Genomic DNA, 70,062 nt, shown 5'->3' with positions numbered 1-70,062 from the left:
ACTTGTAAGGTACAAGTAATGCAAGTAACAGCCCCCAGTAGAGTATGCAAAGCCCTTGTTGGGAATAGGGGAACTTCCTAGGAAACAATGTAAAGTGGCCACCATCCTCCTCTTTGAAAGGTAAGAACAACAGCTTAGAAACCTGATGATTAAAGCCCTGGCCGAGCCGAAACCGGTTTGGCTCAGTGGATAGAGCGTCGGCTTGCGGACTGAAAGGTCCCAGGTTCGATTCCGGTCAAGGGCATGTACCTGGGTTGCGGGCACATCCCCAGTGGGGGATGTGCAGGAGGCAGCTGACCGATGTTTCTGGCTCTCTATCTCTCTCCCTTCCTCTCTGTAAAAAATCAATAAAATATATTTAAAAAAAAAAAAAAATAAAGCCCTGGCCGGGTAGCTCAGTTGGTTAGAGCAGCTTCCTGTTAAGCCTAGGTTTAGGTTTGAGCCCTGGATGCCTGGTGACCGGGATTGGGGACATACAACAACCAACCAATGAATGCCTAAATGGGTGGAACCACAAATAGAAGTTCTCTTTCTCTTTCTCAAAAAATCATTTTAAAAAATGCCCTAAAACAAGCCTCTGTTTCTGCCACCTCTCTTCCACAGGGTTCAGCTGGAGATTCAGTTAATTGACAAAGGTCAGGGCCTATGCCTACAAAGCCTCTTGTTTATTAATTTATCTAAAATTAGACACCAAGTCTCAGTAATTTCTGGCTATTACTTAGTAAAGTAAGCCTTGCTTTGGAATGGAAATTTGATTTGGGTGGGACATTGTGGTGAACAATTTTAAGATGTTTATTAAAGTCACTGACCTCGGTGATGGCAGTATACCACTGCAGACAAGCTGATAATGTTGCAAAAAGATCTGAAGTGTTTTCTTCTTTGATAGAATTGAAAGGGCTTGGGTTAATGGGTAACACATTCCTCCAGTCAAAGAGCTTTGCACGTGGCATGTTTCATGGCTATTAAAAGTAAAGGAGGGGAAGAAATAATTGAAGGTGAGGTTTAGGTGGACAGGGAGAGAAACACAGGGGTGGGGGTGGGGGTCAAAATGGAAATTTTTAAAGTACTTTTTAAAAAATTGAATTTATTAGGTGACATTGGTTAATAAAATTATATTGGTTTCAGGAGTACAAGTCTACATAAACCAGAAATTTTTGTTTACTGCTTTCTTGAGCTAAAACGGAGTGAAATTCAACAGTGGAATGGTAATCCTATTTCATTCGGGATTAGCAAACTCTCAGAAACCAAATATTACCAAGTACCATTCTCTTCTAGCAAGGGCTAGGGTTTGGGTTGAAATTATTTTTAATAAATATATGTTTGTTTCATAGAAGGGAGAGAGAAACATTAATGATGAGAGAGAATCTGATCGGCTTCTCCTGCACGCCCTCCTTCTGGGGATTGAGCCCGAAACCTGAGCATGTGCCCTTGACAAGAATTGAACCCATGACCCTTCAGCCCACAGGCCGATGCTCTATCCACTGACCCAAACTGGCTAGGGCTGAAATCTCTTTAGACCCACCTTGTAGTTGGGAAGTCACACCACATTGATTGCAGTCTGGAGTAAAGCAAGTTGTAGAACAGACTGACAAATCTCAAAGGGCAGGGGTGCGAGGAGGGGAGAGATTAACCAAAGAATTTACTAGTCTATGCATATATGCATTGCCCATGGACACAGACAGTAGTGTGGGGAAGGCCTGGGGTGGGGCAGGGGCTGGATGGAGGGGGCAACGGGAGGGAGGAATGGGGGCATCTGTAATACTGTCAAAAAGAAAAGAAAAGCCCTGACCGGTTTGGCTCAGTGGATAGAGTGTCGGCCTGCGGACTGAAGGGTCCCGGGTTCAATTCCGGTCAAGGGCATGTACCTTGGTTGCGGGCACATCCCCAGTAGGGAGTGTGCAGGAGGCAGCTGATGGATGTTTCTCTCTCATTGATGTTTCTAACTCTATCCCTCTCCCTTCCTCTCTGTAAAATATCAATAAAATATTTAAAAAAAGGAAAGAAAAGCAAGTTGACTTTCTCCATCCTGGGGACTTCACCTTGAGGCCTGAATGGCCGAGAGCCCCTCTGAGGAAGGGACAGACAGGAGAGGTCTAGCCTGTTCTGGACGCCAGGGAGGCCAAGTAGGTGGCAGCTTGTTGTAACGAGGGGCTCCATGGCTGGGGAGACAGCTCTTCCTGAAGGAAGCTGCTTTCGTTCCTAACTGCCTGGCAGCAGATGGCAGGGGCACAAAGCTATTTAGGGAATAGTCTGAGGTTGCACCCAGCTTCTATTTGGGGCCAGCTCAGCATCACCAGTCCTCCGGCAGTCGGGTGGCAGCGGGGCCCCTTTTGGATTCTCTGGGGCCTCAGCCTGCCTTCCTCCTCGGAGAAGCAGTGCCCTGCCGTCTGATTACCTGGTGACTTTGCCCACCACTCCAAGTGCCAGTCCCGGGCTGTGCAAAACAGGGGCAGGGTCCCTACTCGCCAGGTTCTGTCTTTTTCTCTCTCACACACAGCCTTACCCCTACAGGAAACCATTAGTTAGCACCAGGCATTTACCGAGGATGGTGCTGGGGTTGGATTCAGGTCGGGCGCTTGGCCTCACTTCCTGCCTGCCTTTCCTTCAGTCAGCAGACATGCCCTGAACACCTGCCTGCTGGGCCCGCATTGCATAATGAAACATGGGCAGAGATCTGCTGAAGGCACTGTGGACAGCAATAAGAAGCCCCCAGACTATCGAGGTTTCTAGAAAGGGGGCACCAGAAGTGAATCTTAAAGGAGTACGAATTGGTTAAGTGCAGAAGGGGCAAGAGAGGATAGAACAGCAAAGACAAAGGCAGGGCAGGAAAGGACACTGGTTTGCGGGCTGGGAGAGCCCGTGCCTGGGGATGTGCCGTGTGGAGAAGCTGTGAGGAGGAGGCAAGCGTGAGAGGAAAGCCTGCAGAGCAGGAGGCAGGAAAGGGCTGCTCTTTTCCCACATCTCAACCTGCTTCTTACTTGTAATTAAGTACATTATTTCTCACACCAATGTCCAAACCAGCGTTTTATGACGCATGGCCATGTTTTCCAAGCCAAGGTAGGGGCCAGTGATCCAGAACAGCCCGCCCGCGGGGCCATGGTCGGGACGAGGACGTGCTGCTTTGAGGTTGGGGCCACCTGGGCAGGCATGTGTTCTCCAAGTGCCACACTGACCACTGAGCAGGGCCACCTGCATGTGTGGCACTGACGAGGCAAATGACCCAGACCCCCCAACTGAGATGTCCTGAGTTAAATGACAGCAATGATGAAACAAACAAACAACAGAGATGTCCTGATCGACAGTAAGCCACAGGTCGGAAGGAAGAGACAAGAGAGGCTGATGAGCCACAGCTGCAGGAGGGACGGCCCCCGTGCCTGAGTGTAGGTGGACACTTGGCATTACCGCCCAGGCGGCTTTCTGGATTCTCTAAAGGAGAAGAGCCGAGGAGCCAACCACGAGGACCCACAGACCACCAGGCGCCTCCAGCCTTGCTGCGCGTGGCCTTCCAGACTGTTGCCCACAACCAACCCTCACCAGCTACCACTGCTTCCCTAGGGCCTCTGCCCCTCTCCCAGAGCACTCCTCTGCACACCCTTCATCTGTAGCCGGTTCTTTCAAACAACTTACATCTTTCTCCCTTGAACCCGAAGCACCAAGGAGCCCAGGACGGCGGCCGCGGTGTCTCCTCCGTTCGCCCGGCGCTGCTGCTGGTTCTGGGCTGCGTGCCGCGGGATCTGGTTCTTTCTGGCTGGCCTATGGCTTAACGAGCCCCTTCTTTTAGGAACGCGTTCAGCTGTGAAGGCCTTTTCTTTGTTGTTTAATAGGAAAGATTCTGGTTTGGGTTAAAACTAAAACACGTGCTGAAGCTATCAAACAGCAGCTCTTACCAACCTACAGATGACCTGGCTGAGGCCAGGGGGCGCTCTCTGGGGACCCGGCTGGCAGGCGGGAGCTGACAGCTTCTGTCCCTCTGTGGCCATTCCCTCTGCAGCCTCTGAGCTGGGACTGCTCTGCCTGAACAGTGTGGGGCCCTGGGGTGGAAACGGCGATGCCCTGCGTTCTAACCCTGAGGGAAGGACTGGAGTTGGAACGCCGTGCGGGCAGGTACCCTAACTCATTGACTAGCACCGGGAACAGCGGATTGGACTTGATCTCTGTGGCTCCAAGGCTCAGGACGATGTGAATAAAAAGGCCAAGTTTTAAGGAGACAACTGCAGTTGAGTTGGAGGAAGCTGTTTTTTTTTAACAGAGATGGCTTAGCACTGGGTGGCTTTCAAAATGACAGGCTGTCTGTCACTAGAATTCAGCCTAGAGAAGGTGGTTAGTTGAACACAAGCTTTCATGCCCCCCCTCCCCAACCCTGAGCACCCAGGGTTGATGGTGCAGGCTGGGGCCAGTCCCACTCCCTTTCTTGACTAGAAGGCAGTGCTCCTGGAGGGGAGAGGGGCCCCTAAGATTTGAGCATCTCCTCTGATTCCTGATGCCTCCACCTGGCACATGGCTCCCTGTTGGACATGCGCCCATTTGTGTGTCTTACATTGGGTGAGGCAGGGTCAGACCCACCCACTGGAGCTCCTTGCCAAGCCCCTTCGGCCTCCCTCGGCCAGCCAATGGGCATGAATACTACAGCTGGCACCTGGAAGCAAGGCTTTGCAACTGTCACCAGAACCTGGCCATCACCCAGAGCCCCAAAATAGCAGTCCAGAACATCCACCAGCAAGGTTTCTTCTGCTGAGTCACTTTCCCCCTCTGCTTCTCCTGCAAATCCTGGCTGCTCTTCTGAGTTTCCTGTTGATCACAGCATTTGATGCCCAGCAATGGAACATTCCTTCTTTGCAAAGGGAGCTAGGAGGTGGGGACAGGAGGGACGTCCTCTTCAGCTGCCTCCAGACTCCTGGGATACAAGGTTTCAGGTGAACAGGATGGCAGCAGGGAGCCCAGAGTGCTGGGGAGGTGGGTGTTTCCCAGGCCCAGGCAGCTGACTGTTACAGGCATCACATGAGCTGCTTCCAGGATGAGCACCAGCTGTTTACACCCAGCCCCTTCCCCAGCCCTGCCCAGGGAGCTGCAGGTGGCCAGTGCCTTGCCCTGACCCCAGACCCTGGTTGTCCTGGCTCGGGTAGGAAGGGGTAGGAAGGCACATGAGAACTTGCAAACAACAGGGCTGCCCCGGCTCAGTTTCCAGGAAGGGAGAGTACAGATTCCTCTGGCCTCCCTGCCTCAAGCCCCGCTTCTCCTGTCCTCTGCGCCTCCAGTGGCTCCTCATTTTACCCACTTCACACCCATGCCTCCTTGTGCCTCTCAGCCACCCTGCCTGGTGGGCCAGCAGGAACTCTCATCCTCACGTAATAAATGAGGAAACTGAGGCCCAGAAAGGGCCCGAACACAGGTCACTAATTCTCCATTATTACCCCACAGCCGTCTAGATCCTATATCTGGTCGCTTCCTTCTTCATGGTGCATTCATGGATGAATTCTCTAGACCGGAATGGCCACAGGTAGCTAATGTTAGCTGAGGATGGAAGCGGAGTGAGGGGATCACCCACTGAACACAAACTTCTAGACCCAGGGTGGCCTGTCTTAGAACAGCTGTCACCCGGAACAGAGGCAGGAGGCCGAGGCCCGTCCCCAAGCCTGCAGGACAGATGCCTCACCTTCCTCCCGGGGCCTGAGGCCCTGTCACTGTCCCAACCAGACCTCGTATCTCGTGCCATGGTCACACCCAAGACCACCGCTATGCACCCGCTGCCCCTTCACCGTGCGACAGGCACCTGATTAGGGGAAGGTCACAGAATGAGTGGCCAGAGCTGCTTCCTTCTCTCCCGCTGCCCAAGGCCAGTCTGGGAGCTCGCCTACCTCACCTGCCAGCCAGCCCACCTCACCCAGGGTCTTACATTCCAGGGCCCAGCAGGCTCTCCCTGGGTCCTCACTGACCACATCCTCTGACCATGGACTCTCCCCCCAGGACCTGGACTTTAGAAATCCCAGGAACCACACCTCTTTTCCCATTGTACAGACAGGAAAATTGAGGTACATCAGTGGCAGAGAGAAGACTCGAACCCTGGTCTCCTCACTCCTGCATTAGCCATACTGTATTTCCCTACAGCGCTGTGCAAAAAGCCTTGGGAGGGAAATAACAATAATAAAAAGAGGCCTGAGTTTGAGTTGGGGGATGTAGGAGGATCACTGATGCTCCACAAAAGGCAGAGACCCAACTTGAACTCTTTTTTCCTTTTAATATTTTAGAATGGCTTCTTTTTGCTTAATATTATGTCTTTTGTTGCAACAAAGCAGTTGTACATTATTGAATGTAGCAGGATATATTTTTTAAAATATATTTTTATTGATTTTAGAGAGGAAGGAAGAGGGATAGAGAGATAGAAACATCAATGATGAGAGAGAATCATTGATCGGCTGCCTCCTGCACGCCCCCCCACTGGGGATCGAGCCTGCAACCCAGGCATGTGCCCTTGGCCGGAATCGAACCTGGGACCCTTCAGTCCCCAGGTCGACTCTCTATCCACTGAGCCAAACCAGCTAGGGCAGGATATTTTTTCCTGTATAGTATTCTTTTTTTAAAAAAATGGTGGCAGAAAAACACAAAACAAAATTTACCCTCCCAGCAATTTCCAAGCGTACAGCACAGTACCGTCACCAACAAGCACACCGCTGTGCGCCAGAGCCCAGGCCCCCCGTCCTGCCTCTGCACCCGCCAAGCAACTCACACCTGCTTCGCCCCTAGCCCCTGCCAATCACCACTCTACTTCCTGTTTCTGTGAGCATAGAAAGTTTAGATACTTCAGGTAAGGGGAATTGTGCAGTGTGTTCTTGTGACTGGCTGATTTCACTTAGCATAGTGCGTTCCGTGGCCATCCATGTCAGCACGTGTCAGAGGCTCTTTCCTTTTCAAGAACGAATACTGTCCCACTGCATGTATCTACCGCATTGTCTTTATCCATTGCAGCGGTTCTCAACCTGTGGGTCGTGAACAATGAAAATACATCCTGCATATCAGATATTGACATTACGATTCATAACAGTAGCAAAATTACAGCTATGAAGCAGCAACGAAAATAATGTTATGGTTGGGGGTCACCACAGCACGAGGAACTGTATTTGTATTAAAGGGCCGCGCATTAGGAAGGGTGAGAACCGTTGGATGGATACTTGGGTTGCTGCTACCTCTTGGCTGTAGTGAAGGGTGCTGCAACCAACGTGAACTCTTTCAGATGCTGACCTGAGTCAGCAAATAAATGGGCCGTGGGCCTCAAGGAGCTGTAGGGAGCGAGGTCCCTTCTGGGACACTTCCGAGTCCTGTTCAGCTTGGGTTGGGAGGCCTCGGGGCTGAGGCACAGTGAGACAGGTGCAGGCTGGGTTCTGTCTGTCCTGGCCACTGGCTGTAGCCCCTTTCCATGGCTCTTGCATTGCGGGGGTGAGCGCTTTGGGTTGTGCGGACAGTCTTGGGTCTGCCCCAGTTTGTCTACAACGGTAAATCCCACGCCAGCACCAACCCTCTGCCTAGACACCGTGTAGCAGAGGATGTGAGGCCTCCCACTGGGATTGCCAGGAAAAATACAGGATGTGGTATTTGGAACAGATTTATATACCAAAGCATTATTCATTGTCTGTCGAAATTCTAATTTCACTGTGCGTCGTGTATTTCTATTTGCTAAATCGGGCAGCCCTGCTGCCGAACCCACTGAAGGTCTCCCTGACAAGCCAGCACCAGGGCCTCTGCATCCCGATCCAGGTCCCTCGGGACGGATGGTGTGCATGCTTCTGAGCTCCAGGTCTGGCTCAGCGCACTGGGTATGGAGCGTCGCCCTGCTCCGTTCAGCTGGCCCCTTAAATCACCTGCTTGACCAATCCCTCATCCATTCCTGCCTCCCTCTGAGTCTGCCTGAACCCCAAAGACTGCCCTAAAATTCACATTTTATTAACTCATTTTTTATTGGGCAACATGGTGATCATGAAACCTTATGCGCCTCTGCCTGAGTCTCTCATCAGGGGCATGAAGAGTGGGTGGCTGGGCAGACTACACAGGTCGGGGGGCTGGCTCAGCCCTCGCAGTGCAAAGGAGTTGGCCCTCGTGGATGCCCATAAGAGCCTGGCAGGTGAAGCATGGGAGGCCTCCTGTGAGGGGAGGGCAGCTGTGAGACCACTGTGACCAGCCGGGCATTTCCTGGCCTCCGAGCCCTGAGCTAGTCTCCAAGGAAAGGGGCCTTGGCTGCCTCCTCTGGCAGCTCTGGGCACAGACACAGGTGCAATAAGGACTGAGGCCAGCCCTGGGAGTAAGACATGCTCCCTCTCCAGCCCACTGCTGACTTCCTGCCTTTCTTTGGCAGTTGCAGGAAGGCAGGGCCTGGGTCTCCTTGGCCTCCCCACTCAATCCAGGTTGGGGACCCAGCAGGCCTCAGCCGATGCTTTATTCTCCCAGGAGGCCTCGGGTCCGTGAGCTGCCTCTGTGCCTGTGGCTGATGGAGAAGATTCTCTGCACCGGGAGGCGTTGGAGTGCAGGGGCCGAGAGGCTGGAGTCTGAGCCCGGGGAATGCAGGGCTGGCTCTGGCCCTGTGGGTTTCAGGACTGGAGATATCTGGGATGGGGCCCAGCGGGCGGTAGATGGCGCCCCAGATCTTACTTGCAGGAGTAGCCAGAGTAAAGGGAGTTCAGGGAGGGCAGACCTTCCCCCCTGCAGGCCGCACATTCACTTGCCACACAGTCTCAGTGAGTGACTGCCCATTGCTTCGGGATTATCTGATTAAAGACAGTCTCCCACGCCGGCCTGGTCTCTCCACAGGGGCTTGTGGTCATCCTGGGCCGCAGGGCCCAGCAGCAGGTGCTCAGTGAGTGCTGAATCAGGCAGGCACAACTCAAGTGCGGGTGAGTGGACACCCCCCTGGGAGCTGCCGGCAGAGAACTGGCCTCCACGGGAAGCTGCCACCAGCTCGGCCTACACTTGTCCTGTCCTCGGGGGCTCTCAGGGGGCAGGGACGGCAGAGGCAGTGACAGGAGTGAAGGCCTAGGAGCCCCGATCAGATATGAGCCCAAGGCCACCAGGCACAGCTGACGGCTCCAGGGCTGCGCTGCCATGGAGTCGCTGTCAGCCACGTGGCTACTGAGCTTGAAACGTGGCTCATCCAAATGAGGTGTGAGTGCAGCACACCCACAGCGCAAACAGAATGCAAAATATTGTATTAATAACTTTTTTATATTAATTACATGTTTATGTGATCATATGTGGGACATAATGGGTTAAAAAAATTATTAAAATTAATTTTTCCTGTACTTTTAAAAATGTGTAGCTACTGCACTTACTTGTACCGTTATTTCCATTGAGCATGGCTGCTTCCGACCCACAGGTGCCCACATCTGTCAGCTGGTGTGCTGTCAGGTGCAGGTCTTGCAGGGGTAGGGGGACCTCGCGCGACTCTGGATCACTGTGGCATCGGGCTGGCCCTGGGCGAAGGGAGAGGCTGTGGTGCTGAGCCCAGGGCAGCTCCAAATCACAGCTCCCGGGGCCTCCCAGGAGCCCCCAGTTTATTTCCTATGCTGTGGAGTCACAGAACTTTGTGAGTCTGGAGGTGCCTGTGGGGACCTGCCTCCTATTGCACTGGTTAGGAAATGGGGCAGTTTGCTGTCTTAAATGACTAAGTCAGCGGCTCCAGAAGCTAGAGTCCCAATTCAATCCCTTTCCACACAGCCTTGGGCTCAGGTGTGAGACCCACTCCACGCACCTTTGACCGGTCTTTACCTGTGTCGACCGAGTCCTCCACCAGGAATGTTTCTTGTCTCTTTCTGTGCAGCTCCCTTTGGGCAAGCAACTGTTTATTCTCCAGGCCCCATTGCCCGGAAGCTCTGAGGGCAGGCCCTGGTGACATGCACAGTATACAACCCAGAGCACTGGCTGAACCAGGTGTGTGATCAAATGGATTCATTGTTGAATGAATTAATGGCGTTACTCCCTTCCAATCAGCCCAGGCCTCCATGACTCCCATTCCCTCATGTCTGGGTTCCTGCTGGACTGTGAGCTGCCCCGGGAGGGACAGTGACACTTCCCACGCTTTCCAGAGCTTGGAGCGGAATCAGAAAATAATGAAACACACACTTGAGCAAAATTCTTTCCTGGTGTAGGGACATTGCTAAGCTCCCTCCCAAACCTTCCCACTGTCCCAGGCTGGTGGCTCACGGGGGTGGCAAGACTCCAACAGTCCTGCCTGTGATGTAGGACTTCCCCTCTTACCAGAGGCGTGGCTTTGGGTATACCCCTCATCCGCTCTGAATCCTAGGGGACGACGACAGTGAGGGGCAAAAGAAACTCAGCTCTTAAGCACAGCCGCTGGCCCGTAGAGCGGTCACGGTGGCCATCACTATGACGACTCCTGAGGGGGTAGCAGCAGGCCCCTTGGGACATCCAGGGAGCACTGCTGTTCCACTGGACTGCTGTTCCACTGCGCACAGGACTCTCGGGCCCCTGCCCCCCTCAATGCAACGAAGCCTCACACTGACCAGCACAGAAAACATCGCTTTATTAACTGCGTTTGCCAACACATGAGGAGTGCAAAGGGCTCCTTGAGACACAGGCCCTGGGGGTGGCCAGGTCTGGAAGCCCAGGAGTGAGCAGGACAGGATGGGACTGAAAGCTACGTAGCAGTGGCAACACATGTCATGCAGGGCACGGTGGGCGCTGGCCACACCAGGGCGGCCATACATCCTATTGCTCATCAAGGGTAGCGAACACGGACAATGTACAAAAAGGAGAGATAGGTCTTTGCGTTAATGAAAAATACATTTTTTCTCTACAAAGGAATCTTTTCTAATACAAGAAAATAAATATTGCAACATAAGCCAAAAATAATTTAAAATTGCTCTTTTCAATATATTTTCAGTATTTCTCTTGTATATTAACAAATGGCACATCACTTTCTTTGAAACAAAGACAGAAGGTGTCTCCTCCTGTGACATTCATATCATCCCCCCACCCCGAGCCGACGTGGAGCACAGAGGGTTGTGCATCTGAGGGACAAGGTGGCAGGAAGTGCCCTAAAGAACAACCAAAAGTCCCAGACTCCAGCCCTGGCTCTTTGGCCAATGTGGCCAGCTGGGCCAGGGGCATGGGAAGTGGCCTCCCCAAGGGCCTTGCTACAGGCATCCAGACCATTCTGCAGAGCTTTGGACATGGGCAGAGGTTGGCCACATCCAGCAGGGCGCAAGGGAAGGCCAAGTCCAGCTGTTGCCCATGTCGGTTGGAGCTGGGCAGCTGATTCTCTAGGAATTGCCCTAGCACGTCCCATCGTGTGCCCATCCACGCGCAGGGACACGCATGCACGTGGACACAGCCACAGTCCAGCCCCCATGTGGAAACCTGGGTGGCCTCTCACGCACTGTCACCAAGTCAGTGCTCATTTAATAAAATAAACCCTTCTACCTTTCTCCTCATTTGCTGTAAAATACATTTATGATCCATAAAAATACTTCCCTTGCACATTATCCTTTCTCACTGTGATGAGGGGGGAGGGGACGGTGGGCAGCTGGGCCTGGGAAATGAGGATGACGGTCAGGATGAGTGACAGCAGCTTCTCCCTACCTGAGGGCCAGTGAGTGTGGGCAGTGTGGGCGAGGGCAAGATCTGCCCCAGTCTCTGGCCTGGAAAGGCCTCTTCTCGTCTGCCTTCTCCCCACGTTAACCTCAGGGGTGGCAAGGCCTTCAACACGATGGACAGAGGCTGGGCAAAGAGTGAAGGGGCCGTGGCTAATGGAGGGAAGAAGTGGACACCGGCATCCTCGTCCTCCTTGCAGCAGGTGGACATCCTGAAGTGGGCAGCTGCCTGGTGAAGGGAGGTTAGGGCCTGGCCTGGCCTGGGAGGGGCCCCCACCAGCCTAACCAGACACCATGCCCCAGGGATAATCTGCCCAAACAAAGCAAGAGCCAGGAGAGAAGAGGGCCAGAACCCAGAGCCAACCTGAGCAGAGGCCCCTGAAGAGCGCCAGCTGCTCCGTACTTCCTCCCAGGTTCTCTCCTGCCTCCAGGGGCCCAGACCCTGCCTCAGGATGGATGAAGGGGTCAGGGGGCAAGTGCTGAGTTTCCTGGACCTAAGCCTTCCTGCCACCCTAGTCCCCTCACCCCAGGGAAAGTTTGGTTGTTCTTTAAGCTCATCCCTTGCTTCCTGCGAGGTCAGACTGAGCAATCCAGCACAGACAAGGCTGTGACGTGAAGCACGGGGGAGGAAGGAGGTCTGTTCAAAGGCAGTAAACAGAGAACGGGGTTGGGACGCTGCTGCTGACACTGCACTGGCCACTGCTACCCAGGTGGCAGGCAGACTAAACTACGTGGTAGCTCATGCCATCCCAACGCCCAGAGTCCTTGAAGCCTGCTGAGTCCATTCCAACTGGACACATTTGTCCGATCCCCTGAACTGAGTCATCATCTTTGTTTCCTGTTTTGCTAAAATTCACATAAAGCTGAGTGTCAATGACAACGCCACTGTCGTACCTCGGTAGTTTTGGAGTCGGGGGCGAGTGGTCAAGCTGCTCCGATCCCCGAATTGCGCTGTGTGTTCATTCGCGTGGGGGAACCTCTCGGTCAGGACTTGGGCCGGGCCGGTTTCCCGCGTGTTCCTCCCCACTGTGCGGCTGCTCCTGAAGGCTCACGGTGGGCCCAGTCCAGGATTTGAAATCCAACACCTGGTTCCGGTTTCCACAGTCGGGCGGCGGAACAGCATCCTCTTCCAAGAGCCCGGGCTGGTCTCCTTGGGTGTGTGCAAGGAACATGTTCCTGTAAGCGGTTGCTAAAGACCTCCATTAAAAAAAGCCCAAGTGACAAGGTGCTCGGTCCAGGCTGTGCTGTATTATGGTCAAAATATTCTTTGGCATCCACAGAATGATTCGACTGTCACTGGGCTTTTGCAAGGTTCTTGTTGGAGAAGTTCTGGCTTTACCAGTGGCGGAAGTGACCCAGGAGTAATTCACAAATGAAAAAAACACACGTTTTCACTGAATTCCTTTTTCGTTTGTTCCCTGAGCTATCACCCTGGGGCCACTCCACTAAAACTCTTCAGAGCAACTACCTGGACCTGGAGGGGAGGGGAGGGAAGGCGGGTGGGTGGCGGGGAGGGAGGGCACAGTTGGGAAAGGGGGTTAAGGCTCACAGGGAGAGGAACCAGGAGCCTCCAGCAAGACTTAAAACAGCCCCAGCAGCCAAGGCGGCCGCCTGGGCCCCGGGATCCCACTGCTCGTTGGAAGGAGTTTCCAGAAGGAAACCGAGGAAGCAGCTCATCTCTTAGCAGGACTGGGAAACCTGAAAAGGCGAAGGGCCTGGTCAGCTGTCTGGGAGTGACCAGACTTTGGCCGAGACTGGCTCCTACGGAAGGAAGGAAGTTGGAGCCCGGAGCGATTCTCTGCAGCGGGCAAGTCTGAGCCCACGCCCCCGTCTGGGCACTGGCCCTCCCTGGCAGCCCTCCACTGGCACTGGTGGCTGGCTGCCTGGGAGTCCCCTGAGTAAGTGGCGCAGCTCAGGAAGGATTCTGGAAACCCCTTCCCGGGGCTGCAGGGCTGGGCGCTGGCAGGGCCAAGCAGCAAGGGAGTGGAGGGTGGCGGGGTGGCTGGGCAGGCCTTCGATGTGGGTTGACAGGGGCGGTTGGGGTTCCCCTGGAACCAGCAGGGCCCTCTGCGCCCCCTCAGTGCTTTCTCATGTAAGCTCGTTGTGCTTGTGACAGTGAGTAGACTCTGGCTGGGTATCACTTGTTATAGACTTCCTTGGGGATCAGTGGAGTGCAGCAGGACCCCCCAAATGGACTCCAGTGGAATTTGAGGGCAAGGTGGGCAGGCCCTGGGCTGGCCCATCTGCCATGAAATAATGCCCAAACGACATTCTGTGTCACCCAGTGGCAGCGGGCTGGCGTCCTGAGCTCTCCTTCACCTTGTCTGCATCTAGCCAGGAGCCCAGCGACGCCGGCGGGGCTGCCGCCGCCACATGGGTCCTGCACAGGACTTGGCCCGGTCCTTGCAGCCAGAGCTGTGGGAGGAATCCTAATGTCCTAGGCCAGCACAGAGGAAAGACAACAGTGTAGAATTCGGAACTCTCTCTGTATTAAAAATAAAACCACAACGGAGTGGCAGCCTTGAGAGTCTGGGACACTCAGCAGATTGGAAATGGCAGTTGTGACTGGGCTGAGGCCTCATGGGGGACTAGGGCAGGGCCTGAGACAGGGGTAGGGGTGACTTAGGAGGCCAAAACCCCCATGCGGACCACCTCCTCAGCCCCTGCTTCCCGGGGACCCCGCTGTACCCCGCTGTCCTTAGCCTCCACGTCTGAGTCGCTCATCTCCCTATCAGAGAAGAAGCCATCAGTCTCAGGGTCAAAGTGTAAGCTGACCTTTGGCCTCTCGGCCACAGCAGCAGGAGGTCCTGTCCCGGCATCAGGCCTGGCACCCGATGACCTCCGGGTTCCCTTGCTCTCGCGGGACTGCCGCAGCCGGCCTGAGGGCTTGGGGCTTGCCATTGGGCCAGGCACTTGGACATTCGAGTCGGCAGCCATGGGGGCTGCCTCGTCGGGGGTGTCAGGGGCCAGCGGTGGGGGGCTCTTGGGAGCTGCGGGGATGGGACAGTCCCCAGCTGTAGGACTGGACGGCAGGTGAGAAGGTGTTCGCCGTGGAGGTTTCCTGGCAGGTGGTCCTTGACCTGGACCCCCCTTGCCGCCACCTGCATCCTGGCCCCAGGGCTTCTTGGGGGGTTTGTCCGGAGTCGTCCGTGAACCAGGCCCATCCTGTGGTGGCTTCTTCTTGGCAGGCAGGCGGCTGGCGCGGCCACGGGCCTTCCTGGCAGGGTCGCCGGGTCGCAGGGAGGGGTCCCGCATGAAGCTTAGCAGCGTCTCCTCGTCTTGCAGCAGCTCCTCCGACAGCAGCCCGGGCGCAGGGTCCTCGCGGTGCCCATTATTCAGTGACCATTCGCTCATGGCCATGTTCTCCGCTGTGATCTGCACCGACTGCGCCAGCCAGCTGTTGAAGAAGGTGCCGTCGATGGGGAACGAGGTGGCCAGGCCTGGAGGAGGGAGAGAGGAGGAAGGTGAGATGCCAGCAGGTGTCGTCCCACCCTCTCTGGAAGCCCTTTCTGACCCTCCCCAGCAGGCTTTGCAGGCTCTGTGTTCAAAAATTATTATTGAGAATTTTCAGGTGGCCACAGGAGAATGTTAAAACAAGCAAGGGCCTTTGGCCCTGCACACCCAATGAGGTGCAGGGAGCGGAGGAATGGAGGAATGTGCCCTCAGGCCACCAGGGGGCGCTGGGTTTCTATGCACATTGCCTCCCAGAGCTTCCAAAACAAGGAAGTTGGGTAAGGGTGTCAGGCATGAATAAGGTGGCAATGTATCGGGGTATAAGGCCCCTCTTGGATGTCAGTGCCTGCTCTAGCTATAGGCCACCCCCGCTCCCCCTTCCTCAGGTCTTGGGACAGCTTGTGAGACTAGCATCCCATTAGACACCCAACTTGTCCCCTTCCTGAGACGGAGGGAGATAAGAGACGGCCTGGGGCTTCTGTGCTAGAAGTGAGGCCTAGAAGGGGACTCTACTGCCATCCCTGCGAAGTGCTCTGGGGGAAGCATGTGACATCCTGGGAGACAAAGCCCACTGCTGGGGTCCCCTCAAGGGCTGCTTGGCTTACGGGGTAGCAGTACAGTCTGTGACAGTGAGGACGGGTTGGGCCAGTGCCTTTGGCCACTCCTTTGGGTCTCTCTGTCATGGTACTGGAGAGAGGGCCCATTGAAAGGTTCTGGACAAGGATGGAGAACCCTGGGGCCCACACCTCCCAGCGTGGCGGTGGCTCCTAGAAGGGCCAGGTGGCCTAGGTCCCTTCAGGGCCTCCAGGACCCTGGTCAGTGGAATGAGCAGTCAGTTCCTGAGCTCCTGGACACAGCCTCCAGGTCTACAAAAGGGGAATTTCTCGGATGGCACCCGGGCTCTGAAACCCTAGTCTCTTTTATGGCCAGGAGGTGGAGTGCCTGGGCAAAGAAGGCCTCCCGCTCTGTGCAGTGGGTGCTGATGGTCCCAGCCGGCCTCATATGGGGGCTGCAAGTGGAGGGATGGTGTGAGCCCTGCCGGTCTGCCAGGCCAGCATGGCCACTTACCCAACTGCCCCAGGACTGAGTCGGGCCCCGCCTTCATTTTCTCTTTCTTCTCGGGGCTGCCCCTTGGGCCCTCACGGCTTTTCCTTTTCGAGTCGCTCTTCTTGCCCTTTGGTCTCCTCCCAGACCGCTCTGCACCAGGGAGAGAGAGAGCAGGTGGTTATCCCAGACGGCCTCGGCCAGAACCAAGGTCCCTGCGTGCCACCCAGGAGGCCCTCCTCACCGGGTGCCTCACCACCCGGTCGCCTTGCCCTGCTCTGTACCCCAGGCTCAGAGCCTTAGGGGCTTGGATAACTGCGGCTCCTGTGAGTCCAGGGGCAGGCGGTGTGGGAGAGTGTGTAACTGCCCACTGCTGCTCTGGCAGGGTTTGGGGAGGGCACAGGGCCTTGAAGTGGGTGGAGGGCCACCTTGCAGGATCTGGACTGCAGCCTGATCTGCATGGCCTATAGGTCCTGGGAGAGTCCTGGTGGCGGAAGGCTGGCTGGAGGTGAGTGGACAGGGCAGGGTCTTGAATGCTAGGCCAAGGAGCTGGACATGAAGGTGGACAGAACACTATCTGAGGAGTCAAGAGGTTTTGGTTAGTCCCTTGAGCTGGTCTCCTGCCTTGGTCTCCTGGTCTGCTTTTGAGGTCAGACAGGAGATGGGAGACCTGGCTGCACACCTAACCTTCATACCCCTTTAGTCCATGACCATAGGGGTCTAGGGAGCCAGAGAAAACACCCAAGCAGGGAGGGATCTATGGAGGGGGAGGCCCAGCTGCCAGGAATATTCTCCCAGCTTCTCAGCTGCAGGTCGGAGGGCTTCCTAAATAAGGATTTAAGAAAATGTTGGGGGGTGTGGTCCCAGCTCTGTAATCTTCCCAGCTCGGCTGCTGATTCCCTGTGCAGCTCCTGCTGGGCCTGTCTCCACATCTAGAACATGGGACCAGTGCCCATATACTGTGGGGCAGGCTTCTGAGGCCCCCACTGTCCTCAGCTAGTCTGAGCTCCTGAGGGTCACAGGACCTTGCCTGGTCAACCTTGGCAAACCCTCAGCCTCACTTTGGACATCTTCCTTCTGCTCTAATCGCACCGATACCAGCAGCTTTCTTCCAGTTTCTCTAACAAGATAAGCTCTGGTCTCTGGGCCTCCAAAAATACTCCTTCCTTGTCCTGGCCTTCACCTGGTTCAGCTCCAGCCTCAATAAATACCACTGCCACCGGGAAGCCTTCTCAAGCCCTCTGGCCAGACAGGCCTTGGCAATATGCCTGTAGCCCACATCCCACGCCAGGGGTCAAGCGCACAACACGGAGGGCGTCAGCTTCGGGCAGAGGCAAACCAGTCCTCTGCCCGGAACAAGGGCTGCCTGTTGTGGCCACTCAGACCTGGGAGCTGCAAATGTTGCGACTCTTGAACATGCTTCTGGAATCCCGTGCCTCGGGCACTGCAGGCCGTGCCACGCTGCTGCCTGGGCTGTGTCGCTCCTGCGGCTGGATGTGCCCACAGTGCGGTCCCAGGAAGCCCGAGGCTGCCGCAGAACCGCTGCCGCCGGGAAGCCTCCCTCACAGCTGTCCCTGCACCAGCACCGCTGCCGCCCTGGCCACCACTTCCCTTTGTCTTTCCAGGTGGTGAGCTCCACAAGGGCGGGACCCTGTCCGTTCAGCCCGCAGCAGTGTGCCCGCAATGCCCAGCACAGGGCCTGGCTCCGTCCACGCTCAGTTAGTGCTCACGGAACCAATCACAGAGGAGAGGGAGCCGGGGACCACTCCGGGCGCCAGGGAGCTGCCACAGTCTTGAGGGTGCACGGCGAGCTCTGAGCTCTGCATGGCTGTGACCCACCGTCTTTACTTGGCACTCCTGGGTTTTTGGGCCAGAGTGGGTGGCGATCCCAAAGTGCAGATGAGGCAGCTTGGCTCTCAGGCAGGGGTGACCAGCCCTCAGTCATTGGCTCTGGTGGTGGCCTGGCAGCTCTCTTCTCTGTCCACTCCAGGCTCAGCCTGACCCAGAGGCTGAGCTGGCAGTGGCCGCCCCTGGCTCGAAATCCCTCTCCATCCAGCTATTCCTGCTGCAGGAAATCCAACACGAGAGCACCATTTGGGGGTCAAGCACTGCCCTCCTTAACATGTGAAGACTCCAGGAAGAGCCCTGTGTCTGGCAATATCCACACAACTAACAGATAAAAGCAAAGCCAGAGCTTCTTTGGCCTTTGATTTCCAAATCTATTAAATGCATGTGATGCAGGAGAGTAAGAAATAAGAGGGGACAGCTTCTGGCACAGGGCCTGAATCCTCTGAGGCCAGAGTAAAAGGACCTCTTCCATCACTGGGCAGCTGCTTTCTTCAGGTTCAACACTCAGGCACATGGGTCAGGGAATCTCGCCGGCTTCTGGCCCTTCCTGCCCCAGCACCAGCACACAGCCACTAGGACCTCTGGTCCACACCTGTTCACATGCAATTTACTACTGAACCACTGTGGCCCTGGCACTACCTGGTGTCCCTAGTGGATAAGAACGCTCTCAGAGGGCAGGCCAGGCCTGATGCCCACACTCCAACCTCTGGCTCCTTGCCTAACAATACATACCTGGGACCCTGGGGAGGTCCCCTTCTCGGCCGCTACTGAATGACGGAGGGTAGGGGTGGGGGCCAGTGGCCCCGGGCCCCATGCACATGCCCCAAACCAGGCTCCATAGACACACCCTTTTTGGGACCCAACCCCTTGAGTGTGTGCACACTGAGGTGGCTGGTGTTGGGCAGGGAAGGCGCCTACCTCGACACAGATCCTGTTCAATAAGTTTCATCTGCAGGTGGAATATCTGCTCCTGGAGTTTGCAGATGGCGTGTTTCGTTCTCTCCCGCCTTGTCACCATGTAGCACAGATTTCTAACCTGAGGAAACACAAGAGACATTTCCCACCTTACTCAAGGGCGACCACCCCTGACCTTCCGGCTCTGGGGGCCACCACTGCCTAACCTGCCCGGGACATCTGGGAATCGATTCCCGGACCCCGGGTGTCCTTAGCCCTAAGCCACAATTCCCTGATACAAAGCATGGGCCGAGCACAGCCTTGACCCTGGGGCCCTGGCTGAGCCAGTGACAGAGAGCATCTGGGTAGCGCAGGCCGGTGACTCCGCCTTCCTGGCTGAGTCAGCGACGCTGCTGCCCGAGGCCCTTCTAACACAGCCCTCGCCCCTATGTTCAGTGCACCGAGGCTCCCTGGGCCTCGTGAGGGCACCAAGCCATCCCTCTGCCTCCTGTCCAAGGCCTCTTTCCCACCAAAGGAACTCTTCAGCCATGGAAAAGCCACCTCCTATCCCGAGACACGAAAGGCCATGGCGCATGGAGTGAGAGAACCCAGCACAACAGCTTCGCGCAGACAGGCCGTCTCCAACCCACCTGGGTCTCCTTGCTGCTCTGGGACCTGAGCCAGGCCCACGCCTGCACTGGCCGAGGCCCCCACGTCCACATGCATGTGCTCAGCCAGAGACAGAACTCCTCACAGGGCGGGGCGGGGCCCCTGGCCTCCGAGGGCCAGCGAGGAAGAGCCTCTTGCACTGGCCTGGGAGCACCTGAAGGACGGGCCATTTTTGCTCTCTGTTCACGTGACGACTTGCTCCAGTGTGCCCATCCTCACCGGCTGCTCCCTGGGCCAAGACCAGGCCCCCCTCCCCGAAACACTTCCTTGTTCTGGTGTCATCTTCAGTTTAGGTCAGAACTTCCAGTGGCAGGGACTGGCCAGGGGCTGCTGAGCTGAAATTCTGGGTCCCACCAGGGTCTTTCCAGCTAAAACTAGTACTCTGTCTCCAGTTGGGTTCCATCTTCCAGGTCAGGCTGCATGTCCTTAAGCTGCCTGGGATGACCTCTGGGTTTTAGAGGCCCCGGCCTGTTGTCATGGGCACCATTCTCCTGGCCTGGGGTGGCCGTGATCAGTCCTCGCTGTATGCACGAGCATCCTCATCTCCCTCCTGGGCCTAGTTGTGAAGGAGGTCCCAGCACGCCTGCTTCCGTCCTGGCCTTGCAGGAAGACTCTCAGTGGCACTCGCACTGGTGAGTGCACCCAGGATAGACAGGGAGCACCAGGCCATCCTAGTGGCCAGCACCTCCCAAGAGGGCAGCAGGGGCCCAGCCTGACCTCCTCAGGACCTCCCGCCCACCCACCTCCTCCCACACGGCTCTGAGCACAGGCTGTGGCTCTGGAAACTCCCGTGGTGTTGGGTCCTGGGCTCAGCAGTGAGCAATGCCATCTGGGTCCCTTTCTTCTCAGGATTTGTAGCCAGTTGGGCAGACAGATGCTGACCAAGTACTGACAGGACCAGGCGGCCCTGAACCAGATTTGGAGGGGATGAGGAAGGCTTCCTGGAGAAAGGGGCAGTTAGGCAGGGAGGGGTTTGATCACAGAGAGGGAGACAGGCTGGGGACAGGAATCCAGGGAAAGGCCAGCCAGGGGAGGGGCAGAGCCAGGCCTTGTGGCTAGAGAGTGAGGCTTTGAGGCCTCGCTGAGCCAGGCCAAGCAGAGCTGTGCAGAGATTTTGATGATGGTGTGTAAGTGCTGGGGCCCTTAATGACCCGGCTCCTCCTCATCTGCCCCATCGCCGATCTGTCAGCATGCCCATCGGTCCTTCCTGGGGGCGCGACCCCTTGCCTCAGCCCCCTCGCGCTTAGTCACCCCCATCATCTTCAGCTGAACCCCTCTGCCATCCAGAGCAATCTTCTGAAAGTGCAAATCCTCCGACGGCGTCTGTGCGGACCCTCAGATGTAATTAGTTAAGATGAGGTCATCCTGGAGATGAGTGAGCCCTAACGCCACTAAGTCCTTGGCAAGGCCATGTGATGGCCCGCACGCACAGGGAGAATGCCACAGGGCACGGCGGAGGCTGGGGTCATGGGTCTCCATGTCAGGAGAGCCCAGCAGCTAGGAGAGAGACCCGGAACAGACCCCCGGAGCCAGTGCAGGACTCAGCTCGGCTCGGCGACTTCTGGCCTCTAGTTTGTAGTACTTTGTTACAGTCGCCCCGGGAAACAACTATAGCTTCCTTCTTGTCACAGTGAAAAGCATAGCCCAGAGCCGGTTCGGTCTGATCCAGTCACCTCGGGGCCCGGTCCCAACAGGCCTCCTGGACTGCCCCACCTCCAGGCGCTTCTGTCTGTCCAGCCCACGTCTGCCTTGGACCTTGGTGCACACTCTACTCTTCCCCCAAGGCCGGACTCACACCACCTCCAGCAGCCTTCCCTGGCCGGCACACGCGCAGTCCAACATTACCTCCTTGTATCCCAGTCTGTTTTCTTCCTGGCGGTCACAGGACCTAATGTGCGTGGGGTCAGTGGGGATAAAAAGGAGGGGATGGATTCATGGCTACGTTGGAGGCCTTAAAACAAACCAGTCAATACATCTATCTTAAAAACGGATCCGTCAAGGTCCAGCTTTTGGAAATTTTCAAAAACATTCCCTTCTGGAGTTTTCTCACACTTAAACCCAACCTCTTAAGGTGAGAAGCCAGATGAGGTGAGGCTCAGAGTTATAGATTTCTCCCCAAAGAATACTTAAATACTTCCTGTTACAGTCTGGCGGTAGTGTTCTGTTTCTTCTCTTTCACTTGAAACTCTAGAGCAGCGGTTCTCAACCTGTGGGTCGCGACCCTTTTAGGGGTCGCCAAAGACCATCGGGAAACACATATATAATTACATATTGTTTTTGTGATGAATCACTATGCTTTAATTATGTTCAATTTGTAACAATGAAAATACATCCTGCATATCAGATATTTACATTACGATTCATAACGGTAGCAAAATTACAGTTATGAAGTAGCCACGAAAATAATTTTATGGTTGGGGGTCACCACAACATGAGGAACTGTATTAAAGGGTCGCGGCATTAGGAAGGTTGAGAACCACTGCTCTAGAGGAAGGATTTCTAAGGCAAGTCCAAAGAATAACTGGCATCAAGACCCCTAGGGCAGCTGATTAAAAACACAGACGCCCAGGCCTGGGAGCCTGACATACTCTCTGGGGGTGGGGACCTCAAAGCTGCACCTCACGTGCTACTGTGAAGTCAGAAGGACAGCCCTCGCCAGGGGCCCCCAGGCTATTGCGTAGACGGTTCATTGTAGGACAGGAAGAGGATACTAGAACTTCTACTGGCATATTTTTTTTATCCTATTAGAAATTCTGAATATGTTTGTTTTATAATAAACAGTGGTAGATATGAAAAGATATTAAAAATACAGGATATTACAGATAAATGCTCAATTTCCCCCCTGATCTGGGCACAGCACACAATCAATAATGTCTGGACTATAGAAAACAGGAATGCTTCTTTCTGAGAATCCCAACTCTGCCAACATTCTTTGGTTGGTGCCCTAACCCCAACCCTAACCCTATGCTCACTTCACCCTGGAATCAACAACTACTTCTCTAATTTCTCCCGAGACGCTCGGTGCCACAGCCAGCTGTGACGGAATGCTGAAGAATTCCTCTCCCGGGTGGCTTTGGGGGACAGAGTATTGAGGCCACCTTAGAAGCTCAGCCAGGCTGTCAGGCTCCTCACACTGTCCTTATTGTTTTTTCTGATTATAAAGATAAAACACTCTCTTAAAAAATAATCAAGGAACAAAGTCCTCCAAAACTAGGGCAGAGATTGGTAATAAAGGCAGGTTTTACATTTTGATGAAATTGTTTTGATATCAGCAATTTTTCAGAGAGAACCTGGATGTGGGCTGAGGAGACAGGAGAGCAGAGAGGACACAGCCGGTTATCTGACTAGAATGGACCAGGGCTGGAGGGATTCATGGAGATGGAGGCAGCGGGAGGAGCAGGCTTGGACCTGTGGGCATGCTGGGCATGAGATGCTGGCGCTCAGGAGAGAGTGTGGCTGGAGTCCTTCCGATGGGGAGCACAGCTGTGGAGCCGAGGCAGCACTGAGGGTTTAGGCCGAGTGTGGCGGATGCTCACTAGACCAAGGAGAACTCAGAGGGGGAGAGCGAACTGGGGTATTAAGGGGGGATCTGGTCAGAGCATCAACAAGAAGTTATTCCAGAACAAGGGCGTGATTGACTGTGGCAGCCACTGCTGAGAGGGCCAGGGGACAGGATGGAGAAGTGACTATGGGACCTAGGGAGACGGAGGAGGCTGTTGGCCCGGGTGGTAGGTTCTGCAATGTGGTGGCGGCAGGAGCATGGCCAGAGTGGGAAGCAAGGAAGTAAGAGCAGTGAGGGATGATGGGAAAGGAGAGAAGGATGCGATGGAGAAACCCACGACTAGAGGGAGATGGGAAGGGAGGATTTGCTTTCAAACTTGGGAGAAGGTAAAATAGATTCCAGTGCTGGTGGGTCCTGGAGACGAAGACGGGGAAGAGAAGAGAGGCTTCTGTGCTGCGGGGCGGGGGCTGGAAAGGGACACTGGGGATGGGGGGAGGGCCGGCGAAGGGGCACAGAGGGTCTCCTGGCATGAAGCTGGAGGGTTCTGGTCTGAGGAACAGGAAGTGAGGTTGTCTGCTATCAGATGGGGGGGCCCTGAGCGAGGTGGATAGGGGTAGTGATTGGTGGATTGGGGAGCCTAGAGCGTTGCTTGCCCAGGCTGGGGGACAGGCATCTTGGGGGACCCACCTTCTCACTGCTAGGGGATCGATCCCGGTGGGCAGAGTGTGGCTCCTACTGGAGGAGGCTCTGGCAGGGGTGTGGCCTCCATATAGGGGCAAGAGGACAGGCAGCGAGCTAATGCCAATGAAGAAAATAAGGGACAGTGAAGGGTAGACGGCCTGGGAGGCAACTGAGCAGGGAGAACAGGAGGCTGTGGTTAAGGAGGGGAATGTGGGGATTTGGAGGTGGTGACAGGGTTTGAGTGGGGTGGGGGCACTAACGGGTCAGAAGGTCCCAGAGATGGGAGATGCAGGGATTGAGGAGCCAGAGTGCTGGAGCCCAAGGCTGCTTCGGGGGCGGCAAAGCAGACCACAGTCCAGGCACTGAGGACAGGGAGTGGGGAGTGACCAGTGAAAAGGAAGCAGGTGTAGGGTCTTCCTCTCTGGGGAGAGCCATGGGAAACGAGGCCTGGGGGAGGGGTTCCTTCACTATTATCCTCCGCTGGGCGGGTGGGGGGGGGGGTGTGTGTGTCTGAGAGCCGCCCCTGCCTGCCGAGCCCCACTCAGGCCAGGCCAGGCTCTTGAGTAAACCCCTGGTAACCAGATCCAGGCCCACAGGCAGCAGAGCCCTGCACAGCCGGAACTGCCTCCTCGGTTGCTAGGGGACACCAGCGCACTAGCTCGTTGCCGGTGCTGCAATGTTTCTGTCAGCTGTGAATAGCTCTGGGAGGCTGCAGTGGCCACGCCTTCCCGAGCTGCCTACCAGGGCTGAGGCCTGTGGCTAAAATGTTAGAAAAGCACATCTTCCATGGTGGTGGCAGCATGGCCCAGCTCTTGCTTCTCTCAGCAAAACTCCTTCCTGGCCTTGGGGGCAAATCCACCAGGGAGGATGCCCTGTGGTCCCAGGCACTGGGCCTACCTTTCAATTCTCCGTGGAGCCCCCACCCTGCAGTCTGGCAGCCCCTCTACAAGCCCGAGCAGCAGTGATCACCACCACTCACAAGGAGGGCACTGTGCTAAGCTCTGTCCCCCGTCTTCACGGGGGACCCCTAAGGTTAGTGTGATCCTTATCCCATTCCATAGACAAGGAAAGTAAAACTCAGAGAAGTGAAACGGAAACTCAGAAGGCACCGAGCTGAGAAGTGCTGGACTGGATGCCAACCCTGGCTGCCCAAGGTCTCGACCTCTCGATGGCTCCAGCCCAAGCTGGCCTGTGCGCAGTCACAGGCTGGATACGCTCGGCTGTCAGCACTGGGCCATGGGCAGAGGCTGGACCCGCTGGCCATGCCACCAGCATGCATGGGCCTTTCCAGAAAACCTCCCCTGTGGCACAGTTCTCGGCTTTATTCACTTACTTCAGTCACCCACGCGTGGCTGTGAAAGGCTGGAACTGGAGGGGGTCGACCTGGCGCATGGCTTGCACACCCTCACTTTGCTCCCAGCTGGAGAAGCAGCATTTTGACAGGGCTCCTGAGCCCTAAGAAGCTACAGAGATGAAAGCCGGGCCTGCCTCCCTTTCCTGGAGGAAGAGTGGGCTGACTCTGAAGGACTCTGTTCCTCGACTAGGGGGATCTGTGTGGCAGCTCTTGTTGCTCCAGAGCTGGCACCCTAACCCTTGGCAAGGTTGACCCTCGGAGCACCTGTACCAGCTAACAGGGTGGGTGGGGTGGGGGGTGGGGGGTGGATAGGGAGTTCTGGGACTGATAAGAGGATGCTTTTGCCCAGGACATGTACAGAAGAGAAAATGAGCCAACAACCCTCTTTCTGACAAACTTGTCTCCTATTCAGGTCTAAATCCAACTCTCGGAACACACACGGTCCTCTGAGGCTTCCTGTCACCTCACCTCTCTGAGCCCCAGGTTCCTCACCTGCTCACTGGGGCTGAGAGTACCCACCTTATTCTAGGATGAAATCAGTGAGCCTACCCGCTGGCCTCCCCACACAGCCTAGCCAGGGCCAGACACAGGGCTGACCAGCACAGACCAGAGAGCTCGATCTGATGGAACCGCAGGAGGGAAAGCAGCGTGTTTGCACTGGAGACCTGCGGGTGGCCTAGGACAACTCTGGCAGTAGCTCTGAAGGGTTTGTACCTGACGGCCCTGCCACAAGAGGCAGGAGGCGAGGCTGCCCAGGCAGTGGTGACTGCAATGTGGGTGGCCTTGCCCTCTGCCCTGCTGGAGCCAGGGACATCTGGTGCCACCCCCTGCACACCTCTCCCTTCTGACCTGGTGGCAGACTGGTTGTCAGGCAGTAAGCTCCCTCCCTCCATGGCGAACAGGGTCATTTCCCTTTGACTGTGCGAAAGGGCAGATGAGTGGGCCGAAGGTGGAGAAGTCCAGTCCAGTTTCAGAGCCTCCACCTTATGGCCATTCCTGCCTCCCCCACAGCACAACACCTGTGGAGTTGCTCTACCCATTTTATAGACTTGCCGACGGAGCCACTGCTTCAGGCCACACAGGCCCTCTAGATGCTGTGTGCGTTTCCTGACACGACCTGGGGAAGGGCGGGCAAGTGTGCCTGCTGTGCAGGACACTGGTCATCATCCCACATGGTCTGGGACCCTGAACTGAATGTCCCACACAGGGCGCCAGACCAGCACCTGGGATTCAGAGGACTGACCCAAGGACCAGAACATCCTGTGTCCATGTTCAAGGACCCCCTCACTTCCTCTGGGGCGAGTAGGGGGGATTAGAGGTTGTAGGGTCTTCCACGCTCTTGCTGCTCCCCAACCTCTATACCTCTATAGCTCAGCCCTAAACCACAGCGTCTGTACCCCTTTGTCATCTCGCTCAGCCCCCAAAGCTACCACCCTGGACCAAGCCAAGATCACCGGTCTCTCAGCTCACAGCTGGGGGGGCGGGGGTGTTTAGCCAACCCGCCCACTCCCTCCAGGCCCTTAGATTCCCCCTCGGGGTGAGTGTTTGGAAGTGGAAGTCACAGCAGGGAAGTCCCTGCTTAAAAGCCTTCTGTAACTTCTAGACCACTCTGGCCCACCCAACATCCTTTCACTCCACAGAGGTGAGCCCACCCTCCCCCTCTGCTCACTCCATTTCCTCTGTCCGGCACCCCGGGGAGCCATAGTCACACCTGTCTTCCTTGCCCTGGCCTAGCACATACTTGTTGGGCTGGTTCAGCTCACTCGACATTCCCAGTTCCTCCCTGGCCTCGGACTCTAAGCAGGAGCTTGTGTGCTGCACCCGGGCAGGGCTCACAGCGGCCACACAGGGGCCGGAAGCCAGGGGAGCTGGAAACCTGGGTCCTTGCCCCAGCTCCAGTGTCTCCAGCCTCATGACCCTTCACCAGGCCTTCCAAAGGGTTGGGACCAGAGGGACTCAGACCCGAGAGCTGGATCCTTCCCTGTACTACAAAGTCAGTAACCTCCTCCCTGTATGAGACCTGGAGGCCCTCAACCCCTGGGCCAGAGGTCACAGTGTGAGCCCTGGTGAGCCACAGCTGCTCGAGGGCAGTGAGCAGTGGCCTGCGGGCAGGGGGCGGCAGGAGCACTCACCCTCTCCAAGTCCTGCCGCAGGTGTGTGAAGAGCTTCAGGCGGCGGTACAGGACGTCCTGCTCCTGCTGGGCCAGGTTGTCCACCTCGTCGGTCTTGGGGGTCAGCAGCGGTTGGTTGGCATTGGCTTTCCTTTTCAGCTTCCAGTACTGGTAGATGAAATCGACCAGCGCCTCGGCCAGGTCCAGGCGCTCAGCCACCTCGGCCGGCTCCACCAGCTCATAGAAGTCCTCCTCCAGCTGCTGCAGCCGCTGCTTGCGCAGGGTCACCTTCTCCAGGTCCTCACCAGCCGGGCTGGGCTCCACCGGCTCCGATGTGGCCTCAACCCTTGGGCCCCCGTCACTGTGCTCCTGGCAGAATGACTTGAACTTGACCTCGTCGTTATCTGCTAATATAGTCCGCATTTCTAGGCCATGGTCAAAGGCGCATGTGACGTGGAATGCCGTGATGCAGGAAGGCATGGAACACTGGAGGGACAGCAAGCGCAGTGTCAGACATGGGGGGAACCCTGATGGGAGGTAAGAAGGATGTGGGGATCCCCCCGGGTCCTGAGAACGAAGAATGCGGTGAGACCCTAAATAAAATGGCATGGGCTCCTAACACTCTACAGGGTATGGAGGGGGGTCCTGGGAAGGAAATGGGGTTCAGCACCTTAGATATGGGGAAGACAACAAGCCTATGACTGGACAACCCTCTGGGGGCAAGCTGCATGCCTGTGTGGGCAAAATGACTTTGGAATCAGAGGCATTGAAAGAGACTGGTGAGGAGGCCCTGCCGCCTCTGCTCCTGCAATGTCAGGGGAGCCGTACCTCCTTTGTCCTCTGGGAAGAGGGACTGCACTTGGACCCTTTCCTTCTCTTGCCCAGGCAGCACCTGCCCCTCCCTCCCAGCCTGGGATGATGGTCGTGGGCAGCTGATAACTGTCTCAGCGATAACCCATCCCACTATGAGTGGCCATTTCCGCTGCACTCACAAGCCATACAAATGGGCAGAGGCACAGCTAGTGTTTGCAATGACAACTGTTCCTGGAGAGACAGGACATCCCTACCTCCCAGCCTCTAGGCCAGTAGCAGTAGCAGAACTTGCTAGAAATGCAAATTCTCAGCCCCACCACAGCCATCTGTGTTTTAACAAGCCCTCGGGTAACAAGGATCACACTAGGATTTGGGAACCACTGCTGTCAATGGACTGGTGCGGCAAGAGCCTAACTGATTCCCACACCTGCTGCATGTCATGCTTGATGCCAAAAGCCAGGCCAATGTATTTATTAAGCACAAAGAAACCTGGTCTTGAGCTTAATAAGTCAAAGTCCTCAGCACTCCAATGGGATGGTAAGCCTGGGCTCCCAGGCCTGCCCCCTATGCCTAGAGGAATGCCCCCCACGTGGAAAGCCCCGTCTCAGGCTTCCTTGGCCCATTAGTGGCTCTGTCTGTAGCACCACTACAGACAGGTGGAGGGGGTGGCACCTGGCTCCTGCATGGGCCCCCGGGCAGCAGCGAGGTGAAGTGGCCATGTACCTGGATGCAGGTGCCCGTGCACTCCTTGCACAGGCTGCAGGACAGAGCCCAGCGGCTGGCTGGGATATGGGAGATCTTGGTGATGGGCTCCATCTTCTCGGGGCAGCCGATGCTGACCTGGGCAGGACACAGGGAGCTACATCAGGCCTCTTGTCCTCAGCCTGCCCCAAGGATCCCCAAATGGGGGGCTGTCTGCTGACACAGGTGGGGGGCAGACAGGACAATGGGAGAGCCCCAGAATCCCAAGTCCTTGCTGACTGTCCCAAGCTGACCACTGGGTGAGTGTGGGCTCACCTGCAACAAGTCTCACATTATTTGTGACTGTGTGAGACGGTGCACATCAGTAGTGTAACTGAGTGTGTGTGCCTACAACTGTGTGGCCCTTGAGACAGAGATGCTTCAGAGTGTGTGTGTCTAAATGAGTACATGCAAGGTCCCCTCTCTTCTGTACCTCAGCCCTTTGTCAAGAGCATCTTCTGAGTTCTTATCATAATTTGTCTTTATTTTATTTATTTTTCTGGGCAACAAGTAATGGTGTCAGGGTCAGGGTGGCATCTCTTCTTGGAGGCCTTCCAGGGCCCTTGTTTAGGCCCTCCTGTCTCTCCTATGGGGACTATACCCATGTCCACATCTCCTGGGCACATTCTCCCCACCCACCCCCCTGCTCCCCGCCCATGCCTAAGGATGGAAGAGCCCCTGCCCAGAAGTCCTAAACCAAAGGGCTCCCAAGGTGGGGTCCTTGCTGGTTCTCTGTCCCAGGGCATACTCAGTGGAAGCAAGAGACCACTGCTGACACAACCACCATTATCACAGAACCCTGCAAGGTGGGTCTCAGCAAGTTCTTCAGACTTGGAGCCCAGGAAGGTGAGGGCCACCTGGCTTGCTTCTGGGCATGGCAGCATTGGAGTGAGGTCCCATTCTGGGTCATGGCACATAACAGGGCCGGGGCTGAAACTCCAGGGGATTTCAGCATTTCCTATTTCAAATAAAATGGGATGCCCTCTGGGAGCCCAGGGCCTCTGCCATCTCACTGTGGACCCAGGCTGTAAATCCACGGTCCCTCCCCACCCAGACTCAGACCCAGGGCACCCCTCTAGCCACAGCCCCAGTAGCAGGCCCACTACCAGACTTCCAATTAGGCTTGCCACCCAATTTCCTTTCAGGTCACCTGGCTTCCTTCTAAGACAGCTTGGCTTTGGTTGGAACCACCGCCTCAATGGGGGTGGACCCACAGTCTGCTTTCCCCAGTCAGCTGCCTGACTTTTGTCCAGCTCTCAGACCTACCACTGGATTCCCAGGGTCCATTTCCCCTGGAAACCACCACCTGAGTTCTGACCTAGTCCATAGCAAAGTTCCCTGGGGGCCCCGGTGTTCTCCAGGCTCAACACCTGAGATCCCATGTTCTGTGGCTCATCACCCTCCTTTCCCAGTGCTCTGCCACCTGAGTTCTGAGTTCCATGCAGACCCACTTCCCCGGGGCCGCCCCACCGGCCCACCTCAGGAATCCACAGAGCGCAGCTGACGTGCACCCACTTGGTCCCACTTCGGGTCGGCTTCAAGGCTCCTCCTCGCTTGGGGCAGAGCAGGCACTTTGGCTGGACACCCAGGGCACACGTCCGGCACAGCCAGCTGCCTGTGGGCACCTTGAGGATCCCATAGCAGGCCTGGGAAGAGAGCAGGGTGATCGCAGGTCAGGGCCTTGGTCAATCTGCACCTGGTCAGGAGTCAGCTGTGAATGTCCCAGCCCCCACCCGGGCTGGGAGCTACAAAGCTACCCTGCTACCAGGCTCTGGCAAGGAGACCTCCTGAGGACTTGTCGGTGTTGTGTGCGAGAAGTCACCACTTCAGTCCTCTGTGAAAGGGCTCAGGTCTGCCCTCTGCTGGGAGGACTGTCCCTTTAGCCAGAGGGTCCTAACCTGTGAGGGGCCTCAGAAGTGTCCACGCTGCCTTCGGCTGACTGTGTTTTGGTGTGTATGCTGCCTGAGGACAAGGAGCAGACCTTCCGTCTTTTTTCACAGGCATCTGTGAAGGGGGTCCTCCTAGTCATGCCGAGGGTTCATGAACCTAAGAGCTGCTGAGTATAAGGGGTGTGGGTGAATGGGGTGTACTGCCTCCTACCCGCCCGCCAGGGGAGGCCTCTCTGAGCTCCCAGGAGACAGTCCAGCAGCAGTGTGTGTGGGGGAGGGCAGGCGGGCATCAAAGTCAGAGCCCGAGTGGGTCCACTGTGTTCCAGTCAGGTCTGCAAACACAGCCCAGGGATGCCCAAGGTCCAAGGGGTGGGCCTGGTCAGGCCAGACCCAGTTTATATCAACAATGGTAACAAACACTTAGAGCCCTTAGGATAATGTTCGAAGCCAATAACTCAGACCTTACTACAACTTAATCTTATGTACAGTTGAGGAAAGAGAGGTCCAAAGAAGTTAAGAAACTCGCTCTAAACCACAGAGCTTGTAAAGGGCAGAGCCACAATTTGAAACTAGGCAGCCTGGCTCCAGGCTCTGCTCTCAACCACTACACTGAGCGGCCCCTTTGTAGTCCAGGATGGTGAGGAGCAGAGGAGGAAGGCAGGGGCAGTGTGCTCGGGGGGGAGCGGGGGGGCAGTCTGCCAGGCAGGACAGAAAGATCACCCAACGGGCCTTTACTCAGGTCTGGCTGACGGAGCTGGCCCGGTGCCACAGGACAATCATGCCAGTCCCTTCCTCCCACCTTGCCCTTCTTCCCAGAAGCCTGTGCCCACAGTGCTGCTACACGCCCAGTCAGGATGACCAGCTCCAGGCGGGGGCCTGCCGGGCTGCGTGTGAGGACACTGTGCGGATAGGGACCTTTGCGGGGCTGGCCACCTGGTGCACGCAGACGTTGCATTTGTCACAGAAGACCATCTCGTTGCCGTCTTCGCCCTCGGGAGAGCGGCACACGTCACAGACGACGTCCTCATCATACTCGATGCCCAGCCCCTCCTGCGTCTCAATGGCCCGCGCCATGTTCTGGTGGCACAGTGTCTCCAGCTCCTCCAGCACACGCTCCAGGGTCAGCTCGTCCAGCGCTGGCCTCTCTGTGAGGACAACAGGGGAGGGAGTGAGAAGTGCGGCTTTTCAGGGCAGATGGATGGGAGGGCTTCCATTCATCTGGTGTGACCTGGGAAAACAGGTGGGCTGTCGTGGGCCCCAGCTCCACTGTCTGAAAACTGAATGGGCTGGACCATCCGACCTCAAAGGCCCTGGGGCCTGTCGTGGTGTTCTGACTCTGGACAGCCTGCCTGCAACCACACACATGAAGTGTACACACAGACAGCATCTCTGGGATGCGGCTGGCTCCATGGGGAGTCCACTGCTTGAGCTGTGTGAATGGGGGACCTCTGAAGGTGGCTGAATATGACAGAGCTGGCCCTGATACATGTTGGTGAACTCCAGCCGGGAAGTCCATACTCACTCTCATGTAACAGTCACGCTGACTAACCCTATTCCCAAGAACTGTCAATTACATGCTAGTATCACCCTCACCTGACAGCTACAGAGACAGGCACAGAGACATCAATAAATTCTCCAATCAGTAATGCTGCAGGGACTGTCACCCCAGATCCATTCAGTGCAAAAGCCCAGTCGTGGCTACTGTCCTTCTGAGGGTGAGGATGCTGGGATTCAGAAGAAAGCCCTGCCTGGCCTTCCCCCGATCCCATTCTTAGCCTGGCAGGTCACCTACCCATCTCCTTGAGCTCCAAGTTGATGAGCTCCAGCCAGTAGGCGTCAATCTCGTCCAGGTCATAGCGGCTGCCCCCTGGCCAATCAGGCTGGGAGCCCTCGCCAAGTTCGGAGCTGCTAGGGGACACCTGGGAAGGGGGGCCTTCCAGCGGCGGGAGGATCCTAGGAAATCAAGAGGGGGTGGTGTCATGAGGGGAAGGACCCTCAGCCTGCCACCCTTGCTGGGTCTGGAGGCATCTGGGGAGTTGGCCAGCCCAGCTGAGGACCTAGTGAGACTTGGATCCAAGCAGTGCCCACACTTCACTCCCTTCTTATGCTTCCTTCTCCCGCCTGCCCACCCTGCAGCCTCAGATGACTATGAGCAAGCAGGGAGGAAAACAACGGGCTGTGGGCAGAGTGGAGGATGAGAGCCGGGGCTGACCCACAGCCCTTGCACACCCATCCATACACATCCATTCTGCTCAGAGCGGGCACCTGGGCCTTAGCTAAAGCCCCAGGATCTGGATCTGCCCTGCCCCAGTCCGTAGGAGGCATTCCAAGTGCTGTCCTTGGCAACTTCCCGTGGGACACGTGGAACCGAGCCAGGCGGGCTCCAGGTCCTTCAGCACAGCCCTCGAGGCTGAGGAGAGGCCAGGACTGTCCCCAGGCCCTCACAGCCCTGGTTCCTCCTTCACCAGCAACCTGAGAAGAACTGAGGCCAGCTTTCCTCTGGGTGAAGAGGAGTCCTCTCTGGCTACATTACTGCCACCCAGGGTGGCCCTTCCCACATAAAAAAGGTCTGCTGCCACAGAGAGCAGTGCTGCCCACACACCTTGCCCTTCGCCCTCAAAAGAATGTTCCCTGAGCAGCGAGTCTCTGTCTACGGTGCTCCCCTCACCCCAAGAGGACACGGCCTCCCCTGGATACTAAGATGCACCTACTACAGTCCCAGATCACACTCCGGTGAACCCTCCTGCTGAGGCAGCTTGGAAGGGCCCTGGCTGCACAGTGGGGACTCAGAGCCCTGCTGCCCCACATAGTGGGTACTTCTGGGCAAGCCACTTAACTTCTCTGTGCCCCAGTGACCTCATCCGAACAATGGGCTAATAAGAATAGTATTTACCTTCTATGGTTGGTGTGAAGAGGAAATGCATGAAAACCTGTAAAGCTCCTAGAACAGTGCCTGGCACACAGTAAGCCCTTCCCGTGTGAGTGTGTGTTTTAAGACCTCTGGACATCACTTTGCCCCTTCTGAAATGGAATAGAGTGCTATTTGCCTTGGGAGGGCACAGGCCCACTCTTGGTTCAGCATGTGCTGCCCCTCAGTTCCTGGTACCAGTTCAAAATGCCAGCTTTTCCCACCCCCCACTGGTTGCCATGGTTATTGCTGTGGAGCCTGGCCTCTGTCTGGCCAGCCCTGCCTGTGGGGCTGAGAGGCCTCTCACTTGCCCAGGAGGCCTCCTGGGGTTGGAGATAGGGCTGCCAGGGGCTGTGACTCAGAGCAGACAGGAGAGGGCAGGGCCCTGGACTCCAAGAAATGCCCCGGTGTCAGCAAGAGGCAGGAAGGATGAAGGAGACAGGAGGCAGAATGGCCTCCAGACCAGGGGGCAAGCCCAGAGGCAGTTGATGTGGGCAAAGGGAAAGTGAAAGGGCTTGGTGCCACCCTTCCACACAGAGGCCCAGATTAAGGATGGCTTTGGGTGATGATGCTGATGCTGGCACAACTCCCCTAGTTCCCCCAAAAGGTCATTTCTTTTTTTTTTAAATATATTTTTATTGATTTCAGTGAGGAAGTAAGGGAGAGACAGAAACATCACTGATAAGAGAGAATCATTGACTGGCTCCCTCCCGCACGCCGCCCAGGGGGATCGAGCCCATAACCTGGGCATGTGCCCTGACCAGGAATCAAGCCCGTGACGTCTGGGTTCATAGATCAATGCTCAACCACTGAGCCATGCGGGCCGGACCCCCAAAATAGAAGCAAGATGAACACCCTTAGTCCTACAAAATAATACATTCTTTTAAAAACACAGGCTGATTTCTGTCATGCCCGTGCTTTGTTTGTGCCCCCAGCATATGCTTAGTCGGGGTTTTGGTTAACTTTTGCCCAAAGGCCCACCACCTACCAGCATAAACTGCCCACACCTTATACTCAGGCAGTTGCCACCTGGCCAGAGCTCTTGGGGCCAGTATCACATTCCTTTCTCTGGGAAGCTGGGGTTAAGAGGCTCATCAGAAAGGCATTTCCTGTGCTTCCTGGGCCTCACCTTCATCCGTTCGGCCCCTTCTGGCTCTGGCTGAGGAGGAAGCTCTCGCACCAGGCATGGACCAGCCTGACCCTAGGCCAGGCCTCAGTCTCAGCCGCAGCCAGCTGTACTGAGGTCAGCTGGGAGGAGGTGGGCGGCTGCGCTGGGATCCGGGAGAGGGGAGGGGTCTCTACTCCAAAAGACCAAACAGACACCAGAGGGTGGTTCGGCCTGGGGCTGGGCCTTTTGGACACACTGAGGGAGCAGCGTAAGCCCTCACTCAGGTCCTGATCTGGGGGCCTCAGAGAGACTCTCATTACTCAGACACACTTCAGACCATGCGGTGGGCAGACCTGCCCAAGGGCCAGGGAAGATGGGGGAAGGAGGCAGAGACAGAGGGGCCTCAGGGAGCAGCCAGGGAGGGCAGTCAGAACCAACATGCAGGGTGATCAGGGCACAGGCTCTCTCTGGGCCTCACGGGGGTGACCCAGGGCTTGTTCCCAGGGCCTGTGATTTCTTGGCCCAGCCCACTAGGCCCTGACAGTCATGCAGGGAATTCCCCAGAATTTCCCAACTTCCTCATCTATAAAATGGGGACAATAATATGTACTTTATAGGGCGAATATGATAATTAAGTGAGAGGATGAACATAACAGGCTCAGCACAGCAAGTTCTCAGGAAGAGAGTTCCTATAAGAATTTTGACTATAGTGGCTGCCACGCTGGCTTCCAGACAAGGGCCGTGCAGGAGGAGGTGCTGAAGGTGGTAGAGGGAGACACGGGAAGAAGAGGCATGGAGATCTCTCCAAGAAGCACACCCTTTCCTGCCTGCAGTCTATCCTCTTCAAAGAGCATGGCCAAGCCAGGCTGCCTGGCTCCTGTCAGCTTACAGCACATGCATATGTGGGGAATGCACCCAGCACAGCCAGAATTGCCTGAACACGTGCTCTCCTCTTGATGTCAACAGATAAGGCAGGCTGAAGCCAAGCTACTGGTGTGGAAGCATCTGCAGTTAATTACCCAGGCCAGAGATGCTTCCCGAACCACCTGACACTGACATCAAGGAGAGGGGCAGACTGCTGGGCTGAGCCTCATCAGGACTCACCTCTTTCCACCCAGCTGGTGCCCCCCTCATTACCCTGGGCTCCTGGCCCATGTTTTCTCATTCAGGCCTCCCCAGCACACCACCAGGCAGGTACAGTTCTTAGCTCCATTTGACAGAGGAGAAACAGGCTCAAAAGGGCAGTGGCAGTTCTTGTCTACAGAGGTGAGGGTGTGAAACCGGCCGGGAGCCTGCCCCACATTTTTGGGCCTGGGCAGGGGACGTGGAGAATAAGTCCTTTCCTCCCAAGTCTCATGTGTGGGCTCCCTGATTCTCAAAGGCCCCAGACCAGTGCCGGTAGGCACTCAGCCCTCAGGAGCCACAGGAGGATGAGCCCTGCCCAGTACCCAATCCTGACTGAGAGCACCTGTGCAGGGATTAGTGTTGCCTCTATAATCCATGCCCAGCACAGGCCTGGCACCAAGAGGGCACTGGGTGTCTGTGAGCCAGTCATGGGTGTGGCTGCCAGAAAGCAGCAGTGCCAATGTCATGGGAGGTGACAGCTGTGATCTTTGCCCCAGGCCCGGTCAAATGGGCCTGAGCAAGAGCTCTGGGGCTGCCAAGGCCAGGAGTGGACTGCTAATAACACAAGCTGTCCAACCCTGGCGAGCTGGTGGGTGGGGGAGGGCAGGACAGCAGGTCCCTCTGCCCCAAGGCATGACTTGGAGGGTTTCCCAGGCAACAGAAAGAAGCACTTGGCTGACCTCTGTTGCTGGAGGCATGGCCCATGGCCACGAGGCCACCTCCTGACCAGAGCACCAGGGGTCTCGCTGCCCCACAAGCCCAGGGGACTCAGCCCTGGCAGGGGGCCTCCTCAGAGGCTGGCCACAGCAGCTGCTTCCTGAGCATCCCTCCCACTAAGAACTCCTTACAGAGGTTTAAGAAGTCAAGAGCATGGCTTATCCCTGTCTTAAGGAGTCATTAGAAGTCTGAAGATTTCCCTGATTAAGACGTGCTTGTGGGACCTAGTTTGGATCAACATCAAGCTCATCCGGGCCAGTTGTTACTGAATACTTGTGTGCCAGACCCTGTGCCAAATGCCTTTCAGGCATCATTTCCCTACATCAACTCCAACACTAAGTAGGAGGTAAATATTATTGTCATCATTCCCATTTCACAGACAAGGAAACTTGAGGCCCAGAGAGATTGTATTTCTGGCCCAACATCATACTGACTATGAATGGCCATTTGAACCTAGGCTGTCTGGCTCCACAGCTGAGCCCAAGCCCAAGATGTTAGTCTCAAAGGTAAACTGCTAGTATTTCTGGAATATTTCAATGGTTTATGGGCCAAAATAATCTAAGACAAAATAAAGCTAGGCTAGCAAGGAAGCCCAGGACTGGTGGGTCCCATATGGGGTCCTAGCCCCCTCTTCTTCCTCTACCTGAGCCCCTAGCCTGGGCTGCCCGGCTCACCTCACCACGGGTTCTGGAATGGCCTCTGCCCCGGCGGGCACCTGCACACCTTTCTCCCATTCCTGTCGCCACGGATCCGCTAGGATGTAGTAGTCATCCGGGCTGAGCTGGTATGAGTCTGGGATCTTCATCGCTGTGATCAAGTCTGTCCGGAAAACCTGTCGGGAGCAAGGATGGTGAGAATGGCTTCAGACTGCCTCCGGGGGTCCGCTCCCCAGGCCAGGGGAGGAAGAGGCAAATACAACTCAAGTGGGCTTTCTACCCACTCACTTAAAGTCAGAAGCCAACACAAAGGCACTAAGTGCAATAATGCATCTTCTCTAAACCCAGCACAGTGCTTTGCACACAGCAGATATTCAATAAATGTGTTAAATTGAATTCATATGTGTCCTGACCTGTTAAAGGACAGTGATGAATGGGAGTGGATCTCAGAGGGAACAGGAAAGGCTGGGAAAGGCAAAAAAAAAAAAAAAAAAAAAAAAAGAAAAGAAAAAGAAGGCCTCGGTGAATGCATACTGCCATTAAGTGACTGTTTGGGGAATTTCTGTCAAATGCTTAAAATTATGTTTGTAGTTGTAAACATAGTGCTACAGGCACAGTGGAGATGTCAAGACTGCAGGGCACCAACCAGGGCAAACGAAACGCCAGGACCTTATGCAAACAGCGGAGGGGAGGTAGGGTTTGGGGCAACCCCAAAGACACACTTCCAATGGTCAGGGTCCCGACGGCCTCTCAAGAACAAGGACACCAGGTTCCTGTTCAGCAGGGGCTCCCCAGTTCCATCCTCTGTGTGTGATGGGGCAGGAGGATGGGGTTGGATTCCTTCTCAGTCAAGCCCATCCAAGTCCCCTCAGAGCCAGGCCATTGAGTGGACACATCCTCATGCTTTGGTTTTCTCTGGTCACTGAGGAAATAGTTCTTCCCAACCTTCTGCCTGTTGTGCCCCCATCTCCCCAAATAATCTGTAAGCCCAGCCCCAGTGGCACTGGCAGTGACTCTTGTGCCCTGGTTACCTGACCTCAGGTGGCCTCCCAGGAAGGGCTGCTGAGGGACTTGGTGGCAGCTCCAAACGATGTGACTTACGTAGGTACCAACTTTCCCAGCGATCACCACATGAGAATCACAAGTTAAAGAAGTGATTGTGTCAACGAGACAAGAGAAACCACTTCAAGGAGTGCTCAAGGCCTCAGACCAAACTTCAAAACCACCCCTCCCTGGAAAAGTCAGCATCTGCTGGCCTTTCGGAGGCTCATGACAAACTCATTCATGGTAACCTCTGCCTACTGGGGCCCAAGTCACTGGCTGTGAGTGTCTCATTTGAATCTAGGGCCAGAACAGCAAGAAAACAGCTGAAATGGGTGCACCAAGGCGGTTTGAGGCAGCATCTTGCAGAAAGCTAATTAACATCTGCATCTAGCCAGAGAGGGCCCTGGCTTGAAAAAGGTCAAATTTCTTGAAGATTCTATTTGCCAATATAATTTAATTGTTAAGAAGGATACCCTAACGTTTAATTAGGGTGCCAGTGTGAAAAAATTAAAATGAGATTACAATTAAATGCTAATTAAACAGAAGATGGAATGTGGTGAAGATTTTACAGCCCTGATGATTTGCATATCTTATTAGCAAGCAGTGAACCAGCTGATACAAGAACACAAACTCAGGTACTCAGTGCTTTCGTGGGGGCCTTTCTTAGCTGTGGCCTCAGCCAAGCCCATCAGGGCTGGGGCTGGGTACTTCCCTCTGGGCGCCAGTACAAGACCTGGTGGGTGAACTGAACCCACAGTAGATTCATCACTGCCTCAAAGCTCTCCCAACCCAGGCAAGCCAAGGGGCATGACAGCCAAAGCCCTGCTGCTCTGGTGCCAAGGGGAGCTGCCCACCTGGACCGTCCATCTTCCTGCCCCGATAGCAACCCTTCAAGAACCTAGTGTCCCTGTAAGCCCCTCCAAAGAGGCATGGATGTGTTTAAAATCTCTTGCTGTTCCTTCATCCTGTGGTATAGTTTAAATGCCACCTCCCCCGGGATTCCTTCCTTGATCATCCTGACTCAGGGAGCGCCAACTGCCTGACAGAGCCACCTTCTACCCCAGCATCCTGCCTCACTTCCCAGTACTTCATCTGAACTGGCGCACTCATGCTGCTTGTTTCACATCCTCTCCCCTGACACACCTGTCCTGTTCTCTGCTGCATTCTCAGTGCATGGTGACTGGCACATAACAGGTGACTGAGCAAATCAATGAAAGGGCTTCTCTGAGGAATTATCAGATGAATCTGAGGCTCCCAGCTGGCTCCTGGCAGTGCTTTTTGAACCCACATTAACAGGGTGAAACATCTCATAGATATACCCAAAGTTGAACCTGAACAAAGCAACACACAGCCTCTAGTCTAGAGGGTTCAAAGCCAAAAGACCAGGGTGCTGCCCGAGCTGGAGTTGGAGGCCAGGGTGCCAAGCCACACCAGCTGGGGGGGAAGTGACCCTGACCTAGGAACAGGCCCAGGATTGAGAATTCCGAGCAGGAAGGGGTCCTGGGCTCAACTCAGCCAGGGAGATTCAGGAGAGAGAAGAGTCTGATCTCAACAGAGTTCTGTTTCGTCCTGGGTCACTCAGGGAGCAGGTGGCAGGCTGGACACCAGTGGCCCTTCTGGGCAGAGGACTCACGTAAGCACAGTAAGGCAGCACTGTCACAATGCTAAAGAGTGCTGTGTGCCCAGTACCAGCTGTTCTTGAGTTAATTTATTATCAGACCCTATACCAACTCTGAGGTAGGAGCTACCATCATTCCTATTTTACAGCTGAGAAACCTGGGACTCAGTCTAGTTAAAGAACCTTGACAAGGTCCCGCGTGTTGGAAGTGGCAAAAGTACCCCACGCCAAGGCCATTCTGACATCATCCACACTCCCCCACAGCCCCTTTTGGCCACAGGGCTGTCAATTCCCTTGAGTGAACCTGAGGTCAAATCAAGTGGCTTCTGCTAGGACTCCACTATGCAAATCAGGTGGGGACTTTTGCAAGTTGCAACTGCCCTCAGACTGAGCTGCAAGGCATGCCAGGCCCCGTGCTGTACGGACGCAGTCTCCAGAGCCCTTTTCACTCTCCTCCCTGGGCACACGGGAGGGCTCTGCGGGGATACTCTTCTCCCTTGCCAAGGTGGGGCTGGCCTGCTTCATCCTTAAGGTCTCAGTTCAGCCCACATCTGCCCTGGGAAGCCTTCCCCGATCCCAGGCTGGGTTCTGGGCTTCCTCTGAACTCCCATAGCCCCAATATGGGAATCTCCTGGCTTCTTTCCATGTCTCCCCATGAGAAGGTGATCTCAGTGAGGTTTGGCCGGGCAGCAGGTTGGAGCCCAGCAGTGCACAGGGCCTGGCTCATGCTAGGTGCTAACGAAAGCTGAAGGACTCAAGAACCTCCTCCCATGGACCTGCCACCACCTTGCTGGGGTGCTGCCCAAGGCTACAGACAGCTGAGCACTCTACCTTTCAGAGAAGCCTCTGTACATTCATATAAAACCTGTCCAGCACGGCCTGTGTGGCTCAGTGATTGAGCGTCGACCTATGAACAAGGAGGTTATGGTTCGATTGCCGGTCAGAGCACATGCCCAGGTTACAGGCTCTATCCCCAGTATGGGGCATGTAGGAAGTGGCTGATCAATGATTCTCTCATCATTGATGATTGATATTTCTACCTCTCTCTCTCTCTCTCTCTCTCTCTCTCTCTCTCTCTTCCTTCCTCTCTGAAATCAATAAAAAATATTTAAAACAACAACAACAAAAAAACCCATCCACAAATACGGCAACCCAGTTGTAAACCAAGTATCTTTGTTTTGAGTTGCCAGAGGTTAGGCTTGAAAAAAGGCTCAATTATTCTCTTAAACTGCTTCTGAATTATTTATGAAAACTAAATAAAGAATAAAATGGCCACTGATAAACTGGAAGCCTTGCTGTGGCAAGAAAGTTAGAAGCTGGAAAACAAGCAATTTTCTAAGAATGTGAATGTTTACTATTTTTCTCTATTTTGGCAGAAATTGACAAATTGTTAAAGGTCTGCTGCCTAGCAACCAAGTTCTGCTGAGCTGCTTAGGAGATGTGAATTGTAGCTTCTTCAAACAGGATGAAGAAAGCTTAAAGGTCTAAAATTTTAATTTAATAACCAATCTGAGTGCCAGAGGTACCGATGCAACCCTGGAGGGAGCTGAAGACTGCTCTGCCTAGAAGTAGGGATGGTTCATGACCTGGCCTTTCACAGCCATCTAGCTTTCTACACCTGTTTCTCCAGGGAAAACCCAAAACAGGCTCTGCCGGAAAGCATCAGTGGCGTCTGATGTGGTCTCCAAAAGCAAATAAAAACAGTGACGACGGGCAGCTTTCACAGTGCCATCCAGTGGGTTCTCATGTATGGCCACAGACTTGTGGATGTTATTTGAATATTTCATCCCAGGACCTGCGACTCGGTACTTCCTCTTCTCGAGGTGAACTGTTGTCTCACAGTATATTTCAGACCAAGAGGCACCAAGAGGAAGTTTAGTTACTTAAGGAAAGGCTCCAGCACTTACCACAATTACAAACTATGATTATTTGGGTAATGATTTGTTTAATGTCCAGCTCCTCTAATAATCAAGCGGAGGAGGCGGAGGCCACAGTGTACCCTGTTTATCATTATGCCTGCTTACGGCACAGTGCTGGGCACACAGCAGGTGTTCGAGAAATGTGTGTGGTACCAGTGAGTGAATGAATGAAGGGACCTCAGGATTTACCTGAGGTATGGCTAAACCCTGAAATTTCCTGTCCTGCTTAGCAGGGGTTGGTCAAAAGATTCTTCAGTGGACTTCAGTAACTGGCCTTGGTCACTCTCTCAGTCAGTGAAATGGCTCTGGCCAGGACTGCCTCTCCATGACCTCTGTCCACATGAGGAGTCCCAATGCAAAGCTGGGAGTGGCACCCTCCCCACCGCCCTCCTAAGGATATTTGAGGGTATGTCCTGAAAGAGCCAAGTGAAAGATACTTAATTTTTTTGTTTTAATTTTTTAATATGTTTTTATTGATTTTCGAGAGAGGAAGGGAGAGGGAGAGAGAGATAGAAACATCAATGATGAGAGAGAATCTTGATTTGCTGCCTCCTTCATGCCCACCCCTCTCCGACCCCCCGAGGATCAAGTTCACAACCCAGGCATGTGCCCTGACTGGGAACTGAACCGTGATCTCCTGGTTCATGGGTCGATGCTCAACCAATGAGCCACACCGGCCTGGCCCAGATACTTCATTTTAATGCATTTTTTTTCTGAGCACTTCATCTTGTTAGAAACAATTGCTAGTAGTGAAAAGTAATTGTCCTGTTGTGACATGGCACGTGCTCTGCTAAATGCCTTGCATATACAATTTCACTTAATTCATAGTACCCCCATCCTACAGATGTGCAGACTGAGACTCAGAGAGGTTAAACCACTTGTTTGAGGTCTGCATTGTCTCTTAAGCACTGCGATACTATCAGCAAACCAGTCAGATATTTCTTCTTTTAAAAAAATCTCTTTTCGCCCTGGCCAGTAGCTCAGATGACTGGAGCATCGTCCCGATACAGCAAGGTTATGGAATGAATCCCCGGTCAGGGCACATAAAAGCAGCAACGGATGAATGTATAAATAAGTGGAACAACCGCCCTGGCTGGCATGGCTCAGTTGGTTGAGCGTCGTCCTGTACACCAAGAGGTCGCCAGTTGGATTCCCAGTCATGGTATATGCCCGGGTTGTGGGCTCGATCCCCAGTAGGGGCTGTGCAGGAGGCAGCCAATCAGTGTTTTTCTCTCTCTCTCCCTCTCACTTCCTCTCTCTCTCAAATCAACAAAAACATATATTTTTTTAAAAAAGTGGAACAACAAGTTGATATTTCCCTCTCTTCCTCTTTCCCCCTTCCCCCTCTCTCTCCAATCAATAAATAAAAATTCAAAAGAAGTCTCTTTCCTGAGCTGGGAGCTGATAAAAAGTATCACACAGAGTTAAATACTTAAAATTAGGCATAAAACACCAGAGAAAGGCTCTGCCCAGTCCCATTCAAGCTACCACATTGGTCACACACTTAAAACACACAGACACACACTCCCTCTCTCTCAACATCTCTTTCTCTTTCACAAGGATAACAGCACTTCCTGCTCTTAAAGAGAATTTATTACACACATTTCTTTTGCAAGACAAGTCCCAGAGGCCAGGAGGCCTTTCCAGCTGGCGGGAGCAGTACTGTTTCTGACTCTACGAGACCCAGAGGAAGGCAGAGGGAGGCCCAGCAAGCAGGCGCTTAGCCCAGTGGAAGGCTCCCCTCTCACTCCGCCTGCTCCAGGATAGCAGAGGAGCTGCTGGCTAGGAACAGGGCTTGAAACCACTGGGGCAAACACAAAAACCCTCTTTAGGATTCTCCTGCTTTGCCTCTCACGTTTGTGGGTATGTTACTACAATACATGTCATCATTGTTTTAATATAAAATAGATTGTGTTGCCTGGCCAGTGTGGCTCAGTGGTTGAGCATCAACCCATGAACAAGGAGGTCACGGTTTGATTCCTGGTCAGGCACATGCCCAGGTTGTGGGCTCAATCCCCAATAGGGGGTGTGCAAAAGACAGCGAATCAATGTCTCCCTCTCTTATCGAAGTTTCTATCTCTCACTCTAAAATCAATTTTTTTAAAAAAATATATTTTATTGATTTTTTACAGAGAGGAAGAGAGAGGGATAGAGAGCTAGAATCATCAACCAGAAGGTACATGCCCTTGACCAGAATCGAACCCGGGACCCTTCAGTCCGCAGGCTGATGCTCTATCCACTGAGCCAAACCGGTTAGGGCACTAAAATCAATTTTTAAAGGTATTTAAAAATAGGTTATGTCAAACATCTGGGTAATACCTCTGCTCCTCTAGGAAGGCATTGTACTGATCCTGTGGTTTTGCACCTCAACACAATCTGGCCACCCCTGCCTTCACCCAAGGTAGAAGGGTTTCATATTTTCTCTTCACTTGTTGAATTCTCACCAACACTGGGTCTTGGGGACACCCCAATGGGGGCAGAAGCTGTCCATAAAGATCACCTCTTTCTCCTAGGTCCTGTCCCCAGGGGCAAGAGGCTGAGCACTGACAAAGGGCCTCTGTGGAACTGTAAACAGGCCCCATCCCCTCATGTAGAGATATACTAGTTTGTCGCCAGGGCCAACCAAGGAACTGACGGTTGAATCCCAACTCCCACCCACCCTGTTCTGGGACCATCCAGGCTTCTGTCCCAGGGAGGCCAGGGTCACTTCCACTCACTCTGGGATCACTTCCACTTCCAGGCTCCACAGGCCTCAGGAAAGGAAGTCACATCTCCATGGCAGGGTGCAGGGTAGGGCTCGACTGATGACGACTCTGAGGCTCAGAGAGAAGCAGTCATTTGCCCATGGTCACAGAGTTCCTCAGTGGCAAAGCTGGCTGCACCTCTTGTAACAGACACTTTCCTGTGTAGCACCTGCATCCTGCTGACAGCCAGAGGACAAGCTCCCTGGGGACAGAGCCTGCAACTTTTGTCCCCCTAGCACCGGGCAGGGTCTATTAGGTGCTGGCTGAGTTTATTTATTTTTTTTATTTTTATTTATTTTAAAATATATTTTATTGATTTTTTACAGAGAGAAAGGGAGAGGGATAGAGAGTTAGAAACATCGATGAGAGAGAAATATTGATCAGCTGCGTCCTGCACACCTCCTACTGGGCATGTGCCTGCAACCAAGGTATATGCCCTTGCCTGGAATCGAACCCGGGACCCTTCAGTCCACAGGCCGATGTTCTATCCACTGAGCCAAACTGGTCAGGGCTGACTGAGTTTAATCAGTGTCCCTGCCCACTGGCTGAGTTCTGGGGACTCTGACTTCCTAAAAACACAGCTTTCTACTTCAAGACAGTCTGACTGGGGGAATCCCCACCAGGTGGCCTGCCCTCCCATCTGCCCCTCTGCCCAGCCTGAGGAAGACACTGCCTGCCAGGGTGGAAGGCTTAGCAAAAACCTGCCAGTCCCCTAGCTGCCGCTGGGGCGATGGGGTTGAGCTGGGTGACAGTCTCACCCACGCCTGCTGCCTTTTCTTAGGTCACTGAATCAGGCTCCCATCCCCTCTGCAACCTCAGGATCTTCCAGGGAGGCCCAAGCCAGGAACTCCTGTCTTAGCATATTAGGGAGAAAGGGCTATGACAGTAGTGTTTAACCCTGGCTTCCAGGGGGCGGGGCAGGCTTTGAGAAAGTACAGGCACCTGGTGCCCCACTCCAGACCATTTAAGTCACAGTTCCTAGGGGTGAGGTAGGATAGGCGGTGGTCTGTGACCTCCATCAGACTCACAGAGATATGACCCACAAAGTGTTAAGCACCAATAATGATGACGCCTTTTGCTAAGACAGGTCAGCCAGAAAGTCAAGGCCTGAGCAAGATTTATGCACTAATGCCACCTTTCCAGGACAGGCTAACCCCTCCTCCTCCCTCAGGACCGGCCTGGCTGACTGAAGCCCCAAGTGCTAGACCTCAGCTTTGTTGGGATACTGCGGGCAGGCAGAGCAGAGGAAGGCAGCACCCGGTGTCCTTGGGGTCGGCCGACCTCAGCTTTGTTGGGATACTGCGGGCAGGCAGAGCAGAGGAAGGCAGCACCCGGTGTCCTTGGGGTCGGCCGACCTCAGCTTTGTTGGGATACTGCGGGCAGGCAGAGCAGAGGAAGGCAGCACCCGGTGTCCTTGGGGTCGGCCTACTTTTCACTCTACTGCCAAAGGGAATTCTGGGGCCACCCCAGGACGAGGCCTGCACTCCCCTTTCACTTTGGCTGAGAAAGACCACCCACTGGTTAAGGGTGGATGAGAACCTGGGCCTCAAGGCCTTGGCTCTGTCCAGGGTCCTGATTTGAGTACTTTTTCTGCCCTGGGGCACCTCACTCTGGTGTAGAGGGCATCCCTTGATTTGCACCCTCAGGGTGCACTTAGGAAGGGCTGGCCTTGGCAGGTCATCAGAGCAGCAGCCCCTCGGTTCTCTAAACCCAACCCCAGCCCTTCCCACAGCTGTTGGCTTCACTACGGGCTAGTGGTGCTGCTTCGGATAAGGACTCATGGTCCTCCAAACCCCACCCCATCACTGTCCATGTTGAGAGATAAGGCGAGGAAGTGAACCACTGAGCCCCCAGCAAGGGGGCTCCTGCACCACACACATCAACTTGCAAACATTCTGGCTGGGAACTTGGGCCAGACTGGGAGCAGACCCTGTGACCAGCCTGACAACCACCCCACAGGCTTCTTACTCTGGGGGACAGGGCAGATGGGGCTCCCAGATCCCCTCTCATCAGGGGGTCCAAAGCCCTGGGCCCCCAGGCCCAGCAGATGAGAAGGGCCCTCCTCTCCACTCCATTCACAGAAAGAGAAGGCAACACCCAGCGAGATTTAGTGCAAATGTTCTGTACCGCCAAATCCTCGCTTTCATCTCCGCCTTCTCATGAGCCAAATAATTTGGAAGCTTTCATTGACGGTTTCCTTTCTGCCCCGAGATAGCTTGGAATTTATGGTGGCTATGGCTCAGCCTCCTCACTTAGGGGACGAGGGAAACCTCACAGGCTGCTCTCCAGCCTGCTGTGGGAGGAAGAGCTGTCCTTGGCCATAGTTCAAGGCGGGGAAGACTTCCTCAGCTCTCCTGGAGCCCAGAACTTGAGGTTGGGTGTCTCCTTCAGGCTGCACAGCCCCCTGGGAGGCTCCTGTGCTCTATCCCAGAGCCACATGTAGCCAGTCCCCATCAGGGTGTAGCCAGTCCCCATCAGGGCCGGGCACTAACACCCTTACAATGACTTGCCTCTATTTTTTTTTTTTTTTTTTTGCAGGGGGTGGGGAGAGGTTCAAAGGCTCTGAGCTGGAAAACCCAAGAAGCAGGGGAATTTTCAGCCCCATGCAAATCATTTTCTCCTCGGCCTTCGCGGACACCTGTTTCCTCCCAGCCACCAGCCTATCCTGGGTGTCATGGCAGCCAAGGCCCTGGGATCTCTGCCCTGAGAGCCGGCCCCTCCTCCTACAAATGCTTGTGGGGAGGAGGGAGCAGTCAGCCCTAGGAGCTCCCCTGAACTTCTCCACCTTTCTCCGAAGCGGCAGGCTCCTCTGCTCCAAGGGGGGCTTGACAATTGCTGCCTCCCAGGACCCACAAGATGTGTGAAGGTGGCTATTGTCTTACTAATTCAATCACAACAATTGGGGAGCCCTTGCAGGTATCAAGATGGGGGCGAGAAGGGAGAGGGGGACAGTGGAGTTGAGGAGTGGTCCCAGGGGTTCCAGGGCTCTCGCACTCTGCCTCCCACTTCCCAGGGCACCCACTGAGCAGGGCTAGTCCAGGCGGGCACTACCAGCCTCAAGAAGAGAATCTTCCCAAGCGGGCTCGGTGCAGCCCTAACCGCGTTCCTGAAGGCATCTCCTTCCAGCTCCACCCCTCCTCCATGGGGCCAAGGAAGGACAACCGGTTGGGGGTGGGGGTGGGAGGCATCAGGTCTCAAAGGCTCCCCACTCCCCACAAAGGGAGAGTGTTAGGGTCAGCCAGCTCCAGGAGGAGGCGGGGAGTCCTTTTTCAAATGCAAGGCTCTGCGGAAGACCCCCCTAGGGGCTGGCTAATGACAGCTGAGCCCAGATCGCTCCAGGGATAGATCGCTCCAGGGATGAAAGGGGAGAGGAGGCCACAGGCTCCGAACAGACACTTCCCCCAGCCCCAAGTCAAGGGCTCAGACCCAGCACTCAGGGCCTTCCCACCCTGGGCACTGTTAGGCCCCCAAACCTCAGGTCTTGGCCATATAACTTTGGAAACTTCAGTTTCCTTATCACAGGACTGAGAACTCTGGACTACTTAAAAAAAACCTTTTTAACTTAAAAAAATATATATTTTTATTGATTTCAGGGGAAGGGAGAGGGAGAGAGAAAGACAGAAACATCAATGATGAAAGGCATCATTGATCAATTGCCTCCTGCATTCCCCCCACTGGGGATCAAGCCTGCAACATAGGCATGTGCCCTGACCAGAAATTGAACCCCTGACCAGGAATCAAATCATGACCTCCTGGTTCATGGCTCAACACTTAACACTGAGCCACACCGGCTGGGCTCTGGGCTACTTTTAAGGATTAAAAAAATGAAGTGTCCAGCACTCTAAAGTGCCCAGCTACTCTGAAGGCTGCAGAGCAGTGCCTCTCTTCAGGGCCTTACTCAATCCTTCCACAGACCGGCCACCTTCTCCGAGAATCAGTGCTCTGGCAGCCTCATCTGTGCCTTGGGCCTCTTCTGCTTTGAATACTGCCGCCCCCCTCCCCTTTCTCCACAGCTCCGGTAGCCAAATACCTCTACCTGTCACAAGAATCATCCCAGGTCAAACAAAGGAAGGCTTAAAATGCAGGCACTGTGAACTGGGCATAATAAGGAGCAGATGACTTAACTGGATGACTGGGGACCCATCTCCACCCCTACACCAGCAATCCTGTCACCCTTGCTCAGCCTCCAAAGTGTCCTGAATACCACTGCTTCTTACTCCACTGCCAACCCCAGGCTCTAAGCTGCCGTTGTTTATCTCCTGGTCAACTGCAAAGAATCAGAATCCTTCCTGGTCCCACCTGTGTCCCGGTGACCCTTCTCCTCACGGCAGCCAGTGGGACCTTTCATTATAACATCAGACTGCCATTACCTTCCTTATGGTCCTGGAAAGGCTTCTCTCACTCAGATCCTCAGATCAACAGCAACATCTTTACAACAACCTACACCCCCTGCCTTCATTTCACTCAGCCGCACGGCCTCGTGTGGTCGTGCCTGTGGCCTCTGCCAGGAACGCTCTCCGCCAGGAGTGCTCTTCTTCCACACACCTGCAGGGCTCACTGCCCCAGGCCTCTGCTCCTGTGACCTCCCATCTTCACTTTGCCTTTCGTTAGGACACTGGCCACTACTCACCTCTGAGGGCTTCTTCTCGTTCTGCCGGGGCCAGCCCGACTTGGTGCTGCTGGGCAGTTTGGAGCATCTTGAGGCAGATGTAGTGTGGCCTGCAGAGAGAACACAGCCCATGAGGGGCCCTGGGAGGCCAGGAACACCGCCCCCCACACCCAAGGATAGAAGGGAAGCTCCAGCTTCAGGAGGTGGACACTTCAGTAAGTACCTGATAGATTGTCCCTGCTCTGGGCCTCTCCAATGATGAACGATGACATGAAACCCCTTCTACCCACCAACCCGAAGGGGCTTGGGAAATAAAGGCAGGGACCAGGACTCAGTATTAGCTTACTACGTGACCCACGACAGGTCCCTTGCACTCGCTTGTCCTCTGCGTCCTCCTTGGTGTGATGCTCACTGGGAGGACAGAGCCTGGGCAGCGCAGTGGGAAGAGTCCTGCTCTAAAGTAGACCCGCAGACAGGCTTGAGCCCTGGCTCAGCCACTGACTAGCTTGTCCCGCTGGGCAAATAACTAAGTTTCTCTGAGCCTTAGTTTGCTCTTCTATAAAACGGGGGCAAGAGGCTAACTAACCGTCTTCAAAGGACTGTTGTGAGGATGAGATGATATCATGCCTGTAGTCTTCTTAATAAACATTAGCCACTATTATGAGGGTCGAAGGCCCTTGCTGGACTACAGGGCTGTGGCCTCTATCCCTACGGGTCAAAGGAGCTGCTGGCAAAGGAATATGCACCAGCCTGGCCCAACTCCCAGGAAGCTACAGGGCTTAGCTGCCCAGAAGCCCACCCCTTGCAGGTGCTCCGCCCTCACAGGCTCCTTTGCATGCAATAAAGTTAGAAGGAGAGGATGTGGTCCTTCTTGGCTCTACTGAGCCAGGCCACAGGCAGTGTGGTTGCAGCCACAGAGGGCCAGTCACTGTGATCTCCTGCCACAGGGAGGAAGGGCTGGCCAAGTTAGACACCAGAGCCCAGGTGAACCAACAGACCCCCAAAGACAGTGATGAATGGGACCTGGAGGGGGGGATGGGACTGGGACCAGACCCACCATGGGATTGCATCTGCCACAGGCTCTTGGAGGAAGATATGAAACTCCGGGAGCTCAACGGGGCCTTGGAGATCTCCTTAATCTCAGGGGCTCACCACCTATGTGAACAAGCTGAGGTCTAGAGTTGCAGGGCTCCAGGCCCAGCCTCCCTGGCAGGGCAGCCTCTTTCTCAGCCTGGGCTTCCACCAGTAACACCACTGCGTGGGAGCCCCTGGCAGTGTGTCTTTCCTACAGGGCAGAATGCAACTCCTTACTTCAACCAGCTCATGCAGGCCCAGGCTCCTGGGCAGCTAGGAAGAGCTGCCTTCTACTACTAGAGAAAAGCTCTCACCTTACACACACCTCCCCCAAATTTCAGAAGAGGCTCCCTAAGCCCTACCTTCTCCTTGACAACATCCCTCCATCCCCAGACATCCAATGACACCCCCAGGCCATACACTAGTCTACCTCTCAGATCCCATGAAGGTCAGACTGCTTCATTCATTTCTTCAGCAAACATTTACTGAGCACCTATCTAGCTGGGGATAAGACAGTGATCTCTCTTATCAGGGAGCTTGCCAGTGGTTAGGTAGTAATACTTATCAGGTAATTATTGCAGTGACAGATTTTCTATGGGTTGTGTAGAGACCTCCTATAGTGCCCTGACTCAACAGGAGTGCCACAGGGAGAGGGATGTACTCCTAGTAGCCAGGAGTTACATATCCAAAGGCCCAGAGGGGAGCAGATCTGTTCCAAACAGAGCAAAGCAGGTGGGGCTGAGACCTAGAGGGTAAAGGCGGGGGGGGGGGGGGGGGTGGGGAGTGAGGAGGACAGTAAGGCCTTCGTGTGGGGACTTTCTTAGGAGCAGAGGGACCTGCTCTCATTTATGCCTTCCCCAGCACTGAGACCACGGGCAGCCGCTCCCCATCTGTGGGCCTGGAAATTATTCACATGCTTTCCCTGGAGGAGCCCCAAAAGGAAGGCCTTACTGTCAGTGGTGTCAGAGTTGTCGCTGCTGATGGAGTATTTTCGCCTCTTCTCTTCCATCTGCAACAAAAGGCAGGCCCCATTATACACACAAGCAGCCCAGGAAACCCTCAATTCCCCAGAAAATCACCAGTAGCCTCCCTCCCAGCCAGCCCCACTCCACCCCACCCACCCTGGGTGGGATGAGGGAGGGGAGAGGAGGCTGCATCTCCATCTCCTGAGCCCAGAGTCTCAGAGGAGCAGGAGTCTAAGTTGAGAGGACCTGCCCAGGAAACTCAGGGTCACCAGAAAATCAATCCACTCCCAAGTAAAAGTTGCAACTGGTGCCTCAACAGGTGCGGAGAAGGGAAGGCAGTAGGCCCATCCTATCTGAATTTAAGGACAAGCCAGTCCTGCCTGCACTGAGGACACATCCTGAGAGGGGTGGCCAGGAGTGTGGAAAAGGGGGTGAGTAAGGGAGGCTCCAAGCTGGGTCCCTGAGACACACCAGGCCCAGGGTGACTGGTCCTGGGCTGGGCTCCCTCCCTCCCCCACTGTCCTTCTCCTGATAAAAGTACAAACCAACTTTATCTTGACTACAGCACCTAACTTCAAGGTGAGAAGGGCAGCTCTCCCATGCTGCACTCATTCCTCTACCCACACTATCTCAGCCATCTCCAGTTCCTAACAACCCGGTGAGCTCTGAGCTATTTGCTTCAGTTACTGGGGAGGCTCAGTGCCTTGTCCTGCTAGTAACTGTCTGAACTGGGATTTGAATGCCTGTGGGCTGATCCCTGAGCCCACACTGAGCCGCCTTTGTGCCCTCCTCAGCGCCTGCCTGTTGGAAGTGCTTTCCCACCCACTAGTTCCTCTAATCCTACAGAGTTCTGGGTGGCAGAGCCTGCTCCTGTGCCCTTGGAGGGGAGCACACCCAGGGCTTGTTAACCTGCTCTGGGTTTCAGCTAGTTAGTGGCCGAGTGCTAATGTGAGAAAAGATCTGGGGCTCAGGGCCCAGAGCAATTTCCACCATGTTCCTGTTCCTGTGAGTCTGGAACCTGGGCTGCCTCACTGCCCACAGCAAACAGCAAGGAGCCAGTGTCAGCAGGGAAGAGCCCCACTGCCCAGCCCAGCTGCAGGCCAGCCAGGCTCCCAACCCCGCCTATGATCCTATCTACTATCTGCCACCACCCAAATCCGCCTTTGCCAGGCCTGGGGTCCCTCCCCTCCTCCTGTGGCCTGCAGGGACCAGGGAGCATCAGGCAGGGGTGATTACCCAGACCTCTGAGCTGACCAGGAGGACCCGCCTGCCTGGAGCTTGACCAGAACCAGGAGCTTCTCTCTACTCCCTGACCCCCAACAGCAAGATCAGGATGACAGGAAGGTTCACTGGGGCTGCTTATTGCCCAGCTCTGAAGGCGTGGACAAGTGCTCTGCAGAGGGTGTGGAGGGATGGAGGGATGTCTGGTGGTATGAGGTGCATGGCTGGCAGGAAGGTGGGAACAACTCATTGCGGTAGGGAAGGGGGACACCATGGTACACAGGGGCCTTCCTGAGCCCTCAGAACAGACCTTTGGTACAGGTGGGCAAGACAGCTGCTTCCCTTTTGCAGATGAAGAAGACAAAGCCAAGAGGTTCAGTGGTTTGCCCTGGATTGCAGTGCTTTAAGAAGTCTGTCTGATTCAGGAGACCATGAACAATCTTTAGATATCTCTGCCTCCGTGCAGCCTAGTGCAATAACGCTCTACCACCTGCAGCCACCCATCCTCGCTGTCCTCTGGGGTCTGAGGGTGACTTTAAACGAAGCCCTCTAACCTACATCTTGCTAACCCAGCCCTATCACAGGCGGGTAGAAGTCAAAGGGAGGTACTAGAATTGCATTCACCTGTTTCCCCCTGCAATGGGCTGTCCAGGAATTGCATTTCTCTTCATTTCTAGCAAAGAGGTCACTTCCAAGCCAGGCTCTCCCATAGCCTAAAAGCCACAGCCCCTACTAGACCAGGGACCAGGGGAAAGACAACTGGGTCCGCGTTTTTACATAAATCTCCTAAACTGAAAACGTTGGCAGCTGATTCAGGATTTTAAAAACACTTTCAGGAGGCCAAACTAAATACATCTGTGGGCCAGAATCAGCTGGTGAGAAGAAATGAGAGCAGCATAAAGCCCTTGGCTCTCCACATAGATGCTAGTTATTAATACCATGCAGCCTTGGGCCAGGTGGAGAACCCTCCTACCAGTGCCCACCTGACGGGGTCCTCAGAGGGAGCGGTGACCCTGTACAACAAGGAAGGTCCTCTGTGACAGGACCCAACTGCCGGCACCCTTCTCCGAATGCCGTTCCCTGCTGCCCAGGACCTGCCAGGATGCGGGCTGGCACCCCGCCCTCACCCAGGTCCCTGTCCAACCTGCCCTCTGTGGAACATCCCGGAGTCCTCCTGGGCAGGGTGTTATTAAGGGTGCAGATTTTGTGGTGGTTTAATTGAAATAATAACTAGGCTTCAGAGGATAGTCAGTTTGTAAGTGAAGCTTCCTCCCTTTGAACCATGTCTGTTGCAAAGGCCTCCCTGCCTCAGGTGAGCCTCCACTGCCCGTGGCTAATGAAGCCCCAGTGGGGCCTGGGCTCCCCTGTGGGACAGCCCCTTGCCCCCTGGGCCCCCCTCTCTACCCCAGCAAGGGGTACAGGGAAGACTCCTTCACCAAAGTTGAAGTCTAAGACTGCAAATGCAGGTGGGGTTTGGGGGTGCTGAGACTTGATCTTGGCCTCTGGGTTTTCCCTCTCCACTGGCCCCTCCAGTGTCCCCCAAAGCAAGGTCTGCTCTGGGAGAATACCTCAGGGTCACAAGGCGCTTTCTTTTGGAGACAGAAGTACCCCTGAAACCCCACCTACAAAGGAGACTGTAGGAATGAAAGGGTCATTTTTCCTTCCATTTGCACCTCCCACACTGCCCCCAGCATGGAGACACAGATAGGAAGCTCGCCTTTGGGAGTGTGGGTGTCACAGGGTCGCCTCAGTGAAGCAGCAGCCCACAGCCTCTCAGCAACCCGCGGCAGGTGGGCTCTCCCTCCAGAACACACCATGAATCCCCCCACCTTTCCCCCATGTCTACTGCTACCAAACGGGTCCAAGCCATCTCATCTCTTGCCTGGACTCCTCATGTGTCTCCCAGCTTCTACTATTGCTAACCTCATAATCCGGGATCCACACAGTAGCCAAAATGATCTTTAAAAAGTATAAACCGGGCTCTGGCAGTGTGGCTCAGTTGGTTGGTGGGCATCATCCTGTGCACCGACAGGCTGCCAGTTCGAATGCCAGTCAGGGCACATACCCAGGTTGCTGGTCTGATTACCAGTTAGGGTGCATACAGCAGGCAACCTGATCAATGTTTCTCGCTCTCGCTCTCTCTCCCTCTCCATTCCTCTAAAATCAATAAAATTTTAAAATAAAAGAAATTATAACGTATACATTTTAAACGTTCCTATTTAAAACCTTTCCAAGGCTTCCGACTGACCAAAGGATACAACTCAAGCTCCTCACCACAAGACCCCACATGATCTGCCTAACTCAACAAGTTCCTATCGACCACTAGCCCTGCTCCACCATTTTCCAGCCACACCGGCCTCCTTTCATTCCCTGAAGCAAGCCTGACAGCCCATGCTTTGAGACCTGTACACAGCCTGTACCCTCTGCCGTGTAATGGTCTATGCAGCCTATGCATGTCTGACTTTTCATTTTTCAAGTTTCAGCTTAAATGTCACATATGCAGGGTGCCTTATCTAAAGAAAGCTTACCATCCTGTTATTTAGCGTCTTCAGAGCATCCATCATAATTTGTGTTTGCCAATCTACTTGTCCAGCATCCTTCTCCTCCAGAATATATGTTCCATGAAAGTAAGCCTGTCCGGATCGCTGCTGGGCCCCCATGCCCTCCGTGCATAGCATTCAGCACAGAATAGGGGCTCGATACGTGCAGAGTGCTGAGTGTGTTCATGTCCCCTCCCTCTGGAAGTGTGGGGACCGTCGGGCCCAGCGGGCCTGCCTGTCGCTTACAGGAGCAAACACCCCAGCCCAAGATTCGTCCTGTTTTCACAGCCCTCTTCCCCATCTTAGCCTCACACGTTTTCCAGGACTCTTTATTTGGCTGGGCTCCTGGCTAATGATCAATGTCAACTTAGTAATAGGGCAGCAATTTGGTGGCAGATGTTTTCTTGGCAGCACTAGTCACTGGTCTTAGTGGGGGCCTTGGGTCTGGACTTGAAACATCAATGCCCAGTGCCAGCCCCCTTTAAAGACTTCTCTGCAAATAAACTCAAATAAACACCCTGGGCTTCCATTAACGCCCTTCCAGCTGACCCTGGAACAGTGGGCCTTTCAGGCCGGCTACTGCAGCCGCTCCCTGGGCAGTTAAAACACCCCAACCTGGCCTCCAGCCTCTCCTCTCGGGGGCCACCAGGCCTGCCCTGACAGCCACCACACACAGCAGGATTTGGTCTTCCTCCTTAAAAAAAGGGGAGCGGGGGAGGCTTTCAAGCAGGCAATTTACCATTCCAGACACAATCTCTCAAAGAGAAACAAAAACTCTCCCTGTCTGAGGCAGACCACTAAGGCGTGTGTGTAATAAGATGCTAATACAATTTAATGATATTTCGGCTGGAAAACCTGTCCTCAGAGCCTCCTTGTGTTGGGAAGGCCAGACATTCAGAAAACAAGAACTGCATACTCTTAAATGGCTTTAAACGGGGGTCAGAGCCCCACTCTTTCCTATCTCTCATTAACTTTAATGCCTTCTCAGGGACAGTAATTGCCGTTACAAAAATGATTTTGTGCACACAGATCCTCAAACTTGCTTCTCCAAGCACAGGGAAGCCTGGACTCTCCTTCGACACCCATCAGTGCCCACCTGCAATTCCAAGTGTCCCAGAGTGCACCCAGCTCCCCTAGAACATGCTGCCCACACCCACCCTCCAGACCCAGTTCTGGGCACATACCAAGGGGATCCTGGGAGAATGAAAGGGGCTTTGTCTATTTGTCCTTCAGCACCTCTCACCCTACTCTCCACCTCAGAGAGGGCAAAGCTCAGTCCACTTGCTCCCACAGATGGTTGCCCATTGGCAACTGCAGGGTCCTTCTGATCCCTTCTTCAGAGAAGGGAGTTGGCTCTTCAGCCTACCCTAAAGGGGAGAGATCAAAGGTCAAAGCTGCATTTGGACCCTGTCCAGGTCATTAATAATAATAGTAAGAGTGACTAATACTAATCAAGTGTTTACCACATGCCTGGCTTTGGGTTTAGTCTTCTCTATGCAACATTGCTTAATCCACGTACCCACCATGAGATAGGTACTATTATTAACCCTATTGGTACATAAAGGAACTCAGTCACAGAAACTTTCTGATTCCAGATGGTATACCCCATCCCACTGGGCTACAGTACACAGGCCTACAACTCCTGAGTGTGGCTGGGGTCCTCCAGATTCCTATGGGCACCTTCCTGGGTTCCTAAGCTTTGAGCCACATGGTAAGGGTCCTAGGAGGGCAGAGAAAGCCAGAAGTACTCCCCTCCTCACAACTCTGACCTGGTCTTCCCTTAGAGAATTTTGAGGCCCACAAAGAGCCTGCCGGATGAACTATGAAGAATTTGGACGGGAAGCCTCTGACCTGAGTCTTGGGTATAAGACAACTACCTCCCTGTTAACAGGTACACCAGTTAACCAGGACACCCTGCCCCCAACTTCAAGGACATGGAAGTCAATGTCAAATGCCTAACCTTGACTCTGGGGGGCACCTGGGGCTGGGGACCAGCAGTCCCACTTCACCTGCCAATGAAAGCTAAGTGGAGATTTATGAGAGCGTTTTAGATTAGTATTACTGGCTATTTAGCCAGGCAACTTAGGGAAAGGAAAAGCATGTTGGATGGGAAATATTTGCTGCATGTCAAGCCCAAACAACTTTATCCTTAAACACTTCATCTCCAAAAGTGCTGGGGAGACCCTTGGCCAAAGAGCTTCAAATCCAACATTCACTGCAAGTCCTGCTGCCTGGGGCAAAGACTTCCCTCTGTGAGGCATTTGCTGTGGAACCAAATGCTTTTCCACTCTAAACAACAGCCAACAGCACTTGGGACAACTGAGAGGGCTCCAGATCAAACAAACATTCTTTTTTTCTACCATGCAAACTTTCTCAATAAATTATTCGCCCACTTCGGATCAAAGCCTGTTTTTGCAGCCTGTGACCTAAAAAGCAAATAGCAACTCTTAAACATGAAAGCCCTCCTCCCTGCCTGGGTCGGCTTTATTACTCATTCCTTCCCCTTACAGTTATTCTGTTGTTATTTTCCTCCTCTGCTTGTTAGATGGCTCCGCCAGTCCCAACCTGTCCCAGGAAGATGGGACAGAAGGGATGGCACTTCACTTGGGGCCCTAAGGTGAGCAAGGAAGTAAGGGTAGGGGAGAAGCCAGCACCCTGGGAACCCAGGAAACAGGGCCAGGCCTGGTTGGCAGTTCCCAGGCCGCTCCATTTGCCAAATGTCCTACTGGGAATTCTACCAGTGAAGGGAGTTAATGCTACTCTGGGAGGAGGGCGCAGGTGGCCCTACCACCACCAGGGCCCAGGAATCAGTTTGCAAACAGAACCCTTAAGGGGACCTCCTGACAGCTTGCCTGGGCTCAAAGCGCAGGGCTCCTCCCCTACCAGCAAAGGTGAGATGGCAGGTCAGGCTTGCCACTCAGCCCCTCCCCATCCCTTTGGCAATGCTGAGTGCAAACATGATGCCCCCTGATGATCCCCTGCAAACTCAACCTGCGGGTGAAACTTTGTCTCTGAATCCTGCAGATGAGCAGGGGGAGGGGGGCGGCGGTGCTAAGTGCAGGGGCAAGGTTTGGAAATCTGCAGAGACCAGAGGGCTGCAGTGTGCCCTTGGCACTGGGCAAAGGGAAACATGGCTCTTCCCGCTCCCACCAGCCCTGGGCATGAAACTTGCGGCGAAGATAGTAAGAAAAATATAAAAAGTCAAGTGCCCTGGCGGGTGGCAGTCTTAGGAGGTTGGGGGTGGGGGTAGGGATGGCACGCGCCTCCAGTCCGCCCCTGGAGGCAGTCCACGGGACCGCAGGCTGGAGGCGCGCCGGCGTGATTCCGACCGCGGGAGCCGGGAGGAGGAGCCGGAGGTGGCTGCGGGGGGCTCTGGCCCAGGCAAAGGAAGGGCAAGAGGCGGTTCAGGCCGGGGGTGGCGACGGGAGGTGGACTGGACGCCCGGGGCTGGGGGTAGGGATTGGGTAAAGCGGTTATGGGCCCCGCGCCCCTTGTGGAGTGAGCAGTTGTGGGGAAGTGTGTGTGTGTGTGTGTGTGTGTGTGTGTGTGTGTGTGTGTGTGTGTGGCGGGAGAGGGGGTCTTAGGCCTCTGGATGGTACAGTGAAGCCATCCTGTCTGTCTTGCTGACATCCCCATCTTCTGACTAATCGCGTAGCTGACCCCTGTCTCATCCCTTGGCCTGGAGAAGAGGGTGTCTCAGGGCCCAGGGATAGGCGGGAAGGGACCGGAGGGAGCCACAAGTCTGCACACAGGCGGGGAAGAGGCGGGAGGGAGCCGCTCCGCAGGCGCAGGCGAGTGGGTGGGAAGAAGGGAGGGAGAGAGGAAGAGAGGAAGGAGGTGAGGCCGGGAAGATGCCACTGCCTGGGGGGCGGGGCCGGGCCGGGGAACAGGGAGAGCGACTGCAGCGGTGCTTGGTGGGGGCGGGGGCTGCAGTGTCACTCATTTGGGGGTCGGGTATGAGAGTCCAGGCTGGGACTGCCACTAGCCTACGTCTTCCCGGTACCACCCAGGGCGCAGGGGCGGAGGCGGAGAGCCGGGGACTGCAGAACCTACCCCCAGAGCGGGACGCGAACCCGCTGAGTTGGGAGAAGGTAAACAAGGGCCACGCCCCCTGCCGTCGCCCCGCGGGCGCGCACCCGCGGCTCCGGCCGCCGCGGGTACATTTCCACTCTCTCAGCGCTTCTCCCCCGCCGGACTCCCGCGCAGCCCTGGAGGAGGCAGCTGCCCCCGACCCAGCCCGCTCCCCGGGTGCCGGGGCTGCGCACCCTCTACACTCACCTGGAAAGGACGTCCCCCACCCCTCCAAATAACTGTGTTTAATTTGTGCAGAGCCTCAGCGCCCGGGAGCTGAGCACGCTGCCCCCGCGTGCAGCGCCCGCGTGCACCTAGCCCGGAGAGGGGGCGACAGGGCGGAGGCAGTGGCCCCCGGAAGGTGTCTGGGACCCGGCTGGCTGCACGTGAGCCCAGCGCGGGGTCATGTGCACCGGCTCAACCCGGTTCGTCGCCCGGACATGCTGCGTACCAACAAAATGAAACTCGGGGCGACAGGAGGGCAGTTAACTCTGGGTTCTCCGAACCCTCGTACCCGGCCGCACGATCTCCCCTTGGCACAGGTCTCCCGCTGCAGCCCCTCCGCCCAGCTCGAGCCGCGGGGCAAGTTGCAGCCCCTGCGCGCCCCCGCCCGCCCGCGCCCCCTAGCCTGCCCGGGGGCTCTTTGCCGCAGTCATTAATAAAGAAGGTCGCCAAACTCACCCTTCCAAAAGTTGTTGTAGCATGCGCCCCTCTCAGCCTCCCCGCAATGTACTCTTTAAAACACGACTGACCAACATGCGCAATCTCTCTTCCCTGTGCTGTGCATCCCCCCTCCCCCCGCGCGCTGGCTTCCTAGAACAGGCAGCCAGCAGGAGAGAGAGGGAGCGAGCGAGCTAGAGACAGAGCGAGGAGCGCTGGCAGATCTGTTGCAAAAACACAAAATAACGCCGTGGAGATGCGCAGGGCCCATCGCTGGGGGCTGGATCTTACCTTGCTCCGTGGTGCCCTTCCGAGGGGCGCTGCCCTCGGCTACGCGCCGCGGCGGGGACCGGCGCGGGAAGGATGCTCCCGAAATCCGGAGCTCCAGGGGCCGGCGCGGGCGGGCGGGGGGCGCGCATCCATCCGGGGTCGCGGCGAGGGAGGCGACGGGGCCCGCGGCGTCCCCGGCCCCGCGCCTCTGCCAGGGGCGGTTCAGCCCGAGGGACCCGAGCCCTTGCCTTCTAGCAGTGGGCGCAAAGTAACTCCATGGACACTACTCACCCCCACCAAAAAATAGCTTCCAACTGCGATGGCCGCGGTCGGGACCATTCACCAACCCCCCTGTGTATGTTTCTGTTTCTTTTTAAACCAAGACTTCCTTGTGATCTCTTTAGAAAAAAAAAAAATGTGTTGGGGTGGGGGTGGGGTGGTTGGGGGCGGGCGGGAGGAGCAAGGGAGGGGGAGTAGCCACTTTTTTCTTATTCAGTCCGAGCTCCACTCCTGACAACCCCCCTCCGTAGCCCGCCACCCCCCACCCCCCTGCGCCCAGTTGTTTGGCTTAAGAAACGGGTCCAGGTAGCGTTGCAGGCCGCAGGAGGGAGGGTGCCCTGCCGGGCTGCCAGCCTGCCTGCACCTCGAGCCCGGACTCCCCGCGGACTCTGGGGCGCCCCCAGCCCGCCCTGTCCCCAGGGCCGGGCCTGAGCGGCGGCTGCGCCCGAGCAAGTCCCATCAGGTCTGCTCACACTTCACACACTCACCCACATACCCCGCCCCTCCACTCTCTCACTCACACTTTCTGCTCACACCCCGCCCCCTTCTCGCCCCAGACCCGGGCGGTGCCCCCCGCAACCTTTAAAAAAAAAAAAAGGCAAGCTTATACTTAAAAAAATCTTTTGGCGCCATATTAATGACGTACTTAAAATTTGCCATTTCTCCCTGCGTCAAAAAGACGTTTCTTTGCAAATAGCCTGAAGGCGACACTCGCGGAGGGAACGAGGTTTGCATGGAGCACCCCGCCTCCCGGGGCTCCAGCCCTGGAAGACCCCCGCCCTAGGCCCTGCTCCTGGATCGCTGATTTAAAATGCGAATCGAATAAATCGCGTGGCGTTTTACAGCCAGAAGTGAGCAGAAAGTGCTGGCAGGAGCGGAGGGGAGGGCGCGCGCGGGTCTGGGGGAGGGGGGTGCGGCCCTCCCCCCCCACCCCCAGCAGATGGAAACTACCATCCCGGGAGGGGAAAACTTGAAATTGTGGGCGACCTCTAGAAAGGAGGGGCAGTCCATAGAGGGTCCCTCTCGGGCTCATCGCCCCCTCCTCCCGCCCGGGTGCCTCCTGGCACCCAGCTCTGCCCCGCATTTCCGGGGGTGGGGAACGTAGTGATGGGTGGGTGGGTGGGTGGCTGCAGGTCCTGGCCCTAGAGGAGTTTGCCCCGGGGTATCCCCTTCCCCTTGCTTGTCCTTCCCATTCCCCATAAAGGGTTAAAAACCGAGGGGCAACTTCCAAGGGTTGGCACTTGGCGAGGAAGCAGGGCGCCCCTCTCCCCACCCTTCGCCTCCTCGCCCCTCCTCCTCCGGCTCCACTTCCCGACTTGACCTTGTGGTGCACAAACAGTGCGCTCGGATCCTCGCAGTTTCTGGAAGAAGAGCTTGTGCTCGCCAGGCAGGCGGACTGTGGGGCGGCTTGCGAGCGGTGGCGGGGCCTTGGGTCGGTTCCCAGAGCCGCGGGCCACACCCACTCAACCCATAGTGCCCGCCGCGCTCACCTTCTCTCGAGGAAGGAGCCCGGCTTGCCTCCTGGATGGGGAGGAGTGAGAGGCAAGCTGCAGCCTTCTCCCGATGCTCCCAGCTGGGGAGGAGGTGGTCAGGTCTCGGGCGGGATTTGGGAAGGGAGACCTGGGAGCCTGGCCCAACATCCCCAAAGCATCATGGCCAACTTTTCTTCACCCTACCGTTTGGGGGCCCCTCAAAGATAATCCAATAATTTTTTCAGCTCACCTTTGGCTCTGAAGGCACATGGATGAGTAGTGGGCCAGCAACCACCTTCCCTCTCCAAGACTGAAGGTTGTTTATTCTTTTTTCCCCCTCTGCCCCCGACCAGGGTAAGATAAATATTCAATTTACATAAGGTGACATTTATGTCACAATTAAAAAGATTACCCAATGGGATGTTGTGAGCACATTTCTTATAGGAGAAATAAATCTAATAATAAACTCATAACAGCACAAATCTTCTGACGGGACTGATTGTCTACACAACAAAGAGGGAGATGATGGATGCTGAAATAAGCACTTTTGCAACAAGAAAGAAACAGGAGCTCAAGGGAGTCAGTTCAATATTTCTCCTTCATTCACAAAGTCTGGGAGGGCTGGTCTGGCAAGATTGACAGTCTGTGTATCACCTCCCACTTAGCTTTAGCTCTCAGTGGTCAGTTAGCAGGATTTGCCAAAGCCCGAGTCAGCGACAGTGATAGGCTGTGGGCGTGTAAAAAAATGGTTAAATACTTGGGTTCTAATCCTGACCCTTCAGTTCAGAAGCTGCTTGATGTGGGCAAGTGAATTCATCTCTCTGGTTCTCTTTTTCCTCTTCTGTGGAATGGAGTGGTGGCAGGGTTCCTAAGGCCATGTGTACATATATACACATGTGGATATGTGTACATATATGTATATATGTACACATACATGCTATGTGTGTAAAGCAGGGCCTGGCTCAGAGTGCACAGTGCACATTAGCACTTTCCCTGGTGCCTACCTTTTGGAAGGGTGAATGAGCCCTCTAAAAGCTCTTAATGCTAAAAAACTGGGGACAGTGATTTGTGTCTTACCCTCTATGAGGACATATACAAGATCTCCCAGTGTCGGCAAAAGGGAAAGCCAGAAGAAGCTGTGACAGATGGTGGGCTTTGTGACCAAGGTCCAGATGTCAGTCTCAGCCACACATCTGAGGTGGGAGGGAAGGCACCGATTTACAGTGGCACAGTCCAAGGGGACTGCTCTGGTTAGGTCTAGTTGCAGAGGGTTTACATGCAGGAGAGGACTGGACATGCTCTTGGCCATCAGGATCCCACAAACCTTGGCAAGCACTTAAAAAATGACCTAGAGCCCTAGCTGGTTTGGCTCAGTGGATAGAGCGTCAGCCTGCAGACTGAAAGGTCCCAGGTTCGATTCTGGTCAAGGGCATGTACCTTGGTTGCGGGCACATCCCCAGTAGGGAGTGTGCAAGAGGCAGCTGATCGATGTTTCTCTCCCATTGATGTTTCTAACTCTCTATCCCTTTCCCTTCCTCTCCGTAAAAAAATCAATAAAATATATTTTTTAAAAAATAAAAAATGACCTAGAGAGCCCTAGCTGGTTTGGCTCAGTGGGTAGAGCGTGGGCCTGTGGACTGAAGGGTCCTGGGTTTGATTCTGATCAAGGCCTGGGTTATGGGTCCGATCCCCAGTTGGGGGTGTGCGGGCGGCAGCCAATCATTGATTCTCTCTCATCATTGATATTTCTGTTGTTCTCTCCCTCTCCTTTCCTCTCTGAAATCAATAAAAACATATTTTTAAAAAATGACCTAGAGATATGGAAGAGGGAGGGAATGACCATTTATACAGTGCCCTATCTGTGCTGTATACTGTATATGCCATCCCATTTCAGCCTCACAAAAACCCATCTTACCTTTTCTGAGAGGTTTAGTAACTTACCAACAATCAGGCGGGCTAGCAAGTGGTAGCAGAATTGGCACCTAGTCCAGCTGACCGTGAAGCCTATGTGCTTTCCATTTGCCACACTGCCAGAGATAAACAGAATTAGCATTAATGGTTTGATTGAGGATGGGGGCCTGATTGCTGTACAGCAGGTAAGAAAGAATCTTATGTGCAGCACCTTGATTCTGAAGTGATTCCCTGAGTCTGGGTATGACCCATGTCCCCTAAAACGTCCTTGGAAGCTACTGCTTGTTTAGGACTGGAAGCTCCATCAGAATCCTTGGGTTCCTACAGTGCTCTGCTGTTTAAGGTTAACCTTGGAAATGTTAACAGAATGATAGCCACAAAGCTAATTATAACTTTTTAATGTTTGCTAAAAGTCTCACAAATCATTAACTTTTTACAGAAAAAAAAAATAAGAAGAAACAGAGTTCTTAGAGATATAATCACTCTTTTTCCCCCAACAAATATTTATTGAGTGCTTTCTGGATGCCAGGTACCATTCTAGGTGCTGGGGACACAGCGCTACAATGGCAGACAAAAAAGCCTGCTCTCATGGAACTTTCTAGTAAAAGGAGATACACAATTTATTTATTTTTTAAATATATGTATATTTTTTATTGATTTCAGAGAGGAAGGGGTACTGAGAGAGAGAGATAGAAACATCAATGATGAGAATCACTGATCGGCTGCCTTCTGCATGCGCCCTTCTGGGAATTGAGCCCACAACCTGGGCATGTGCCCTTGAATGGAATTGAACCTGGAACCCTTCAGTCCTCAGGCTGAAGCTCTATCCATTGAGCAAAACTGGTTAGGGTTATACAACTTGCTTAGAAAGTAAAAAAAAAAAATAGCCCTAGCTGGTTTGGCTCAGTGGATAGAGCATCGGCCTGTGGACCAAAGGGTCCCGGGTTTGATTCCAGTCAAGGGCACATGCCTGGGTTGCTGGCTCGATCCCCAGTAGGAGGTGTGCAGGAGGCAGCCGATCAATGATTCTCTCTCATTGTTGATGTTTCCATCTCTCTCTCTCCCTCTTCCTTCCTCTCTGAAATCAATAAAAATATATTTAAAAGAAAAAAAAATAAGAACTTGCTATAAAAAAAAAAGAAAGTAAAAAACTATATGTCATGTTTGAAGGTAGTGCTGTGGAGAAAAATTAAGTGCGAAAGGGAGATAAGGGAACGTGGGGATGCAATTTAGAGTCCTCAGGAAAGAACTCACTGAGAAGGTGGCTTTTGAGTAAAAGGAGGTGAAGGCGTGAGCTATGAGATTTATGGGGAAAGAGCTACCTAAGCTCAGGGTTCTTAACTGGAGTCCACACATACCCCTCCCCTCCAGAGGTCTGTGTATAAAATTCAGGGAGTCTTGATCTTAGAAGGGAAAATACACATATATCTTTATTTTCACTAATTAAAATTCAGCATGCTCTTCAATTATGAATGCAGACAGCAAATCACAGTGATCGTAGCAGCACCTGTGACATTGTTGCTAGTAGAAATCAGATATTTTCATATCACATTATAGTTGTCGAAAATATCTAAAATATCACTATACTCATCACTACTTCAAAATGCTGCTAGCTCTTATAACTTAATGAGTTAATAAGAAACATAAAGTACTATATTACACATTTTAAAATAGTTTGAGATTTGTATGTCAATATAGTTTTCTTTATTATTTACAGAACTTATTTTATGGCTTTGAAGATGTTATACTCAGAAGGAGTCCATGGCACAAAAGAAAAGGTTGAGAGCCACTGTGTCTACTGAGAGACCAGCAGGTGCAAAAGCCCCAAGGCGAGAATGTACTTAATATGTACCCGTACAAAGAAGAGTTATAGAGGACATCATTAGAAACCCGGCTTTTCTGGGAGTAATGTGAACAGTTTTGAGCAGAAGAGTGGCATGATGTGCTACCGGATTTTAAGGGTTACTCTGCTGCTGGATGGAAGACAGACGGAAGGAGGAAAAGCTGAAACAGGAAGACCAGTGAGGAGGTCACGGAAGTAAATCAGGTAAAAGCTGATGTTAACTTGGACTATGCTGGTAGCAATGGAAGTGGTCAAATTCTGTATATTTTGAGGATGGCTCTGATAGGATTTGTTGATGGGGTGTGAGAAAACCAGAAGTCAAGGATGAGGACAAGAGGTTTGCCTTGTGCCAGTGGAAAGATGGAGCTGTCAGTAACCGAGATGGGGGAAACTGTGGAAGAAGTAGGTTTTGGGGGAAGATAAGGAGTTCAGTGTTGGACATGATAAACTTGAGATACCATTAGACATCTAAGTGCAGCCATCCGGTAGGCAGCTAGAAATGGTAGCCTCAGCTCAAGGGCAAGGTCTGGGCTGAAGATGTCATTTGATAGTGGTCAGTAGGTAGATGATATTTAAAGATATAAGGCTGTTTGAGTCACTAAGGAAGTGAGTGTAGAAAAAGAAGTGGTTCCCTAGCTGGTTTGGCTCAGTGGATAGAGCGTCAGCCTGCGGACTGAAGGATCCTGGGTTCGATTCTAGTCAAGGGCACATGCCCAGGTTGCAGGCTCAATCCCCAGTAGGGGGCATGCAGGAGGCAGCCAATGAATGATTCTCATCAATGATGTTTCTATCTCTCTCTCTTTCTCCCTTCCTCTCTGAAATCAATAAAAATATATTTTAAAAGAAGAAAAAGAAGTGGTCCACGGATAGTACCCTTGGGCACTGCAAAGTTAGGAGGAATCAGCAAGATGTTAAAAAAGAAGTATCCAGACATTTCTCCAAGGAAGAGATACAAACGGCCAATAAGCACACAAAAAGATACTCAACATTACTAACCACTAGGTAAATGCAAATCAAAACTACAGTGTGATACCACCTCATACTCAGGATGGCTAAGATAATAACAAACAAATAAAGCAAAACAAAAACACAGAAAACAAGAGTTTATGAGAATGTGGAGAAATTAGAACCCTTGTGTATTATTGGTGGGAATGTAAAATAGTACAGCCATTCCTCAAAAAATTAAAAAATAGAATTACCTATGTTCCAGCAACTCCATTTCTGGATACATTCCCCCCAAAATTGAAAGCAGAATCTTGAAGAGATATCTGTACACGCATACTCACAGCATTATTCACAATAGCTAAAATGTGGAAGCAACCCTGGTGTCCATTTGATGGATGAATGGATGAGCAAAATGTGGTATGTACATCCAATGGAATATTATTCATCTTTAAAAAGGAAGGAAATTCTGCAATGTGCTACAGCATTAATGAACCTTGAGGTTCTTACGCTAAATGAAACAAGCCAGTCACGAAAACATAAATACTGTGTGATTCCCCTTGTATGAGATATCTAGAGTGGTGACATTCATAGAGACAGAAAGTAGAATGTGGTTGCCAGGGGCTGGAGAGAGGGGGAAATGGGGAATTATTGTTTAATGAGTCCAGTTTCAGTTTTGCAAGATGAAAGAGTTCTGAAGATGAATGGTAGTCATGGTTGCACAATAATGTGAATATATTTAATATCACAACTGCACACTTAAAAATAGTTACAGTAATACAATTTATGCTGTCTATTTAACCACAATAACAAAATGGGGGGGGGGGCATGAAAGAAGGAGGAGGAGGAAGAGGAGGAGGAGGAGGAGAATCCAGAGAGGTTAGAAGCCAAATGAAGAGTTTCAGGAGGAAGAAAAGGTTCAATGTCCAAAGCTGCCAAGGAGTCAGGTGAGATAAGGGCCAACAATTATTGATCATTAGGTTCATCCAGGTTGAAGTTCCTGGTGATCTTGACAATAGCTATATCAATGAATGACATGAGCAAAAGTTTGATGGAGTGGGTTCAAGAGAAGGCAGGAAAGTTTACAGTTGTTATAGCTTGTTTTAAGAGTCTACCTGAAAATGAGATGTCCTCTGAGTATCTATGTTTATACGGATGGATAACTATGTATCTGTAGAAATTCAATCCAAACGACTTTTGTTGAGGATCTCCCAGGTTCTATGCATGGTAATGGATGCTGCAGACGCTGAGAAAAATAAAACACATTCACTGCCTTCCAAGACTCCACAAGAATGATATAGCAAACATTGGGAAAATGTGAGATACACACAAAATGATATACATGGTTAAATATACACAGTCAGCCTGGGCATCAGTTTTTCCAGCATAATAATAGACAATGTGGTTAAAACTGTGGATTCTGGATTTGGGCAGTCTTGGGTTTGAGGCCTATCTCACCATTCACCTACTCTGTGATTTTGCACAAGTCAGTTAATCTCTCTGTTCCTTAGTTTCCTTTGTAAACTAGGGATGCAATAATTTCCAAACTTTAGTGTGCCTGGGATGTTTGTTAAAAATGCAGACTTCTGGCCGAAACCGGTTTGGCTCAGTGGATAGAGCGTCAGCCTGCGGACTGAAAGGTCCCAGGTTCGATTCTGGTCAAGGGCATGTACCTTGGTTGCGGGCACATCCCCAGTGGGGAGTGTGCAGGAGGCAGCTCGTCGATGTTTCTCTCTCATCGATGTTTCTAACTCTCTATCTCTCTCCTTTCCTCTCTGTAAAAACTCAATAAAATATATCTTTTTAAAAAAATGCAGACTTCTGCCCTAACCAGTTTTGCTCAGTGGATAGAGCGTCGGCCTGCGGACTGAAAGGTCCCAGGTTCGATTCCGGTCAAGGGCATGTACCTTGGTTGCAGGCACATCCCCAGTAGGAGGTGTGCAGGAGGCAGCTGATGGATGTTTCTCTCTCGTTGATGTTTCTAACTCTCTATCTCTCTCCCTTCCTCTCTGTAAAAAAATCAATAAGATATATATTTTTTAAAAATGCAGACTTCTGGGTCTCATCTCCAAAGGTTCTCAATGGGCAGGTCTGGAGCAGGGCCCAGGGATCTACATTTTTAAACAAGCATCTGATCATGTTTGATGCCCTTGGCCTTGAACCATACTTCGTAAAAGACTGAGAACTTATCCACATGATATGGCATCGACCTGGCACTCAGTAATTGCTCATTTAACAATATCTGTTCTTCCACTAGAAACAAAAATTCTTCTAATAACTTGCAATTGATGTCCAGAAACAGAAGTCCAGCATACCCTGAACACGTTAAATAGAAAAAAGAGCACAAGAATTGTTCAATATTTATTCATGGCATATTTACTGAGTCCCTACTATGTTCCAGACCAGGCATGTCAAACTTGCGGCCCACAGGCCGCATGTGGCCCACAACGAATATTTTTGCAGCCTGGCCAATATAACAGTATGTGAGAAACGTTTTAATAAAAATTTCCAAAAAAATTTCATAACTTAATTTTTACAATATCCTGTTATACATAATTATTAATAATGAACTACAATATTTGCTAATGACTGATTACTATAATCCTCTTTCATTCTTACGTGCCTTACGCACAGGTGCACCATTTCTCTCCACTAATACTATATTTTAGCAGCCGATATTTTAGCAGCAAATATTTTAGCAGCTGATTGCCTGCCATGTCATTAGTCTTGTACTGACTTATTTGGTGTGCGCAATAGGAAATATTTCGCTTTCGGAGAACAAGAAAAATAGGTTTACTTACAGTATGCTTATTAATTTGTGCAGTTATTCAATGTCTGGTAAGTTAATGTTCAAGAAAAAAAATACTAATTTTTATTAAAATGTTCTATTATTTTATGTTAACGATTACACATTTATTTCAGCCCTTTGTATTCAGCATGTCTCTATCAAAATAAACCTACGTTTCTATGAAAATTGAAGCTTTTGTTTTTTGGCAGCCCACATAAATTTAAACCTTGTTTATTTGGCCCATGTTAGCCTTTGAGTTTGACATGCTTGTTCTAGACAGTATTCAAGGGCTGGGGATACAGAAAATATCTGACTCAATAATTTGAGTCATCAAGGTAGGTAGAAGCCCCAAATGTAGTTTGCCACATCTTAGCAGCCAAGTGAGAAGTCCTATGTTTAATCACTAGCTGCTTCAGGTCGTACTTGTCCAGTGTTAACATGCACACAGTTACCTGGGATCTGATTCAAGTACAGACTCTGATTCATTAGGTCCAGAGTCGGGCATGAGAATCTGCATTTCTAATAAGCTCTCAGGTGCTGCTGATGCTGCTGGCCACAAATCACACTTGAAATGTCACCGTTTTAGAGTGTTAGGAAAACTGGATCACTTGCCCTTAGCATCGGAGTGCCTGTAGACATCTGGGGGGGAATCCTGAAGGGAAAACATGAAATCTGGGAAGACTGCACAGATGCAGGTGTGATTTGCTCACACTTTCTTCTGTCTCCTCTGTTTCTGGAATCCAGTCCTTATCCTCTCACATATGGTCAATGGCATTAGGTGGCCTCCTCTAAGGGAGAGAGACATTCATTCTGTTGGTCATTTGGTAAATTTTTGCTGGCTGCCTATCTATGGCAAGCTCTGTGCAAAGCACATACTTTGGCATTCAAGAGAGTACTAATCCAGCAGTTTCCGCCTCCTGGGCTCCAGGCAGGGGCTGCAGCAGGGGTTTGGGATAGAGAGAAAAGCTGCCCAGACAGTATCTGT

General features: G+C 53.6%; 1 protein-coding gene and 1 long non-coding RNA gene across 3 annotated transcripts; one reads left to right on the top strand and one right to left on the bottom strand.

Moving 5' to 3' along the window:
• Positions 1-14,061: 14,061 nt before the first annotated feature.
• On the bottom strand, positions 14,062-60,603 carry JADE2 (jade family PHD finger 2). 2 transcript variants are annotated; one of them, XM_081090959.1, is made up of 12 exons: positions 59,864-60,603; positions 51,067-51,124; positions 49,063-49,151; positions 37,126-37,283; positions 32,386-32,546; positions 31,527-31,738; positions 30,183-30,350; positions 28,687-28,803; positions 27,172-27,636; positions 18,858-18,975; positions 16,116-16,244; positions 14,062-15,034 (listed from the first exon to the last, which is right to left on the bottom strand). In XM_081090959.1, exons 2-12 carry the CDS (start codon positions 51,122-51,124, stop codon positions 14,217-14,219), a joined length of 2,493 nt encoding a protein of 830 aa, XP_080947085.1. In that variant the 5' UTR covers positions 59,864-60,603; the 3' UTR covers positions 14,062-14,216. The 2 variants fall into 2 exon arrangements, with proteins under 2 accessions (XP_080947085.1, XP_080947084.1); XM_081090958.1 differs by lacking the exon at positions 59,864-60,603 and adding an exon at positions 54,830-55,503.
• Positions 58,143-59,280, top strand: LOC308519044. The gene is made up of 3 exons (XR_013995979.1): positions 58,143-58,197; positions 58,852-58,932; positions 59,171-59,280. It is a non-coding gene; the product is annotated as an uncharacterized lncRNA (long non-coding RNA).
• Positions 60,604-70,062: the final 9,459 nt, after the last annotated feature.

Source organism: Myotis nattereri (genome assembly GCF_964212035.1).
Source record: "Myotis nattereri genome assembly, chromosome: 5".
NCBI lineage: Eukaryota > Metazoa > Chordata > Mammalia > Chiroptera > Vespertilionidae > Myotis > Myotis nattereri.
The sequence above is the reverse complement of the archived record's forward strand: the minus strand, read 5'-3'. Positions and strand labels throughout refer to the sequence as shown.

Bases quoted from the DNA above. Each gene is read 5' to 3' on its own strand.
- JADE2 (XM_081090958.1), bottom strand. From the start codon at position 54,979: ATGCTATGCACGGAGGGCATGGGGGCCCAGCAGCGATCCGGACAGGCT. The intron at 30,351-31,526 runs GTGGCCAGCCCC...CTCTCTTCCCAG, and splicing joins GCAACGTCTGCGTGCACCAG to GCCTGCTATGGGATCCTCAA. The intron at 27,637-28,686 runs GTACATGGCCAC...CTGTCCCTCCAG, and splicing joins GCACGGGCACCTGCATCCAG to TGTTCCATGCCTTCCTGCAT.